The 72089-nt window shown below is 42.7% G+C and overlaps 2 protein-coding genes and 2 long non-coding RNA genes across 4 annotated transcripts; all 4 read left to right on the plus strand.

The window, feature by feature from the left end:
• The first annotated feature begins 15430 nt into the window (after window positions 1-15430).
• LOC123484925 lies at window positions 15431-20230 on the plus strand. Its single transcript, XR_006658785.1, has 4 exons — window positions 15431-15719; window positions 18763-18809; window positions 19401-19438; window positions 20165-20230. It is a non-coding gene; the product is annotated as an uncharacterized LOC123484925 (long non-coding RNA).
• Window positions 20231-21276: 1046 nt separating this feature from the next.
• Window positions 21277-24168, plus strand: LOC123484923. The gene is made up of 4 exons (XR_006658783.1): window positions 21277-21313; window positions 21475-21608; window positions 21694-21723; window positions 23892-24168. It is a non-coding gene; the product is annotated as an uncharacterized LOC123484923 (long non-coding RNA).
• Window positions 24169-39346: 15178 nt separating this feature from the next.
• On the plus strand, window positions 39347-52735 carry LOC121562605 (NACHT, LRR and PYD domains-containing protein 1 homolog). Its single transcript, XM_045215697.1, has 10 exons — window positions 39347-39509; window positions 41659-41696; window positions 43087-43151; window positions 43284-43498; window positions 43686-43945; window positions 44105-44230; window positions 44403-44535; window positions 44621-44650; window positions 51964-52246; window positions 52645-52735. Exons 1-10 carry the CDS (start codon window positions 39422-39424, stop codon window positions 52649-52651), a joined length of 1245 nt encoding a protein of 414 aa, XP_045071632.1. The 5' UTR covers window positions 39347-39421; the 3' UTR covers window positions 52652-52735.
• A 13932-nt stretch (window positions 52736-66667) lies between these two features.
• LOC123484915 (NACHT, LRR and PYD domains-containing protein 1 homolog) lies at window positions 66668-71351 on the plus strand. Its single transcript, XM_045215699.1, has 8 exons — window positions 66668-66750; window positions 66883-67097; window positions 67285-67544; window positions 67704-67829; window positions 67995-68127; window positions 68213-68242; window positions 70414-70696; window positions 71261-71351. Exons 1-8 carry the CDS (start codon window positions 66668-66670, stop codon window positions 71265-71267), a joined length of 1137 nt encoding a protein of 378 aa, XP_045071634.1. The 3' UTR covers window positions 71268-71351.
• Window positions 71352-72089: the final 738 nt, after the last annotated feature.

Consider the following 72089-nt stretch of genomic DNA (forward strand, 5'->3'; position numbering starts at 1 on the left):
TTGGTCTGTACTCGTATTCGGTTATGAGTTTCGGACTGCGTAATGCGCCTGCAACTTTTCAGCGACTTATGAACAGGGTTGTCTCTGGTCTGGCCGGGTGCGCTGTTTATCTGGACGATGTAGTGATATATGCAGATACTTGGGAGGAACATCTGTCCCGTATTCAAGCCTTGTTCGGACGTCTGGCTGCGGGTCGTCTCACGATAAATTTGGCTAAATGTGAGTTTGCTCAGGCGACTGTTACATACCTTAGAAAGGTGGTTGGGCAGGGTGAAGTGCGTCCTGTTCGGGCTAAAGTGGTAGCTATTGATGCTTTTCCACTACCAACTACTAAAAAGGAACTGATGCGTTTCTTGGGAATGATTGGGTATTATCGTGGTTTTTGTAGGAACTTCTCTACTGTGGTCGCTCCCTTGACAGATTTGCTGAAAGCTAAGGCTGTGTAGGTATGGTCTTCTCATTGTCAACAGGCTTTCGAAGATGCAAAGAGGTTGCTTACTTCAACTCCGGTACTGGCTGCTCCTCGTGTGGATTTGTCATTTACCTTGCAGGTGGATGCTAGTCATGTGGGGGGCGGGTGCAGTTTTGCTGCAAGCAGATGTGGCTGGGGTTGAGAGGCCTGTTAGTTTCTTTTCCAAAAAGTTTAACCATTATCAGTTGAACTATTCGGTCATTGAAAAAGAAGCATTAGCACTTATATGGGCGCTACAACACTTTGAAGTGTATGTTGGGTCGGGTGTAGTACCTATTGTGGTCTACACCGACCATAACCCTCTCACCTTTTTGAGGTCCATGAGGTGTCCTAATCAGAGGATAATGAGATGGTGTTTATTTTTACAATCCTTCCATCTAGATGTGCGGCACATCCGGGGGACTGATAACGTGATTGCTGATGCGCTCTCTCGTGCGCCCTGTACATGAATATTGATGTGACCGACCATTGTTTGATTTTGTCATGTTCTATCTTTCCTGTTTGTCCCCTCCTAGTCTTGTGTTTTTCTTTCCTCTTAAAGGTTGCTTCCTGTGTAAAGGTTGCTGAGGTCTGGAGAGGAGGATGATGGGTGGGGCAAGTGGAGGGGTGAACATGTACAAATTGTCGGTTTGGGACGCAGGGGCTGGTACGTTGGTCCGGGGTCCTTGTTGGTCCTCGGTCTTATGGGGGGGGGGGGGGTGTGACGACCCTCCCACTCTGTCTGCCGTATTCTCTCTTTGCTCTTGTTTCCTTATTAGGATGCCGGTGGGCGGAGTTGGGAGGGTCGTCAGCTACATGGGAAACACCTGGGCCGGGTGGGTCCCAGCATAAATGGACCTCTTCCACATTCATTGAGGAGACTCTCTCCAGGCAGATACTTTGACTTTGGTTGTGATATTTTTGTGGCTTTTTTTTGGTTGTTTTGCTTTGGCACCTTTCAACACTTTGCATTATTACATTTATGCCTGCAAACACTCACTTACACTACTGATTACTGATTACACACACCATTGTTATTTGAGTTAGTTTACTTTAGTTAATAAATATATACTTTAAGTATTCCTTGTCTCCACGTGTCTCCCTTTTGTTACGAACTTGAGCCGGTTCGTAACAGTACCAACAGTGCCAAGTGGTGGAATAACGGAACCACTTGTCAAGCGTAGAATGGGGAAAGGGAGATACATAGTAGGTTGTACAACTGAATGAATGAATTCAAATGAAATGTGTCTTCCATATTTAACCCCTCTGAATCAGAGAGTTGCGTCGACCGGGGAACAGTGGGTTAACTGTTCAGGGGCAGAACGACAGATTTTTACCTGGTCAGTTTGGGGATTTGATCCAACAACCTTTCGGTTACTGGCCCAACGCTCCTACCCGCCAGGCGACCTGCCGCCCCAAAATATACTGTATGTTGAAAATGTGTGAAATTGTGAGAGTAATAATGACATTTCTTTATGTAATTATATTGACATTGTGAATTCATGCAACATGTCTTGACAGGCTATATACACTGCTCAAAAAAATAAAGGGAACACTAAAATAACACATCCTAGATCTGAATGAATGAAATAATCTTATTAAATACTGTTTTCTTTACATAGTTGAATGTGCTGACAACAAAATCACACAAAAATTATCAATGGAAATCAAATTTATCAACCCATGGAGGTCTGGATTTGGAGTCACCCTCAAAATTAAAGTGGAAAACCACACTGCAGGCTGATCCAACTTTGATGTAATGTCCTTAAAACAAGTCAAAATGAGGCTCAGTAGTGTGTGTGGCCTCCACGTGCCTGTATGACCTCCCTACAATGCCTGGGCATGCTCCTGATGAGGTGGCGGATGGTCTCCTGAGGGATCTCCTCCCAGACCTGGACTAAAGCATCCGCCAACTCCTGGACAGTCTGTGGTGCAACGTGGCGTTGGTGGATGGAGCGAGTCATGATGTCCCAGATGTGCTCAATTGGATTCAGGTCTGGGGAACGGGCGGGCCAGTCCATAGCATCAATGCCTTCCTCTTGCAGGAACTGCTGACACATTCCAGCCACATGAGGTCTAGCATTGTCTTGCATTAGGAGGAACCCAGGGCTAACCTCACCAGCATATGGTCTCACAAGGGGTCTGAGGATCTCATCTCGGTACCTAATGGCAGTCAGGCTACCTCTGGCGAGCACATGGAGGGCTGTGCGGCCCCCCAAAGAAATGCCACCCCACACCATGACTGACCCACCGCCAAACTGGTCATGCTGGAGGATGTTGCAGGCAGCAGAACGTTCTCCACGGCGTCTCCAGACTCTGTCACGTCTGTCACGTGCTCTGTGTGAACCTGCTTTCATCTGTGAAGACACAGGGTGCCAGTGGCGAATTTGCCAATCTTGGTGTTCTCTGGCAAATGCCAAACGTCCTGCACGGTGTTGGGCTGTAAGCACAACCCCCACCTGTGGACGTCGGGCCCTCATACCACCCTCATGGAGTCTGTTTCTGACCGTTTGAGCAGACACATGCACATTTGTGGCCTGCTGGAGGTCATTTTGCAGGGCTCTGGCAGTGCTCCTCCTGCTCCTCCTTGCACAAAGGCGCAGGTAGCATTGGAAATCCAATGAGAGATGGCTGATCTGCTCTGTTGGAAGATCTGGCACCGCTGCATTTCACAGAGAGCACGTTTTTAGAGACAGGTGGGACTTTTTAGTAGAAAGTACAGATTGGCTCATCAGATATCGTTTCCCAAAACCAATCTTATAGGATCTTTGCGAGGATTTAAGACCTACTTTAGAAAGGCAAACCCATGCCATTCGGCGGCACGTCAAAGTGTTATCCATCCTCGGGTTTTTGGCAACGGACACTTTTCAGCCGGAGCTTGCTGATCGCCCAGCGGCGGCATCTCACATCCCTCGATGAGCCAATGTTTTGGATGCAATCATCAGCAAAACGTACTGTAACATACAATTCCCACCATCGCGCAACAGGTTAAGAGGGGTTTCTTTGCCATCAATGGGTTCCCAAATACGAACGGAGAAATAGACGGCCCCCACATCGCCATAAAAGCACCATCCCAAAACGAGTTCAACTAGGCTATGTGAACAGAGAAGGCTTCTACTCTTAATGAGCAGGTGATAGGTGATGTTATGTGCAAAACACGCTACTGAATTTAGTGGCCAGGTGGAAAGCACGACTTGTTCATTCTGCAGAACAGCAATGTTGCCGATCCGCCTACAGGGGGAGCTGTTGAGGATGGATGGCGTATTGGTGAGTATTGCCTACTGCTAGTGTCAGATATTGAATAAAACCAAAAGGTTTTATTTGTCTCACTCAGTTGTGGTTTGATTAGTAACAATGAGCGTTATAACTCCAAGTGAAATACGCCCATCATTCACCCTTCATGGTGACAATAACGCCCTTATTTGCTGTATAGTTGGGAAGTATTGGAATTAGGCCCAGACAGTATATCTAAAGGAAATATCCATGGCGAACTTCAAATGTCTTTGGAGGTGTTGGCAGAATGTTTTATTTTACAGTGACATTTGCTGTCGGTCTATCTGACCGTTTCTGAAAGACAAAAACAACTGCAAATTGTTGTGGACCTGTAAACAGATCGTTTGAATGCAATAATGTTTTGCATTCACTTTTTCCCGAAACTAAATATGCTGCCCTGCCCACAAATTCTGAAACATTGTCTACTCAAGATTTTTTTTAAAAATAAACTAGAGTTTATTGGTAGCCTACACACTTCAATACAAAAGATCAGCTGTCTGTTCACCTGTTCCATTCTGCTGTATGTTATAAAACGCGCCGCGCACCCTGTCATCTGCATAGAGCAAACACTTTAAATAATAGCCTCTCTGATAGGCCCAATTAAATGAGAAATGCGCATGGTAATTTGCTGTATGGCTACATCGGGAATATGAACTCATCATGGCCAGAAAAGGTGAGGAATTTATTATGCAATGATTATGATAATGTATTATGTTTATAAATGAAATATTGTCTACGCAAGAAATGTCACATTACATCATTCAGACGTAGCCTACAAACGTCAATGGAAAAGGTGAATCTGGACCCACTGTGAAGTGGGTCCTATTAAATGAGAGATGGGACGAATGGTAGCCAATCCGAACTTGTTGTTGGCCTATAGGCTATTTCGCGAGTATATGCTTTGTTCTGCAATATTATATGCCTATTTCTAATTATTTTAGAATGTAAAGATGAATTGATTTTCACTAGCGGCAAATGATTGCATCTTGTTATTAACCTTTTTATTGTTATGAATAAACGTGTCCATCATATCCCACATTTACACTAAATACTAATCTACTTGCCTTCCTGCAATGCAATACTTCAACCGCTAGAAACTGTGAATACGCATGGTCTAAAGTTAGCGGGAAGGTGAGGGGTGTCTGTCTGTCTGTCTGTGTGTCTTCTGTCTGTGTGTCTTCACATATTTCTATATTTCTTAATTCCATTCTTCTACTTTTAGATTTGTGTGTATTGTTGTGTATTGTCATATACTACTGCACTGTTGGAGCTAGGAACACAAGCATTTCACTACACCCACAATAACATCTGCTAAATATGTGTATGCGACCAATAACATTTGATTTGATTTAAATGGCCCCTGGGTGTGAGAATTCATTATTGAAAAATAAATAGAGAAACGTTGGTAAACCAATACATAGTCAGGGTTGGGGTCAATTTCATTTAAGTTCCAGTCAATTCAGGAAGTAGACTGACATTCTAATTCCAATTCTCCTCAATGCTTTTCAATGAAGACAATTTGGATTTGGAATTTGGTTTCCTTTCTGACTGGAGTGGAATTCAAATGGAAGTGACTCCAACCATGTACATAGTCACTATGAACATATAGACCTTAATGATATTTTTAGGAAAAGTGAAATATTGTGTTTATTATCCTGTAGTGTGTTAATCTCTCTGTGTGTGTCTGTGTTTGTGTATATGCTTTAGTGTGTGTGTGTGTGTGTTTGTGTATATGCTTTTGTGTGTGTGTGTGAGAGAGAATTGGTGACATAATTAATAAATAATGAGTTAATTTGTATCACATTATTCTAGGTCAGTGTATTCCAGCCTCTCCCATGGGATCCCTAAGGATCACATTACTCTAGGTCAGTGTATTCCAACCTCTCCTCTGGGATCCCTAAGGATCACATTATTCTAGGTCAGTCTATTCCAACCTCTCCTCTGGGATCCCTAAGGATCACATTACTCTAGGTCAGTGTATTCCAACCTCTCCTCTGGGATCCCTAAGGATCACATTACTCTAGGTCAGTGTATTCCAACCTCTCCTCTGGGATCCCTAAGGATCACATTAGTTGTTTTTGCCCTAGAAGTAACACACTTGATTCAACTAATGAACTAATTATCATCAAACCTTTGATGAGTAGAATCAGATGTGTTGGTGCTAGGGCAAAAACATGTATTTAGTATTTATTAAAATGTTTATCTACCTGCCCAGGGACTACAGTTGAAAACTAGCTAGCTGGCTAAATCTGGCAGATTCACAGAAATGTTGATTGATGTGCAGTATCACTGTCAATTACATTTTCAATAAATTAAATTAAAAGGAATGGAATGTATTTATGTGTGTGTGTGTTTCTGTGAATGTGTTTCGGTCGATCTGTGTGTGTGAATGTGTCTTTGATAAGAGTGATTAATTCAATGTAACTTCACATTATAAATAGTCCATTTTTAAATTAATATGCTATACATTATAATACATTTTTTGGGGTGTTTGCAGAATCATTGTATATCATTGGTTACCCATTCTATCATGTTACCACACAGATATGACCGTCTAGCGTCCTTCTGCCAAACCTGGGTGTTGTCACAGGGCCCTCTCTTGGTAACACCTGCAAAACATCACTAAATCAAATCCTGAAATAAAAATCCACTTTTACTAGATAAAATATGAATTTATGGGCTGAATACTTGCATTAAGTTTATGAAGACTTAGGCCTACATTACATAAATATATACTATAAACCTATACGTGGTGAACCCGCCCACTGTGTTGAAATAGGAAGTAGAGGGGAAAATGGACACTATCGGTCGAAGAAAAATGTTTCTGAGGTTTGTAGCATTCTTTTACAATTTGATGTAGAAAAGTGTTTTGTAAAAGTTAGTCCATCGCAGAGAGAGGTGATTTAGGGGGTAAGACATCCGCAGAATTGTTAAGTTATTAAAATACTGATTTCAACATCGATCATTTTAGGCTTACTTACATTGTCGCTGATTCTGTAGCTCAGTTGGTAGAGCATGGCGCTTGCAACGCCAGGGTTGTGGGTTCGATTCCCACGAAAAGCCAGTATGAAAAATGTATGCACTCACTAACTGTAAGTCGCTCTGGATAAGAGCGTCTGCTAAATGACTAAAATGTAAATGTAAATGTCGTATATGATGAATGGTGGCAATTACTGCTGTCAACAAAGAGTCCGTTATGCTGCATCATGTTAGAAGTTTTATTCATACCACGAGGTTACAGCATAAATTACAGACACGCGTTGTCCGGAGAACGACTCGCCAGATTGTTATGCTCGTTCTAACGTCTCATCGTTTAACCCCTATTTATAAACCCTGATGCCCTCTCTTCTGGCCAATCACCAGTCTCCCCTGTCTACAACCCACCTCCTGTCGGTGATATGTGGTATTACACCTAAAACATTCCCTCTTGATACTACCATAAACAACATTCCTTCAGTTCCATTTAAAACATTTAACACCATCGTATTGTCAATACACTACATTCCCCCCTTTCGAGACGAACTAAACGTCTCGAAACCAAACAGAACAAGATTATGACTAGTAACAACTTATCTTATTGAGTATCTTTAACCTCAAACCAAACCATTCTCCTCTAGAGTGTAAATACCTTTCTTATAAAATATGAATAACTGTTGATGAAATGTTAACACATTACTATGAATCATGAATAAATCTCTATGGAGTGTAAGAGCGAAAAACTGTCCGGCAGCCATAATCCATCCATCAATCAAGACAGTAAAATTCTCTCACGGTCCCTCTGCCCCAGGCAACCACCGCGGTACTCCAGATAAACTCATAAATCATGTAAAGACATTTGAAACTATGATGTAATTAAATACACATGTAAACAAAATCCTATCCATAAATATCCATTGTACGGCTGGTCAACCCATCGAATCGTACAATGAATCTCTCCCTTCCTAGACCTTCTGTCCCTAAACCCCATCGAAATAAACAAAAGCATCTAAGATCCTCATCTGCATTCAATAACATCAAACATCATTCTACTAAAATCAATACCTAAGAATATGACACAATTATGTATTACACATCAAATATGTCTATATTTCATTGCTGACACTGGAATGTAGTCCACTACACTTCATGTCCTCCGTAGTCTCCTCCTCCAATGGACTTGTTGATGATGGAATCAGCCACACCCTCCTTGTTTCCTCTCCTCCAGTCATATTGTCCCTTCATATTGTCTTTGTTTGAGTATTCCAATCTCCACATGTTCTCCCAAATGCTTCTGGAATGACAAGAAAATAAACGACCAAACAGTATCTTTTGCAAAACCACATTTACAAATTAAACCTCAACCTCAATTTAAGACCTATAAATGATGTATGAATCACATTAACCTATCCCCCCCTTTGATTCATAAATCATACCAAAAATCATACTAATATTGAAAAAAACAACTTGAAAAATCATCAAATAATCCAAAATGATATTTATCCATCAGTAGGCCACTTGTCCCTCTTCGTCCAGATCCGGAACAGTCAACAATGGCATCTGAGTGTTGCCTCCAGGCACCACTCCTCCAACCTATCTCAATATCATAACTTTCTCAACGGTCAGTAACATATTACACAGTGCCTTAAAATGTACCCCATCACTGCCCCCTACTGGCCTAACTGATTTTGCATCCAAATGCAACGCTGATATTTTCCAAATGTTACACCATACCATGGAAGAAGTCCCCCCTTCTCCCTTAGACTCATTCTCCAATGGTAGGCTTGAAGACTATAACATGTAGCCATGTCACCCTTTTAACCCTAGATTTAGCTGTGTCCGATGCTAGCTCTCTTTTAATAGTAAAAGCCTCATATGGAAGCTTCAACGTTGACACATACCCAAATCCTATCCCTTCATAGGGTAAAAATATATATACTTTATCATCACAAACCCACCAAATATCTCTAAGATTCCCCATAGTCACCCTGTCAGTCAAAAGCTAATCTTTTAACCATCAAAGTCCTGCTCTTCTTACTACCTGGTATATAAAAAATTACATTATATTTGTCATCTCTAACCTTATGTTCATGCTTATCCAAAGTTATCATATAACATCCCAATATGATATTCCCATAAACATACCCCTTACCTCATATGTTTTATTAGACCAAAAACAACTTTTATCCTCACTGATTCACCTGAATACTTCAGATTTCCACTGTTACCTGACTTTACTTTCTATCTAACAATTCCCATATGGTAATCCATTTACCCAAGAACACTTAAACCCTACTGTTCTGACAACTACATTATTTTATCGGTCAATGACTGTTGCCGATACCACAGTCATGACAAAGCATAACCCTGACCCAGACCCGCTAGAGGCTGCGCAACCATCCAACACGTCTTGGGCTGGCATCCCCAACAGACATCAACCCTCAAGATTCCTCACTGATTCTTACAGAATGAGTTAATCTATCTCTAATTTTCACAACAGAGGAACGAGCAGCACTGATCAGATGCCCCCCCCCTCTGTCATCAAAATCAAAAGACCTCATCCTGCAGCTTCCATGATGAATCTCTCTTCTCCATTTCAGATTAATCTATATTGCTCTCTCTCTGCCCTCCTATTTTCCATAACCTCCTGAGTCCCTCTTGCTACCTCTAATTTCAGAAAAGTTGTCGTCCTCCTTATTACATTTGCTATTACCATCGTATCATTAATCCCTTCCCAAAGTTACCATTAACATTGTTGATTTAGTTGATGAATTAAAACCCTTAATTCCCTCTAGTGGGAAACTACCAACATCCTATTCGATTATTCCCTGTTGGAGTGACTACTGTAATAAACTTATCCTTAACTCCCTCTGTGACTGTGGAAAGTTTTACAGACTTCAAATCTTCCATTATAAGCATCACCTTACAAATTACATAGCCCTTTAACCAATAATTCTTAACCAAAACAAATTTTAATGCTTTCACTAGATAAGTACACATATTCTCCCTGATCTTTATCTGTAACCTTACGCAAAATAATCCCTTATTTGAGTAGGTGCAACAGCTCCTACTTCTGATCCTGCTAACAATACTTATCCTCCCTAATTATCTCTCTCTCTCTCTCTGTGAAAGAAACGTCATCATCCTAAATGGCATATTATAATTATTATTCTCCTAACCCTCATAACAGTATTTTCCCCCTATAATTGATGCTGGACCCTTATAATCAAATGCGCTATATTTATGGCTTTAATAACTATCAATGTTGAAAGAGTTAAATTACTTCTCACTGTTGTTTTAATAGACTCACGTGGTGATGTCATTATTGTTACTACTTCATCCCAAAGCTCTGAACTCTTTACTTGTACTTCCATCCATCCCCACTAGTGTCACGTTTTCCCCAAATCTCAGTCCTATCTCTAAATCCCTGACTTTCAAACTTTTGATTACACAAAATACACCTATAATGACCTTGATCTCCCTGCTGGAAACTGTAAATATAGATACTCAATCACCCTCAAATCATTCAGCAACACATACTTTCTCAATGCATCTGCTCCTAACCGATTTAAACTCCTACCATATCTTCCCACTAAACTTTAAAATGTCCTTCCTCACTGTTCTCTCTCTGTCTTACTACTAACTTTGAAACTTAGCTTACTGTCTCAGAGTTCCTTCACCCCTAGTTCTCCTAACTTATTTTAATCTAATCTTTTCTCTCATAACATTTAAAACCTTTTCCCACTGATTTATTGACAAAATCTCTTACCACCAAATTTTTGGAATATGTGATTGGGAAAGTTCCCCACCTGCTTCTGACTCATTACACACAGACTTGGCAAATGACTAAACACCTTTTAGCCTAACCTCAAATCTCTTAGTGTAAGAATGTAACCCAAAATAACAGTCACCCCTATTAAGTTTATTTTCCCAGACAGATTGTCTAACAGGCAATCTAATACATTATCATCCTTCCTATGATATTATCTTTTAAGCAAATGATTCCCAAAAACCCCACTTCTTAAAATATTCCACCAGACAGTCAGTCGTCCAGTGTGTCTCTGATTGAACCCTTCAATTTAAACCATGCATCTCTTCCCACAATATCCTTGATATATTGTCCTAATATTAGTATGTCTATTGTAATTCCTATTTGACTTCTATAGCAGAGCTCAATTGATTCCCGAAGAGTAAACTGTTTTACTACTTCCAATCCCTATCCTAACCTAATTAGTTTATTTTACAGAGTGGATATGGATAACCTCTTTAGGCTGAACCCAGATAAGTTTTTCCCTTCTTCTCTAATCGATGCTCTCAGCTGATACCCCCCTTCTGGATATTCTAAACCCTCTAGAATATTTAGTGTTCACCTGGAGACCAGGTGATCTTGAATTGCCCCTATATCTTCCTTAAAAATGTTCTCTTGTTTCCTCCTGACTTGTTGCTGTGGATAGGGAACATCTGGTACCCCCCTTTGCTGGTACAATTGCATTTGATATTGTTCAGTTGAAGCTGTGACAGTGATTGTTGATTTGATTCACTCTGATTCTTCATACTTTTCTTCTTCTCCACCACCAGTTATAAGTTGTATTTGATTGAGTTTTCTTCGTCCAGTTCTTCTCGTTGTGGACCTATCAGTATTCTTCAAAAGGTTATCTTCTAAGTTCTGTTCTTGAAATATCATCTTCCATCATCTTATTACTTTTCTTCAGCATCTTTGCCTCAATGTATTCTTCTTCTCCTCCAATTCTTGGGATTAAAAATGTTCTCCGCAGGTTCTCCTTGTCTCTTCTGTATCTTCAGCGTCTCGAGCTGTTCCTCTAGCTCCCTTACCTCTCCCAAGGTTGTCTCTTCCTCCAGGCCTGATACGCCTTGGTCTATATCTCCTATTTCTTCTTTGCCAGTCATTGTAGGATAAAATCCTCTTGAACATACAACACCTTTAATCTCCAAATCTTCATCACTTTCTTCATCAGAACTCGAATCTCTTGTCTCCTTCTTCGTTCAACTTTCATCAGAGATCAAGTCTCCAGTATCCTTCTTTCCTCTCTTGCCACTTCCTTCTGATCACAGAGTCACCTCCACCCATGGCCTCTCATCAATCACTCTCATCGTCATCATCCTCATCTCCTTAAGTTCCCAGACATCTCGGTTTTCTTCCGTCTTCTGGATTCATCTTCATCGTTGTTTTTGCTCGTATTCGTCTTCATCTCTGATGCCATAATCACCCTGCTGGATGATGTCTTTCTGCTGAATCCATATGTGAGAAAGGTGTACTAACATCTGCCATTAGTCTCTCCTAACACTACTCTAACCCTACTTTGATCAAAAATGACTATTTTAATCAATTTTCCCCTATATCAAGCCCTTTATATTCCTTTATTGTGAACTATCCTATTTTAGACTATATAAGTTATATAAGCTTCCCCCCTGTAATTCTTAATATAACCTAAACAAATCCATTAACCATCCTGAATAATTAACCCCAATTCCTATTCCTATGTCACCAATATCAATTAGTGTTGGCTATCTTACCACAACCCATCAAATGCAAGTAAATGCAAGTTAGTCATCTTCAGACTAAAATACCCATAAACAAAGCCTTCTAACCTTACAACCCTTCAATACTCCAATTCCCATAACCCCTTGTTTCTTCCTATGATATAAACCCCAAGTATCATAATTGCAAAATAATGTCAGTACCTGATTTCCAATCGAACTGTAATCCAGCCCAGTGATGCACATAGCCTCCAAAATGTAACTTTTATTGAAATAGAATTTGCCAAGCCCATGTAAACTCGTCATAACATCACATATTCTGTTAGGGAAAGATTTTGTAACCATAATCAGTACCAAAACCTTTTTGACTTGATCCTCTGCCACGTGTCGTGATCACTTCCTGTATCTCTCTCCTCTGCTCTCGTCTGTCGTCTAGTCCTATTGCTCCTCTCATATGACAGAAGAACATACACAGAAAAAGACTTTAGTAGTTAATGCAATCACTGAGTATTTCCAACCATTCAATATTCATTCGTTCTACATTATTCACTCTAAGACTAAACTCAGAATTAAATAAATCGCTCAAAAACCTTTTTTTAATTTTAATCCGTTATTTAATTTAATTAATTATACTCCGTCAACATATATTTGATTTATAACTTTACTACATCTTGCCAAATAGTTTAACGTTCCAATAACAGTTACTGTAACGATTTTAAAAGATTCATGTCCAACGTTCCTTCCCGATAGCTATTAAACCCCTGCAAGAAACCCCTATTAAACCCCTGCCAAGAAACCCCAAAGATAGGACCTTACGCCCCCATTTTGTTTCTTCGCCTCAGCACGACCGCATGTCGTAGATTTAGTGCCGTAAACCAAAACGTGTCCTAATCTCGTGTCATAAACTCCAACTCCCACGTTGGGTACTGTAGTGTCGTAAATTTAAACGCATGCGCCCAACCATTCAAAAATACTTTTCCCCATGAAAGAATGATTCTCTACTCTCTCCCCAAACAGAAAGAATAACAGCCAGCTGTAACTTCCCATTTCCCCCTTCTAGTCAAACAACATTTAACAGCGCTCACAAAACATACAACCTGACTTACAAACACATAAACAAGTTTAAGAGACTTTCACCCGTCGCAACGGAATCTCTAAGGATACGTTAACATGTAGCACACAACACAATTAGCCTGTAGCATTAGCATTTAGCTTAGCCTAAAGTACATGGTGACACAACACACATTTAGCCGTTAGCATTAGCCGTTAGCATTAGCCACGATGTACCACGTGACCTGAAAGAATGAGCTGTAGCCTCTAGCCAACTGCGATATACTACACAAATCAATATCCTGCACCGTGGCCCAATCATTTTCCATGATTATCAATAATATCTCCTTCTAACTTTGTGTTGCCTTGAAAGATAAATCTCATATCAAGAGGTTATCCCCAAACCAATTTCCCGTCGACCAGAGGCGGAGTATAACGTAAATACACCAATTCACTTCATAATTCCCGCTTAAGAAATCAACCTGACTCAGTCTAACTAAGACCTGGATTTCTGGCCCACTCCTGTGAGTCGCCTCCTCGAGGGCTTTTCCAGATCCCCCGGTGCCCTAATTATGCAGACATCTCCCAACATATTCTCTACCAATCCATTTGTACAATCCATTGTTGTAAACAGCGTTTACACATCAACCAAATTTAGACTATTTTCGTTCAGACTCCCAGTTAACAGCCATAACGCCACCCGAAACACGGTCGTAAGGGTACACTCCTCCAGTGTACATAAGCAGTAACAAACCAACAACTTAGCTGTGTCTAGTCGGGTCATGACTCCAGACCAAAGTCAGCCTGAGTTAGCTTGATGACTCCAAATGCAGCAAAGAAGGATTGCATCATCCCTCCTGGCAAGCTCGCCATTCTGTAGTATATGATGAATTGTGGCAATTACTGCTGTCAACAAAGAGTCCGTTATGCTGCATCATGTTAGAAGTTTTATTCATACCACGAGGTTACAGCATAAATTACAGACACGCGTTGTCCGGAGAAACGACTTCGCCAGATTGTTATGCTCGTTCTAACGTCTCACCGTTTAACCCCTATTTATAAACACTGCTGCCCCCTCTTCTGGCCAATCACCAGTCTCCCCTGTCTACAACCCACCCCCTGTCTGTGGTATGTGGTATTACACCTAAAACATTCCCTCTTGATACTACCATAAACAACATTCTATTTCTTCATGAAAAACATTTAACAAAGGCATAATCTTCAGATACTATAACATGATGATAGAATTAAGGGGAAGTTTACCCAGCAGGCTTAGCACTCCAACACAGCATACATCATCACCACATGAATACTCTCTTCTGCATCTCTGATATCCTGTTGGAATTGTACTCTGTTCTGTATGCAGTAGGTAGGATAGAATACCTGCATGTATCTAGTAATGAATTGTACTCTGTTCTGTATGCAGTAGGTAGGATAGAATACCTGTATGTATCTAGTAATGAATTGTACTCCGTTCTGTATGCAGTAGGTAGGATAGAATACCTGCATGTATCTAGTAATGAATTGTACTCTGTTCTGTATGCAGTATGTAGGATAGAATACCTGTATGTCTCTAGTAATGAATTGTACTCTGTTCTGTATGCAGTAGGTAGGATAGAATACCTGTATGTCTCTAGTAATGAACTTGGATAGTGCACCAGAACACAACAATATGGTTTAAATGTTGACTGCTTTATTAGGTCTCTGTCAGTCAATAACCTGTTTCTCCTACAGTGTGGATCATGGTGGAGAGTTCAGGCTGAAATCTGGGCTGAGGAAATGTAAGTCTCTTCAATCATAATCAACTGCATATTCAGAATTATAGTAACATAGTAACTAATCAATACTAGTTCTGTTCCTACAAAAACAACATTTTATATGAAGATGTGGTTTGATTAAACTCTCCTTTTGTCTACAGATGCCTGTCATCTCACCCTGGACCCAAATACAGCAAACCCACACCTGATACTGTGTGAGGGGAACAGGAAGGTGACACGGGTGGAGGACAAGCAGCATTATGAAGACCATCCAGACAGATTTGACCATCTTTACTTAGTTCTCTGCAGAGAAGGCTTATCTGGATGTCGTTATTTCTGGGAGGTGGAGAGGGATGGTGACATGGCTGACATTGGTGTGGTGTACAGAGGACTGAAGAGAAGGGACGGGTGGATGAAAGTTGGATTGGAGCCAACAGGAAGTCCTGGTGTTTATTCTGCTCTGATAGCCTCTATTTATTTTACCATTCTGGAGTCAGCAGATGCATCCCTGGTCCTGTTTCTAAGAGAGTTGGAGTGTATCTGGACTGGCCAGCTGGTACTTTGTCCTTCTATAGTGTGTCCTCCTCTGGTACACTGACACACCTTTACACAGAACACACCACATTCACTGAACCCCTCTATCCTGGGTTTGGGTTGAGCGTTTTCTCTTCCTCAGTGACCCTGTGTCAGATAGATGATCAACACAATCAAAGGTGAGTCATAGCAATGTTTTATCATGTGTTTTCCTCTGGAATCATTCCTACAATTACATTATTGTTGATGTGTTTAAATAACCCCTCTAAAATCGATTGACGCAGCGGTGTGTCAATCTAAGTAACATAATAACAAAATCCCCATCAATCATCCGTCATTTTAGGATAGATATATCTGTTTTTCAATCCAACGATCGGCGGTGAAAGGTGGCAGAGCTAGGGTGTTTTGTCAGGGGACTCATCTGAAGTCAGTACCGTCGATATGCCAACTTCTGTTTGTAGAATCCGAACCGCTTTTGGCTAGAAACTAATCTGACCCCACTGTGGACTAGGGAGATGCTCTACGACCCCCATGAGTGTCAAGGGATACGTCTTACGGTAACCGTACCGTTTGGAAAAAAATTATGTAATGAAGGTAGTTTTGTGCCTAACCCAAAATAGGGGTTAAATGTATGTGTCAAATATATTTCCTAAGCTTTCTTTTATCTCCTAGATATAGGACAGACAGTGGTCATTTAGCAGATACTCTTATCCTCAGAGACTTACAGTAGTGGTCATTTAGCAGACACTCTTATCCTCAGAGACTTACAGTAGTGGTCATTTAGCAGATACTCTTATCCTCAGAGACTTACAGTAGTGGTCATTTAGCAGATACTCTTATCCTCAGAGACTTACAGTAGTGGTCATTTAGCAGATACTCTTATCCTCAGAGACTTACAGTAGTGGTCATTTAGCAGACGGTCTTATCCTCAGAGACTTACAGTAGTGGTCATTTAGCAGATAATCTTATCCTCAGAGACTTACAGTAGTGGTCATTTAGCAGATACTCTTATCCTCAGAGACTTACAGTAGTGGTCATTTAGCAGATACTCTTATCCACAGAGTCTTACAGTAGTGGTCATTTAGCAGATACTCTTATCCTCAGAGACTTACAGTAGTGGTCATTTAGCAGATACTCTTATCTTTAGAGACTTCCAGTAGTGGTCATTTAGCAGACGCTCTTATCCTCAGAGACTTACAGTAGTGGTCATTTAGCAGATACTCTTATCCTCAGAGACTTACAGTAGTGGTCATTTAGCAGATATTCTTATCCTCAGAGACTGACAGTAGTGGTCATTTAGCAGATACTCTTATCCTCAGAGACTTACAGTAGTGGTCATTTAGCAGATACTCTTATCCACAGAGACTTACAGTAGTGGTCATTTAGCAGATACTCTTATCTTTAGAGACTTCCAGTAGTGGTCATTTAGCAGACGCTCTTATCCTCAGAGACTTACAGTAGTGGTCATTTAGCAGATACTCTTATCCTCAGAGATTTACAGTAGTGGTCATTTAGCAGATACTCTTATCTTTAGAGACTTCCAGTAATGGTCATTTAGCAGACGCTCTTATCCTCAGAGACTTCCAGTAGTGGTCATTTAGCAGATACTCTTATCCTCAGAGACTTACAGTAGTGGTCATTTAGCAGATACTCTTATCCTCAGAGACTTACAGTAGTGGTCATTTAGCAGATACTCTTATCCTCAGAGACTTCCAGTAGTGGTCATTTAGCAGACACTCTTATCCTCAGAGACTTACAGTAGTGGTCATTTAGCAGATACTCTTACCTTTAGAGACTTCCAGTAGTGGTCATTTAGCGGATACTCTTATCCTCAGAGACTTACAGTAGTGGTCATTTAGCAGATACTCTTATCCTCAGAGACTTACAGTAGTGGTCATTTAGCAGACGCTCTTATCCACAGAGACTTACAGTAGTGGTCATTTAGCAGATACTCTTATCCTCAGAGACTTACAGTAGTGGTCATTTAGCAGATACTCTTATCTTTAGAGACTTCCAGTAGTGGTCATTTAGCAGACGCTCTTATCCTCAGAGACTTACAGTAGTGGTCATTTAGCAGATACTCTTATCCTCAGAGATTTACAGTAGTGGTCATTTAGCAGATACTCTTATCTTTAGAGACTTCCAGTAATGGTCATTTAGCAGACGCTCTTATCCTCAGAGACTTCCAGTAGTGGTCATTTAGCAGATACTCTTATCCTCAGAGACTTACAGTAGTGGTCATTTAGCAGATACTCTTATCCTCAGAGACTTACAGTAGTGGTCATTTAGCAGATACTCTTATCCTCAGAGACTTCCAGTAGTGGTCATTTAGCAGACACTCTTATCCTCAGAGACTTACAGTAGTGGTCATTTAGCAGATACTCTTATCTTTAGAGACTTCCAGTAGTGGTCATTTAGCAGATACTCTTATCCTCAGAGACTTACAGTAGTGGTCATTTAGCAGATACTCTTATCCTCAGAGACTTACAGTAGTGGTCATTTAGCAGACGCTCTTATCCACAGAGACTTACAGTAGTGGTCATTTAGCAGATACTCTTATCCTCAGAGACTTCCAGTAGTGGTCATTTAGCAGATACTCTTATCCTCAGAGACTTACAGTAGTGGTCATTTAGCAGATACTCTTATCCTCAGAGACTTACAGTAGTGGTCATTTAGCAGATACTCTTATCCTCAGAGACTTCCAGTAGTGGTCATTTAGCAGACACTCTTATCCTCAGAGACTTCAGTAGTGGTCATTTAGCAGACGCTCTTATCCTCAGAGACTTACAGTAGTGGTCATTTAGCAGACACTCTTATCCTCAGAGACTTACAGTAGTGGTCATTTAGCAGATACTCTTATCCTCAGAGACTTACAGTAGTGGTCATTTAGCAGACACTCTTATCCTCAGAGACTTACAGTAGTGAGTGCTTCATACATTTTTCGTACCTTTTTTTTTCTTCTCCTACTGGTCCCCCGTGGGAATTGAACCCACAACCCTAACATTGCAAGCACCATGCTCTACCAACTGAGCTACACAGGACCACATTCAGAAGTTGACATAGTGTTATGTCACATTTGGCAATGCACCCTACATAGGGAGCTGTTCTGTCACCCTTTATACACCTTTTGTATTGCTTATGAAGACTATATGTATGCTATATAAAGCCTTTTATCAGTTGTATTTAGTTTAATCACAGTCTATCCTTCTGCTTTACCAACAGCAGAGACCATGGTGGAGAGTGTTGTATCAAGCCTGGACCTGAGAAATGTGAGTGTTAAATTATAATTGTTTTAAAATCAAAATACGATTAAAGCGTTCATTATACTTAGGTCCCAGGCAAGGAACACAATCATGATCTATTTGGTCAAAACAAAACTTAAAGGTAGAGTCAGCAATATGATGTAGATGCACAAAGTAAACATCATAGTGGGTACATTTCTACAACAACTAAGAGTGTTGGAGCGCGATGCTAAACTCCTCTGTTTTGGTCCCGTGGCTACCACGCTGTAAGAGAGTGAAGAGAACCCGTGCACATGGGCAGATACTGTGTGAGAGAGAAGTCAGGCATCTTGCTCATCACAATATCTGCGGTGCTGCTCGTACAACATCATTTAGCTGACTCTACCTTTAAGCTCTCATCCTGGGATCTACCAGAAATCAGGCCCCCAACATCTCCAAAACATGGACCAGAACCATGTTGTTTCCTGCTTCCACAAACATTCATTAATATAACACTAATGTGTGCTAATGAGACTGTTGCTCACTTATATACATTTTTATTACAAGTCTATTTAATAATTATTAATTCATTATTACATGAGATTGTCCATTTTAAATAACAACTACTTTTGACTTCAGGGATTCCTCAGAGCTGTAAGACTTGTGACCATGTTGAGGTAAGTCATAATGTCAATTCTTACTTTTACATACCTTCAGGAGTCAGGCACAGTCTGAAAGCCAGGTGTGTACTGACCAACCATTCATACTGGGATATAGACAGTCCTGTGTTCTGCTTTAGTAATATAAACACAGTCTCAAAGCCAGGTGTGTACTGACCAACCATTCATACTGGGATATAGACAGTCCTGTGTTCTGCTTTAGTAATATAAACACAGTCTCAAAGCCAGGTGTGTACTGACCAACCATTCATACTGGGATATAGACAGTCCTGTGTTCTGCTTTAGTAATATAAACACAGTCTGAAAGCCAGGTGTGTACTGACCAACCATTCATACTGGGATATAGACAGTCCTGTGTTCTGCTTTAGTAATATATACACAGTCTCAAAGCCAGGTGTGTACTGACCAACCATTCATACTGGGATATAGACAGTCCTGTGTTCTGCTTGTAGGCATGCAGGATTTTAGCTGTTGTCATATTTTGTCATTAGACAGTTGAATTGGATCAATCCCCAGCATTCCATGTAACATTTAATAAATACATTAGATTAGTTACTTTGGTTAATGGGCCAGTTTCCCGGACACAGATTAAGTCTAGTCTTGGACCTTAAAGGACTTTCTATTGAAACTTCCATTGATCATGCTTTAAGTCAAGCACTAGACTCTATCTGTGTCCAGGAAACTGGCCCCATATGTATAACTGAGATGCTTGCCCTTGTTCAGGACTCCACACACTGGCTTCAGATTGAACCCTTGACTTCCACTGTCCAGGGAGTGACAATCTTCAGGTAAAATAACTACTTTTAACATTTCATTCCGCTTGCTAGTGTATTTCCCTGTTACCTTTGGGAATAGGCTTCTAATCCAACCTCTCCATTTGACGATTGACCCGCTCTACCATATCTTGTTGTTGCCCTCAGGAACAGGACACCCAAAGGACGTTATGAGTGCACAGTGTCTGGGCTCCGCTGGGTGTGTGACAGAGATGTCATTCTGAAGTATCACTTCAGGAACTGGTATCCCTACAGTCACCTTCTGAAAGACATGCAGTACGGACAAGGTGGTCCATTGCTGGACATCACTATGGAGTTAGGTGAACTGGAGGAAGTTCATCTGCCACACTTTGTCTGTTTAGGTAAAACCATATAGACATAGTATTCAGAAAGACATTTCCATGTAACTGAGTTTCACTTCCTGAATGAATGAATGAATATTCTGGGAGTTTGAGTTTACTGTGATCTGATACTGCATATTCTTTGTGTTTTAGTTGGATGAATAATAAAATATTTGTCTTTCTGTCTCCCTTTTTATTGTGTTGTTCAGGGACCAACCCTTCCCTGAGGAATGAGATGAAGATTCTTCATGTAGAGAGGAACATGGAGTGTCTGTTGAGGAAGTGCATGAGGTCACCAGATTCCATGCTAAGATTCTCCATCCCAAGTTCTCAGCTATCTCTGTTATACTGAGCTATATCTTTCGTGGAACATAGATGTCCACTGTGAGCTGATGCTCTATATGACAGTGAAAAAGGAAACACTAATTCCACGCCTATACCTGTTCCCCAGTAACCCCAGCCAAATACAGGTGAGGTACCATTATTTTATAGGTGACCTTAACTAAGCAGTGAGTACGGTTTATGTTGACACTCATAACATGAAGATAATAGTGTGTTGCTAGTTTTCTGAATAATGTTTGAATAAGACTATACATTGACTGGCTGTGTATTCCATGCCTCGTTTCGCAGGGCTGTGGAACAACAGGAAAAGTCTCAAGGGTCTTCAAGGGTTCTCATCTCAAGACCAGAGCAGGCCTTCAAACTGAATAGTTACTTCCAGACTGAACATTCCCTGTTCTACCTACATCAATCCACAGGTACAGTTTTAGTAGACTAAGAACATGAATCTGACATTTAAGTCACATTTCTATCCATTGCTCTCTGTCGCTCGATGGCTCTCAATTCAAATGGCTTTATTGGCATGGGAAACATATGTTTACATTGCAAGCAATCTCTCTCTCGCTCTCTCCATCTCCAGAAGATTCATCTCATACATAGAGACTCCACACCAAGCTTTTTTCAAGGCGGTTGTGAAAATGACAGAGGTTGACATTGAGATGGAGTTATTCGGTGATGATGAGAGGATTGCATGGAAAGAAGTGGTATCACAAGGTAGGAGCATATGTCAATCATAACTTTGTACTTTTGTAACAGATGCTATTTAGAGTGATATAACCTCATTTTATTTATCTTTCAGATGAATACATCACTGCCACCCATTCAACAAGTAAGTAAACATGAGTTACAGTGCATTCGGAAAGTATTCAGACCCCTTGACTTTTTCCACATTTTGTTACGTTACAGCCTTATTATAAAATTGATAAAATCGTTTTTTCCCTCATCAATCTGCACACAATACCCCATAATGACAAAGCAAAAACAGGTTTTAGAAATTTTTGCAAATGTGTATATATAAAATAAAATCACATTTACATAAGTATTTAGACCCTTTACTCAGTACTTTGTTGAAGCACCTTTGGCAGCGATTACAGCCTCGATTCTTCTTGGGTATGACACTACAAGCTTGGCACACCTGTATTTGGGGAGTTTCTCCCATTCTTCTCTGCAGATCCTCTCAAGCTCTGTCAGGTTGGATGGGGAGCGTCGCTGCACAGCTATTTACAGGTCTCTCTAGAGATATTAGATCGGGTTCAAGTCTGGGCTCTGGCTGGGCACTCAAGGACAGTCAGAGACTTGTCCCGAGCCACTTCTGCGTTGTCTTGTCTGTGTGCTTAGGGTCGTTGTCCCGTTGGAAGGTGAACCTTCGCCCCAGTCTGAGGTCCTGAGCGCTCTGGAGCAGGTTTTCATTAAGGCTCTCTCTGTACTTTGCTCCATTCATCTTTCCCTCGATCCTGACTAGTCTCCCAGTCCCTGCCGCTGAAAAACATCCCCACAGCATGATGCTGCCACCACCATGCTTCACCGTAGGGATGGTGCCAGCTTTCCTCCAGACGTGATGCTTGGCATTCAGGCCAAAGAGTTCAATCTTGGTTTCATCAGACCAGAGAATCTTGTTTCTCATGGTCTGAGAGTCTTTTGGTGCCTTTTGGCAAACTCCAAGTGGGCTGTCATGTGCCTTTTACTGAGGAGTGGCTTCCGTCTGGCCACTCTACCATAAACGCCTGATTGGTGGAGTTCTGCAGAGATGGTTGTCCGTCTGGAAGGTTCTCCCATCTCCACAGAGGAGCTCTGGAGCTCTTTCAGAGTGACCATCTGGTTCTTGGTCACCTCCCTGACCAAGGCCCTTCTCCCCCGATTGCTCCAGTTTGGCCGGGCGGCCAGCTCTAGGAAGAGTCTTGGTGGTTCCAAACTTCTTCCATTTAAGAATGATGGAGGCCACTGTGTTCTTGGATACCTTCAATGCTGCAGAACTGTTTCTGGTACCCTTCCCCAGATCTGTGCCTCGACACAATCCTGTCTCGGAGCTCTACGGACAATTCCTTCGACCTCATGGCTTGGTTTTTGCTCTGACATGCACTGTCAACTGTGGGACCTTATATAGACAGGTGTGTTCCTTCCCAAACATGTCCAATCAATTGAATCTACCACAGGTGGACTCCAATCAAGTTGTAGAAACATCTCAAGGATGATCAATGGAAACAGGATGCACCTGAGCTCAATTTCAAGTCTCATAGCAAAGGGTCTGAATACTTATGTCGATAAGGTATTTCTGTTTTGGAATATTTTTATTCTGTATATTTGTATTCTTCTGTTCACTCTGTCATTTAAGTCATTATTGTGGAGTCACTACAATGTTGTTGATCCATCCTCAGTTTTTCTCCCATCACAGACATTGAACTCTGTAGCTGTTTTAATATCATAAATGAACTCATGGTGACATCACTAACAGTTTCCTTCCTGCCCTGCAGCTCAGTTCAGAAGGACGACTGTATCTTTGATGTGTCTGGGTGGTTTAATACATCACCCACAGCATAATTATTAACTTGACCATGCTTAAAGAGATATTCAATGTCTGATTTGTTATTGTTACCCATCTACCAATCACTGCCCTTCTTTATGAGGCTTTCTAAAAGATCCCTGGTCTTTGTAGTTGAATCTGTGCTTGAAATTCAATACTTGACTGAGGGACCTTACAGATGTTGAAGGTATGGGGACATGTCCACTTTGACATTAGATTATTCTGATTAGATTGTTGATAAAACATTAATAAGGGCATCAATTTTCAATGACTTCTCAATAAACCTAATAGGAAAAATTATTATTTCAATTTTTTATTTTAAATTGACTGACTTTAATTGGAATTGACCACAACCCTGGAGTCGGCTCTATACAATAAATGACTATCAGAGGAATGATAACTGGAGAGACTGGAAGATGTAGAAACAGCTGCTGTTAACCCTAAAGCCATATTAATTTAATTGACCCTCCCTTCAGCATTAACAGTCCCTGACATTCCTGCTGAGGAGTTTCTGAAGAAACACTGGGCTAAACTAATTCAGCGAACCAAAAACTCAATGCCAATAGCAGATGATCTGTGGTCAAAGAACATGATTGGTGAAGAAGAGCACTCCAGAATAACAGCTGAAACAACTGAACAGGACCGAATGAGAAAACTACTGAAAGCAGTCATCTCCAAAGGACCAGAAGTGACGGGAGCTTGTCTCAAAGCTCTCGTTGAACATGAAAACCATCTTGTTAAGGACTTGAGTGAATCTAGGTAAGACAGTTTTTTCTTTGCTCCCTCCCTTGAATATGTGTAATGATTAAAATATAGGTCAAATAAAAACACAGCTACCCAGATCAAAGAGGAACTGTTTTTCAGAATGGAAGCATGTTTTTGTGTTTCTGTCTGTAATAAATGACTGTTATCTTATTGTAGTTACATCATAGGACCATCATCACATCATTATCTCAGGTGGAACTCCTCCTTCTCCTCCATACTTTCTGATCTCTCTCTTCCCTTCTCCTCCATACTTTCTGATCTCTCTCTTCCCTTCTCCTCCATACTTTCCTGATCTCTCTCTTCCCTTCTCCTCCATACTTTCTGATCTCTCTCTTCCCTTCTCCTCCATACTTTCTGATCTCTCTCTTCCCTTCTCCTCCATACTTTCTGATCTCTCTCTTCCCTTCTCCTCCATCCTCTTTCTTGTAGAACCCTAATCTGAAGACGCTGAGGCCTGTCTCCTAGTCTGTGGACTAAGACACTTCTTCACCTAATCTGAAGACGCTGAGGCCTGTCTCCTAGTCTGTGGACTAAGACACTTCTTCACCTAATCTGAAGACGCTGAGGCCTGTCTCCTAGTCTGTGGACTAAGACACTTCTTCACCTAATCTGAAGACGCTGAGGCTTGTCTCCTAGTCTGTGGACTAAGACACTTTTTCACCTAATCTGAAGACGCTGAGGCCTGTCTCCTAGTCTGTGGACTAAGACACTTCTTCACCTAATCCGAAGACGCTGAGGCCTGTCTCCTAGTCTGTGGACTAAGACACTTCTTCACCTAATCCGAAGACGCTGAGGCCTGTCTCCTAGTCTGTGGACTAAGACACTTCTTCACCTAGGAATGTATTTTTGTGTGTGTGTGTCTTTGTATATACTGTGTGTGTGTCTATCTGTGTGTGTCTATCTGTGTGTGTGAGTTGGTCTCTGATTACTGTGATTAGTTCAATGTAACGTCATATACTATACATTATAATCAGTCTGTTTTGGGTTTGCAGAATCATTGTATATCATTGGTTTTCCATCCTATCATGTTACCACACAGATGTGACTGTCTAGCTCAGCGGTTCCCAAACTTTCCCATTCTGGAGACCATCAAATCACCGTCCAAAGTTCTTGAGGACCACCATTCGCTGGAGTCGCTGTTTTCTTTTCACATCAAATATATTGCCGGTCAAATTCTATCAATAGATGTGAATGTAACAAAGCCTGTAAAGGTCTATTATTATTATAAACTAGTTGCATTGTGAAAAGGAATGTAAAATTGCTTATAATACCATTAATACTCCCAACTGTTATTATTTTTTGAATAATAAAATACTACAATCTAAAAAGTAATTGAGGACCACCTGCACCACCCCCAAGGACCACAGGTTGGGAACCACTGGTCTGGAGTCCTTCTGCCAAACCTGGTTGTTGTGTCACACTGCCCTCTCCTGGTAATACTGCAAAACATCACCTTTTTAAATTAAAGAATGTAATTTCAGTTTTACTAGATAGAATCTTAATTTATAGGCTGAATACTTGTATTAAGTGTATATAGACTTTACATGAACCTATGGGTGTTGAATCCGCCCACTGTGTTGAAACAGGAAGTCCATTTATAATGAAGTAGAGGAACGGGTCTACCTCTTATTGTAGATCAATGATGATAGTGATTTTTTTATACTGAAATTCGTAACATTTAATTAGGAAATGTTAGCAGACTTAGAATGTTGCTTAACAATATGAAAAAAGCAATAAAGTCCATCGCCTTTATAGCACAAATAATATTATAGCATCGACATTTGTTAACAGCATTAAAAGTAATGATTACTAGATAGTTGTGAGATGTATCAATATAAATGTTAGCTTGAGAGTGTTCAGCCCCATGACCCCGATCAGTGCCAAGTGGTGGAATAAGGGAACTGCTTGTCAAGCGTAGAACGGGGAAAATATACTGTATGTTGAAAATGGGTTTTATTGTGAGAGTAATAATGACATTATTTTATTTATTTTATTGTATTGACATTGTGAATTCATGCAACATGTCTTGACAGGCTAAATATAATTGACCACATCGGTGCATTGGTAACGATAATAATCCATATAAAGTACAGTCATTTGTTAAATTAGAGGTACGTGTGAAAGTGAAACTATTGTGTAAATCCTATAAAAGACTGAGATAATGGAAATCCAATGAGAGATGGCTGATCTGCTCTGTTGGAAGATCTGGCACCGCTGCATTTCACAGAGAGCACGTTTTTAGAGACAGGTGGGACTTTTTAGTAGAAAGTACAGATTGGCTCATCAGATATCGTTTCCCAAAACCAATCTTATAGGATCTTTGAGAGGATTTAAGACCTACTTTAGAAAGGCAAACCCATGCCATTCGGGTGCACGTCAAAGTGTTATCCATCCTCGGGTTTTTGGCAACGGGCACTTTTCAACCGGAGCTTGCCGATCGGCCAGCGGCATCTCACATCCCTCGAAGAGCCAATGTTTTGGATGCAATCATCAGCAAAACGTACAGTAACATACAATTTCCACCATCGCGCAACAGGTTAAAAGGGGTTTCTTTGCATCAATGGGTATTTTGGGGGGTTTGCAGAGTCATTGTATATCATTGGTTACCCATCCTATCATGTTACCACACAGATATGACCGTCTAGCGTCCTTCTGCCAAACCTGGGTGTTGTCACAGGGCCCTCTCTTGGTAACACTGCAAAACATCACTAAATCAAATCCTGAAATAAAATAATAAAAACCCACTTTTACGAGATAAAATATGAATTTATGGGCTGAATACTTGCATTAAGTGTATGAAGACTTTACATTACATACATATATACTATAAACCTATAGGTGGTGAACCCGCCCACTGTGTTGAAATAGGAAGTACATTTATAAGGAAGTAGAGGAAAAAATGGACGCTATCGGTCGAAGAAAAATGTTTCTGAGGTTTGTAGCGTTCTTTTACAATTTGATGTAGAAAAGTGTTTTGTAAAAGTTAGGCCATCGCAGAGAGAGGTGATTTAGGGGTAAGACATCCGCAGAATTGTTAAGTCATTAAAATACTGATTTCAACGTTCAATGTCGATCATTTTAGGCTTACTTACATTGTCGCTGATTCATATTGATTAGCCTAGTCAATATGAATCAATGTTATATTATAGGCTACAGGGCTATGAGGTAGGGTATGGGCGATTGACTGCACATGATCGTGATTATTATATTTGCGCTCTTTCACTTCCCGGAGAAAGACGTGTTTCAGGTAAACTAGTTTCTATGAAAAAAAGTCAGTCTCGTCAATTCGGCGAAGTAAAAGTGACGTGCAGCAATGGGCATTGAAACGTTTTTTTTTCCGAGTACCAAGTTGCACTGAAGTCGAAAGTCGGAGAGTTCCCAGTTGTTTTCAACGCAGTATTAGGTTGAGAAAGATTTGTGGTGACACAGCTCAGAAAGGTGGTCAACTGTTTTGCTCACTTCAGGTGGATGGTCACTAGTTACCACAGACACAAAGTCAGAAGGCCCGCTTACGGGACCAATCATTAGGTTGCGGGCAACGCTGCATTCTCCAACTGGCTTATCTCCAGTTCAAGTTTTGAGTACCAAATAACGAAATACATTCGGGAACAAGAATTGGCAACGTCACTAAAATTCAGAACATTAGGAAAATACTAAAGTCTTGGGCAAAAGGGTAAGTTGACGTTTTAATTTTTTAGATAACTAGTATTTAACTTTTGCTATTCTCATCTAACATGAGCTAGCTAGCAAGCATAAGGGTTTGCCAAACAGTGTGGCATGAGATACACTACATTACCAAAAGTATGTGGACACTTCCTTGTCGAACATCTCATTCCAAAATCATGGGCATTAATATGGAGTTGGTCCCCCCTTTGCTTCTATAACAGCATCCACTCTTCTGGGAAGGCTTTCCACTAGATGTTGGAACAATGCTGTGGGGACTTGCTTCCATTCAGTCACAAGAGCTTTAGTGAGGTCGGGCACTGATGTTGGGCGATCAGGCCTGGCTCGCAGTCGCCGTTTCAATTCATCCCAAAGGTGTTCGATGGGGTTGAGGGCAGGGCTATGTGCAGGGCAGTCAAGTTCTTCCACACCGATCTCGACAAACCATTTCGGTATGGACCTCGCTTTGTGCATGGGGCAATGTCATGCTGAAACAGGAAAGGGCCTTCCCCAAACTGTTGCCACAAAGCTGGAAGCACAGAATCATCTAGAATGTCATTGTATGCTTTAGCGTTAAGATTTCCCTTCACTGGAACTAAGGGGCCTATCCCGAACCATGAAAAACAGTACGCCAAACCCAAATTTGTCCATCGGACTGCCAGATGGTGAAGCGTGATTCATCACTCCAGAGAACATGTTTCCACTGCTCCAGAGTCCAATGACGGCGAGCTTTACACCACTCCAGCCGATGCTTGGCATTGCGCATGGTGATCTTAGGCTTGTGTGCAGCTGCTCGGCCATGGAAACCCATTTTTTCATGAAGCTTGTGCTGACCTTGCTTCCAGAGGCAGTTTGGAACTCGGTAGTGAGTGTTGCAACCGAGGACAGACGATTTTTACGCGCTACTCGCTTCAGCACTCGGCGGTCCCGTTCTGTGAGCTTGTGTGGCCTACCACTTCACAATAACAGCACTCACAGTTGACTGCCGCAGCTTTAGCAGGGCAGAAATTTGACGAACTGACTTGTTGGAAAGGTGGCATCCCATGACAGTGCCACGTTGACATGACAGTGCCAAGTCACTGATATCTTCAGTAAGGCCATTCTACTAAAAAATTTTGTCTATGGAGATTGCATGGCTGTGTGCTCGATTTTATACACCTGTCAGCAACGGGTGGGGCTGAAATAGCCAAATCCACTAATTTGAAGGCGTGTCCACATACTTTTGTGTGTGTGCATGTGTGTGTGTGTGTATGTATGTATGTATGTATGTACAGTTGAAGTCGGAAGTTTACATACACTTAGGTTGGAGTTATTAAAACTTGTTTTTCAACCACTCCACAAATGTCTTGTTAACAAACTGTAGTTTTGGCAAGTCGGTTAGGACATCTACTTTGTGTATGACACAAGTAATTTTTCCAACAATTGTTTACAGACAGATTATTTCACTTATAATTCACTGTATCACAATTCCAGTGGGTCAGAAGTTTACATACACTAAGTTGACTGTGCCTTTAAACAGCTTGGAACATTCCAGAAAATGATGTAATGGCTTTAGAAGCTTCTGATAGGCTAATTGACATCATTTTAGTCAATTGGAGGTGTACCTGTGGATGTATTCCAAGGCCTACCTTCAAACTCAGTGCCTCTGCTTGACATCATGGGAAAATCAAAAGAAATCAGCAAAGACCTCAGAAAATTGTAGTCCTCCACAAGTCTGGTTCATTCTTGGGAGCAATTTCCAAACACCTGAAGGTACCACGTTCATCTGTACAAACAATAGTACGCAAGTATAAACACCATGGGACCACGCAGCCGTCATACCGCTCAGGAAGGAGACGCGTTCTGTCTCTTAGAGATGAACGTACTTTGATGCGAAAAGTGCAAATCAATCCCAGAATAACAGCAAAGGACCTTGTGAAGATGCTGGAGGAAACAGGTACAAAAGTATCGATGTCCACAGTAAAACAAGTCCTATATCGACATAACCTGAAAGGCCGCTCAGCAAGGAAGAAGCCACTGCCCCAAAACCGCCATAAAAAGCCACACTACGGTTTGCAACTGCACATGGGGACAAAGATCGATTTTCTAGAGAAATGTCCTCTGGTCTGATGAAACAAAAATAGAACTGTTTGGCCATAATGAACATCGTCATGTTTGGAGGAAAAAGGGGGTACTTGCTAAGCCGAAGAACACCATCCCAACCGTGAAGCACGGGGTGGCAGCATCATGCTGTGGGGGTGCTTTGCTGCAGGAGGGACTGGTGCACTTCACAAAATAGATGGCATCATGATGAAGGAAAATTATGTGGATATATTGAAGCAACATCTCAAGACATAAGTCAGGAAGTTAAAGCTTGGTCGCAAATGGGTCTTCCAAATGGACAATGACCCCAAGCATACTTCCAAAGTTGTGGCAAAATGGCTTAAGGACAACAAAGTCAAGGTATTGGAGTGGCCATCACAAAGCCCTGTCCTCAATCCTATAGAGAATGTGTGGGCAGAACTGAAAAAGCGTGTGCGAGCAAGGAGGCCTACAAACCTGACTCAGTTACACCAGCTCTGTCAGGAGGAATGGCCCAAAATTCACCCAACTTATTGTGGGAAGCTTGTGGAAGGCTACCGGAAACATTTGACCCAAGTTAAACAATTTAAAGGCAATGCTACCAAATACTAATTGATTGTATGTAAACTTCTGACCCACTGGGAATGTGATGAAAGAAATAAAAGCTGAAATAAATCATTCTCTCTACTATTATTCTGACATTTCACATTCTTAAAATAAAGTGGTGATCCTAACTGACCTAAAGACAAGGAATTTTTACTAGGATTAAATGTCAGGAATTGTGAAAAACTGAGTTTAAATGTATTTGGCTAAGGTGTATGTAAACTTCCGACTTCAACTGTATTCCTGTTTAAGTTATTTTGATTATATTTATATTATTATTATATCATTTATATTATACATCTTCAGTAAGGCCATTCTACTGCCAATGTTTGTCTATGGAGATTGCATGGCTGTGTGCTCGATTTTATACACCTGTCAGCAACGGGTGTGGCTGAAATAGCCGAATCCACTAATTTGAAGGGGTGTCCACATACTTTTGTGTGTGTGCATGTATGTATGTATGTATGTATGTATGTACAAAAAAGTATGTGTGTACCTTGTTGTCAGGGACGCTAGGGAAGAAGGGAGGAGGATAGCGTGTGATGGTTGTTCCACCAATGGAGGACCTTTTTGAGTAGTGTAACCTTTACTCCACCTAATTTTAACATTTTGTCAAAGAGTTCAACTTAATAAAAACATGTTTTTCTCAACTCAAGATGTTAAATATGTAAAATGAATAAATTGCTATAGGTAGTGCCAAATAAAGTAACAGTGTTGAAGTTATAATCTTAAATCAGCCAAAAATCAGCCAATTTCAAAACTTGAAATTTCTGTTAAACTGTGTACGTTTTTACTTGTGAATTTTGAGAAGAAAAAAATCTGAAATCAAGGTGTGTCAATTTGTTTGTCTACGTGCCGTTTTAAAAACAATGCAGATATTGGAGTAAACCTAATTTGGGTGAAGACAAGTAACTATGAGTGAGGGCAAACATCATGGTAAGCTTGCAAGCTGAGTTTGAATAAGACATCCGATTACCACTTTACATTTAGAACGGTTGGTTCTATTACAGCTAATAAAATAAAATCAATGATGGATCACTGGATAAAAGAAATGCACGTCTCTCGTCTGCCCCTGCAAGTCGGTCAGCATACGCGTCATCACACTCATCTGATTGGAGGCTTTGTGGCTGTGGTAACTAGTGACGACACTTCAGGTGCGCTTGATTTAACTTAGCCGGTGCGCTGTTGCGCATCGTGAGCCACGGCCTCAATGATTGCTCTGCACACACAAACTTGCTAACTAACTAGCTAGCTAGCGCTGGTCGAACATTAGGTAAGCCAACTCTCTGAAGTTCAAAGACCTTCAAAGTTCCTTCACAGGTGGTGAAGTAATTTAAATGTTGAGCTAAATAAAATAAAAATAGAGAGATTTCAGAGGTTTAAAAAAAGGAACAGAAAGGAACAATAGAAACTGTTACTTTTTTTGGGGGTTTGAACCGGTTCAGAACTTAATTTTGCTGTTCTAAACAGTGGAACAGAACAAAATAAATTATGGTTCTGTTCAGAACGAAACAATTGGAAAATAATTTCAGTTCCAACCCCCTGGTTGTTACATTTTAACTGACAAATGCTGTTATCAAGGTCATTTCACTTAGCAGGTGACGTCGTTGTGTGAACTCTGTGACAGTAAAAGTCTTGTCATTGTTTATGGTACTTCCAACAATGTTTAGAAATATTGACTGTTCTGTTATTTCTTATTGTAGCTGGAGTGAGCTGTGACTTACATCTAAAATGAGTCTCTCTGGGGGAGAGAGAGGAGGGGACCACTGCCTCTAAAATGAGTCTCTCTGGGGAGAGAGAGAGGAGGGGACCACTGCCTCTAAAATGAGTCTCTCTGGGGGAGAGAGAGGAGGGGACCACTGCCTCTAAAATGAGTCTCTCTGGGGAGAGAGAGGAGGAGACCACTGCCTCTAAAATGAGTCTCTCTGGGGAGAGAGAGGAGGGGACCACTGCCTCTAAAATGAGTCTCTCTGGGGAGAGCGAGAAGAGAATCACTGCCTCTAAGAGGAAGTATTCTGAAACAGAGGAGGGGGGCCACTGCCTCTAAAAGAGTCTGCCTCAAGACACCAGTTCTAAGAGGTAAGAGATCAATTGTAAATATATACAGTTATTTTAAAGATGTACAACTAATTTAAGAGAAGTGTTTCCAAGTTACATAACAGGTAGGTAGGGCTGTGGCGGTCATGAAATGTTGTCAGCCGGTGATTGTCAAGCAAATAACTGCCGGTCTCACGATTGGCCGTTAATGAACATAAACACATTTAGCATCTCCTGGCTTCCACCCATAGCCTACAAGCCACTGGTGCAGACCTTTGGAACATCTACATTTTAAAAAGTCTAATAAATCCATGTAATATAGCCTACACCATCACAATAAATCCATTATTTATTTTAGACAGGTCTAAAGAAACATGATATGAAGAAAATGTAGTCTATATCAGAAGAACAGAATTGCATACTCTGAGTTGTCCTTATGTTAGGCCCTGATCTGGCTATGCCATATGGCTGTGGGCTACACTAGTTCATTTAGCAGACAAGATTTGCTTAGAATTCCATGGCATTATTTTATAGTATGAAGAATACAATTGAACATAGCTGAATAAAATAGAACATATATTTTCTCCAAACGATTTGAGGGAGTGCGCACATGCGGCTATTCTGTGTTGAGCGGTTAACAAAGAAACAGGTACTCCTATATGCTTAATGTAGAGTTATTTATCTACTTTAGTTGTGATACAAACGTTGGGCCATATGTTTTGATTTTTAATAAATTCTAAGGCTGCATGATGTGACTCTCTAATGATGATTTGAAAAAAAGTATCATGAAATGCATGAGCTCTGCTCTGTTTTTTTGCGCAGGCTGTACACACTTCATCAGTCTCTCATTCACAATTTGACAAACACTTGATATTCCTAGAATTTCCTGGCTGCATCCCCATTGTGTGGCCGTAATGCACCCTAAACAAATCCATGCCTTTTGTGGCCAGTGGCCGTTGTGCCCTTGGCTGATTATAATAATTATAATTCCATTCTCCCGGCTGCGGCAGAAGCACCTCTCACTCACATGGCCCTCCGTCATGTGATCCGGTCTTTCTCACAGGCTCAAGTGAAGACCGACACATCGGGGACAGAACTGCGCATGTCCAATTCCGAGGCGCATATTGAAGATATTGGAAGAACTGTCCACAATTTATTTTCGTCAGCCAACAAGATGAGTAGGCCTAACGAACAGCAAAAGCACTAGCCTATGTCAATCTACTATCCCCATAGTACAAAAAGTTGACCTGTTCTGTGCGAGAAATAAATATTCAAAAAAACGGTCTGGGATCGTTGTGGGATGCGATAGATCCCAAATTAATACAACCACTAGCATCAAAAAACCTGTTTTAAGCAATGAGCCTGACGCAACAGATGAGAACGTTTAGCTTAAAATGTTGAAAAGCTATTAGACTATTTATTCATTTCAGGGTACTAGGAGGTAACTAGCCCCCTGGGGTAACTCCCCCCCCCGTAATTCACATTAAGACCATAAGATGTCGCCAAAATATTTTTCCAACACTTTCCCTGGCTGCCACTGCTTTTGCTCAACAAAAAATGTCCTCTGTCATCACAACTTTTGGAGATATTTCAACAAAACGATTTTCTGGTAATTTCATCAAATTTTTTTAAATGGTAGAAGTTGGAGATGTATTCCAATGAAGTTAGATCTATATTTGTTTTTTAAATATACAAGTAGGTAAGCCTTAAGATTAAATAATCCACTTGTTTAGAGAGAAAAATGTAGATAATCTTTGAGTAAAGTAGTAATATGTTGGATAAGTGTGTTGGGGGCAACTCGCCCAGGGGGCCTAGTTACCCCTTTATGGTTATGAATGTGTTTCTACCTGTCATCTAGACATTGACTAGCCCAGTTAGTGCTAGTTTATGCTAACTTGCTAGCTAGCAACTTCACTAGCAGTAAATGCTAGGAGTGCTAGCTAGCAACCTTACTACCAGATCGTCTGAGGTAAAATACATTAAAAAGAAAACGTAACTTGATTGCAATTGTAAATGTTTCCACTAGGGACTGATAGCTTTACAATTAATGTTACTTTATAACCTTTTTTTGCTATTTTACATAGCATTTTATGTCATATAGCTAGATAGCTAGCTACGTTTTTAAGAGAGAGCTTTTCAATTGGCATCTATCCCCCTGTTTTCAGTCACAGGTGGGGGCTGGATTAGATGTGAGCAGTGAAGGAGGTGGGCTCATGAGTTGTGTTACAATTTTACTGCGGATAGTTTTATTTGTGACCTATGTACAAATTTAAAATCGTGCAATAGCAGAGCATAAGCGAGTTGACACATCAATGTTACACTGAGTTAAGTTATTGTTATTAAATGTTATATTCCAATGTTATTAGTTATATTCCATTCCAATATTATATTCCAATGAATTTTTTTTTTTTTTTTTATGAGTTAAAAATAACTATTGAAAACCTTTTGCTCCTAAATGTAATTTTAAAGACTGCTGGGATTTAAAATCTTGCATTATTCAAATCATATTTAGTTATAATTGTACATAATGGATTGTTTGGAAAAAGGAACAACAAAGAAAGAACAAAGAAAATTAAAGGTGAGTTAAAAAGAGGGACTTTACATCAATCTCCCCAGGGCGGATATGAATGCTGACATGTTCAACACCATTTCCCCCCCATATTTTATTTAAATAATTAAAATAAGACAACTAGACTTAGCTTTGAAGTGTAACTTACTAAAGAATTTCTAAATAAAATGGATTAAATGGATTTTAACACACTTGTGTGATAATCGTCTACCCTCAGACCCCTTGACTTTTTCCACATTTTGTTACGTTACAGCCTTATTCTAAAATTGATTAAATTAGTTTTTCCCCCCTCATCAATCTACACACAATACCCCAAAATGACAAAGCAAAAAAACAGGTTTTTAGAAATTGTAGCAAATTTATTTGAAAAAATACAAATATTCAGACCCTTTACTCAGTACTTTGTTGAAGCACCTTTGGCATATATTACAGCCATGAGTCTTCTTGGGTATGACACTACAAGCTTGGCACACCTGTATTTGGAGAGTTTCTCCCATTCTTCTCTGCAGATCCTCTCAATCTCTGTCAGGTTGAATGGGGAGCGTCGCTGCACAGGTATTTTCAGGTCTCTCCAGAGATGTTCTATCGGGTTCAAGTCCTGGCTCTGGCTGGGCCACTCAAGGATATTCAGAGACTTGTCCCGAAGCTCACTCCTGCATTGTCTTGGCTGTGTGCTTAGGGTAGTTGTCCTGTTGGAAAGTGAACCAGTCTGAGGTCCTGAGCACTCTGGAGCAGGTTTTCATCAAAGATCTCTCTGTACTTTGCTCCGTTCATCTTTCCCTCGATCCTAACTAGTCTCCCAGTCCCTGCTGCTGAAAAACTTCCCGACAGCATGATGCTGCCACCACCATGCTTCACTGTAGGGATGGTGCCAGGTTTCCAACAGGTGCCAGACCTGTTGGAACAGGACCTCGGCGACCTGGAGAGCAGAAGGAAGACCAGTTAGTGGCAAAAAAACGCATGATTTGGAGAAACGATCTACGACCACCATGACTGTGGTGAAGCCGTCAGAACGTGGAAGGTCGGTGACAGTCTATGGACAGGTGTGACCAAGGTTGCTGAGGCACTGGAAGAGGAACTAGTTTGCCTGCCGGGGCGCTCCGAGGTGTCTTCGTTTGGGCACATACGTAACAGGAGTTGACATAGCGGGAGACATCAGAAGCCAAGGTGGGCCACCATTATCTTTGGGCTAGAGAATGCAGGGTGCGCGTAATACCAGAGTGCCCTGCCGTAAGGGGTGGTGTGCGCCCAGATCAGCAGGCGGTCACGGACACTGGTGGGTACATACACGCGACCCGGAGGGGCGTTGGCAGGCGCTGGGTCCTCCTGAGCCGCCAGGCGGATGTCTTCGTCCACATCCCAAACGACAGGAGCAACGATGAGAGACGAGGGCAGGATCCCCCAGATCCTTCCTTTCTCCGGTATGGTGCATCCTGGAGAGTGCGTCGGCCTTCACATTCTGGGATCCTGGGCGGTAGGACAGAATGAATTGGAAGCGAGTGAGAAATTGGGCCCACCTGGGTTGACGAGAGTTCATCCGTTTTCTGCCCGTATGTGCTCCAAATTCCAGTGGTCAGTAAGAATCCGGAATGGATGGACTGCGCCCTCCAGCCAGTGTCTCCATTCCTCCAGAGCGAGGACCACCGCCAACAGCTCCCTGTCTCCAACTACATAGTTCCTCTCTGCGGGGCTAAGCTTTTTAGGAGAAAAAGGCACAGGGATACATTTTCTCTGGCTTACTGTGCCGCTGGGAGAGGACCGTACCCACGCCTTCCTCCGATGCGTCCACCTCCAGGATGAAAGGACGAGATGGATCTGGGTGTTTTAGGATGGGTGCTGTGGTGAACCTCTCCTTCAGCCTCTTGAAGGCAGCGTCAGCCTCAGGGTTCCAGGCCAGCTTCTGAGGCCCACCCTTCAGGAGAGAGGTGAGCGGGGTGGCTATGGAGCTGAAGGACCTGATGAAACGCCGGTAGAAATTAGCGAAGCCCAGGAAGCTCTGTAGGCCCTTGATGGTGGTGGGAACTGGCCATGACCTGACGGCGTCCGTCTTCACTCCTTCCATGAACACCCCTTGAGGACTGATCCGGTATCCCAGGAAGGAGATGGCCTGTTGGTGGAATTCGCATTTCTCCCCCTTCACCAACAGGCTGTGTTCTCAGAGGCGGAGTAGGACAGCTCGGACGTCCCTGACGTGCTCCTCGAACGTAGCCGAGTAGATCAGGATATCGTCGATGTACACCACCACCTGTCTACTCAGCATGTCCCGGAACACGTCATTGACGAAGGACAGGAACACAGAAGATGTGTTGCGAGGCCATAGGGCATGACGCAGTATTCATAGTGGCCTGAGGTAGTGCTGAATGCAGTCTTCCACTCGTCTCCTTCCCGGATTCAGATCAGGTTGTAGGCTCTCCTCAAGTCCAACTTGGTAAAGTGCCGGGCCCTCGTAGCTGCTCGATGGCCGACGGAACCAGAGGGAGGGTACGGTACTTGATGGTGACTACGTTCAGCCCCCTGTAGTCAATGCATGGTCTCAGTCCTCCGTCTTTCTTGGCCACGAAGAAGAAGCTGGCGGAGGCAGGAGAGGTAGAGCGTCTGATGAACCCCCTGTTTCAGGGTTTCCGCCACATACTTCTCCATGGCCTCAGTCTCTGCCATGGAAAGGGGTAAATGCGACCTCTTCAGGGGGTGTTGTCCCTCCAGCAGGTCAATGGCGCAGTCCCAGGGCCTGTGAGGAGGGAGACACGTAGCCTTTAATGAAGAGAAGACATCGGAGAGAGATCTGCGTACTGAGTATACGAAGAGGCAGGACGCAGACGCAGGAATTAACAAGGTCAAGGTTTACTTAACAATAAGCAAGAAAAATAAGAAAGATAGAGTACAGTACGGGAGCTGCAGCGAGGGGACAAGACTTTAAACTACCAATTGGATATCATGAAATTGGGGAGAAAAAAGGGGTCAAAAGTAAAATCAATCATCCATAAGTTTAAGATAGATATATCTGTGTTTCAATCCACCGCATCCACGGTGGCAGAGCTAGGTGTTTTGTCTCAGGGGACTCATCTGAAGTCAGTACCGTTGATCTGCCAACTTCTGTTTTGTAGCGTCCAAACCGTTTTGGCTACAAACTCATCTGACCCCACGTTGGAAAGGGGGAGATTCCCACACACACTATAGTGTCCTCCATTTTGCGACCTACGACCCCCAAGATAACCGGTACCGGTTGGATAAAAAGAAGGTAATGAAAGTAGTGTTGTGCCCCAAAAAAGGGGTTAAAGACCGTATGTGTAAAACATATTCCCTAAGCTGTCTTATATCTACTAGATATAGAACAGACATTTCCAAACCTTATCCCTTTATGATACATTTTTTGACTGTCTTTTGGCCATTTATGAATGAGTTATTCAATGCTTTTCTATGGGCTTAGATTAGTAGTAGTGGTGTGTTTTAATGTGTTCTGTTGGACCTACAGACAGTTAGATTAGTAGTGTTGGTGTGTTTTTTAATGTGTTCTGTTGGACCTACAGACAGTTAGATTAGTAGTAGTGGTGTGTTTTAATGTGTTCTGTTGGACCTACAGACAGTTAGATTAGTAGTAGTGGTGTGTTTTAATGTGTTCTGTTGGACCTACAGACAGTTAGATTAGTAGTAGTGGTGTGTTTTAATGTGTTCTGTTGGACCTACAGACAGTTAGATTAGTAGTAGTGGTGTGTTTTTAATGTGTTCTGTTGGACCTACAGACAGTTAGATTAGTAGTAGTGGTGTGTTTTAATGTGTTCTGTTGGACCTACAGACAGTTAGATTAGTAGTAGTGGTGTGTTTTAATGTGTTCTGTTGGACCTACATACAGTTAGATTAGTAGTAGTGGTGTGTTTTAATGTGTTCTGTTGGACCTACAGACAGTTAGATTAGTAGTAGTGGTGTGTTTTAATGTGTTCTGTTGGACCTACAGACAGTTAGATTAGTAGTGGTGGTGTGTTTTAATGTGTTCTGTTGGACCTACAGACAGATTAGTAGTGGTGGTGCATTTTAATGTGTTCTGTTGAACCTACAGACAGTAACTCATGATACCGGGTGACTTCACATCTCTAAAGGCTTTCCCAAAGATAAGCAATGTCACCTGTAATGTCACCATCAGTGTTGACAGTGTGTTATGTCACATTTAGGCCACCATAGGGAGTGGTTCTATCACCCGTTATACACCCTTTGTATTGCTTATGAAGACTGTATGTATGCTATATAAAGCCTTTATAAGTTGTATTTAGTTTAATCACAGTCTATCCATCTGCTTTCCCAACAGCAGAGACCATGGTGGAGAGTGTTGTATCAAGCCTGGACCTGAGAACACCAGGAGACCATGGTGGAGAGTGTTGTATCAAGCCTGGACCTGTGAAATGTGAGTGTTAACTGATTTAATTGTTTTTCAATCAAAATAATTTTAAAGCGTTCATTATACTTGAGTCCCAGTCAAGGAACACAATCATGATCTATTTGGTCAAAACAAACTTAAATGTAGAGTCAGCAATATGATGTAGATGCACAAAGTAAATAGCAAAGTGGGTCAATTTCTGCAACAACTACAGTGAGGGAAAAAAATATTTGATCCCCTGCTGATTTTGTAGCGTTTGCCCACTGACAAAGACATGATCAGTCTATAATTTTAATGGTAGGTTTATTTGAACAGTGAGAGACAGAATAACAACAACAAAAATCCAGAAAAATGCATTTCAAAAAATGTTATAAATTGATTTGCATTTTAATGAGGGAAATAAGTATTTGACCCCCTCTCAATCAGAAAGATTTCTGGCTCCCAGGTGCCTTTTATACAGGTAACGAGCTGAGATTAGGAGCACACTCTTAAAGGGAGTGCTCCTAATCTCAGTTTGTTACCTGTATAAAAGACACCCTGTCCACAGAAGCAAGCAATCAATCAATCAGATTCCAAACTCTCCACCATGGCCAAGACCAAAGAGCTCTCCAAGGATGTCAGGGACAAGATTGTAGACCTACACAAAGCTGGAATGGGCTACAAGACCATCGCCAAGCAGCTTGGTGAGAAGGTGACAACAGTTGGTACGATTATTTGCAAATGGAAGAAACACAAAAGAACTGTCAACCTCCCTCGGCCTGGGGCTCCATGCAAGATCTCACCTCGTGGAGTTGCAATGATCATGAGAATGGTGAGGAATCAGCCCAGAACTACACGGGAGGATCTTTGTCAATGATCTCAAGGCAGCTGGGACCATAGTCACCAAGAAAACAATTGGTAACACACTACGCCGTGAAGGACTGAAATCCTGCAGCGCCCGCAAGGTCCCCCTACTCAAGAAAGCACATATACAGGGCCGTCTGAAGTTTGCCAATGAACATCTGAATGGGTGGGTGAAAGTGTTGTGGTCAGATGAGACCAAAATCGAGCTCTTTGGCAATAACTCAACTCGCCGTGTTTGGAGGAGGAGGAATGCTGCCTATGACCCCAAGAACACCATCCCCACCATCAAGCATGGAGGTGGAAACATTATGCTTTGGGGATGTTTTTCTGCTAAGGGGACAGGACAACTTCACCGCATCAAAGGGACTTAGGACGGGGCCATGTACCTTTCAATCTTGGGTGAGAACCTCCTTCCCTCAGCCAGGGCATTGAAAATGGGTCGTGGATGGGTATTCCAGCATGACAATGACCCAAAACACATGGCCAAGGCAACAAAGGAGTGACTCAAGAAGAAGCACATTAAGGTCCTAGAGTGGCCTAGCCAGTCTCCAGACCTTAATCCCATAGAAAATCTGTGGAGGGAGCTGAAGGTTCGAGTTGCCAAACGTCAGCCTCGAAACCTTAATGACTTGGAGAAGATCCCTCCTGAGACGTGTGCAAACCTGGTGGCCAACTACAAGAAACGTCTGACCTCTGTGATTGCCAACAAGTCATGTTTTGCAGAGGGGTCAAAATCTTATTTCCCTCATTAAAATGCAAATCAATTTATAACATTTTGACATGCTTTTTTCTGGATTTTGTTGTTGTTATTCTGTCTCTCACTGTTCAAATAAACCTACCATTAAAATTAGACTGATCATGTTTTGTCAGTGGGCAACGTACAAAATCAGCAGGGGGATCAAATACTTTTTTCCCTCACTGTAAGGGCATTAGAGCGCGATGCTAAACTTCCTCAGCTGTTTTGGTCCAGTGACTACCACGCTGTAAGAGAGTGAAGAGAACCCGTGCACATGGGCAGATACTGTGTGAGAGAGAAGTCAGGCATCTTGCTCATCACAATATCTGCGGTGCTGCTCGATAAACATCATTTAGCTGACTCTACCCTTTAAGCTCTCATCCTGGGATCTACCAGAAATCAGGCCCCCAACATCTCCAAAACATGGACCAGAACCATGTTGTTTCCTGCTTCCACAAACATTCATTAATATAACACTGTGTGCTAATGAGACTGTTGCTAACATATATAGATTTTTATTACAAGTCTATTTAATAATTATTAATTAGTTATTACATGAGATTGTCCATTTTAAATAACTACTACTTTTGACTTTAGGGATTCCTCAGAGCTGTAAGACTTGTGACCATGTTGAGGTAAGTCATAATGTCAATTCTCACTTTTACATACCTTCAGGAGTCAGGCACAGTCTGAAAGCCAGGTGTGTACTGACCAACCATTCATACTGGGATATAGACAGTCCTGTGTTCTGCTTTAGTAATATAAACACAGTCTGAAAGCCAGGTGTGTACTGACCAACCATTCATACTGGGATATAGACAGTCCTGTGTTCTGCTTTAGTAATATAAACACAGTCTGAAAGCCAGGTGTGTACTGACCAACCATTCATACTGGGATATAGACAGTCCTGTGTTCTGCTTTAGTAATATAAACACAGTCTGAAAGCCAGGTGTGCACTGACCAACCATTCATACTGGGATATAGACAGTCCTGTGTTCTGCTTTAGTAATATAAACACAGTCTGAAAGCCAGGTGTGTACTGACCAACCATTCATACTGGGATATAGACAGTCCTGTGTTCTGCTTTAGTAATATAAACACAGTCTGAAAGCCAGGTGTGTACTGACCAACCATTCATACTGGGATATAGACAGTCCTGTGTTCTGCTTTAGTAATATAAACACAGTCTGAAAGCCAGGTGTGTACTGACCAACCATTCATACTGGGATATAGACAGTCCTGTGTTCTGCTTTAGTAATATAAACACAGTCTGAAAGCCAGGTGTGTACTGACCAACCATTCATACTGGGAAATAGACAGTCCTATGTTCTGCTTTAGTAATATAAACACAGTCTGAAAGCCAGGTGTGTACTGACCAACCATTCATACTGGGAAATAGACAGTCCTGTGTTCTGCTTTAGTAATATAAACACAGTCTGAAAGCCAGGTGTGTACTGACCAACCATTCATACTGGGATATAGACAGTCCTGTGTTCTGCTTTAGTAATATAAACACAGTCTGAAAGCCAGGTGTGTACTGACCAACCATTCATACTGGGATATAGACAGTCCTGTGTTCTGCTTTAGTAATATATACACAGTCTGAAAGCCAGGTGTGTACTGACCAACCATTCATACTGGGATATAGACAGTCCTGTGTTCTGCTTTAGTAATATAAACACAGTCTGAAAGCCAGGTGTGTACTGACCAACCATTCATACTAGGATATAGACAGTCCTGTGTTCTGCTTGTAGGCATGCAGGATTTTAGCTGTTGTCATATTTTGTCATTAGACAGTTTAATTGGATCAATCCCCAGCATTCCATGTAACATTTAATAAATACATTAGATTAGTTACTTTGGTTAATGGGCCAGTTTCCTGGACACAGATTAAGTCTAGTCTTGGACCTTAAAGGACTTTCTATTGAAGCTTCCATTGATCATGCTTTAAGTCCAGCACTAGACTCTATCTGTGTCCAGGAAACTGGCCCCATATGTATAACTGAGATGCTTGCCCTTGTTCAGGACTCCACACACTGGCTTCAGATTGAACCCTTGACTTCCACTGTCCAGGGAGTGACAATGTTCAGGTAAAATAACTACTTTTAACATTTCATTCCACTTGCTAGTGTATTTCCCCATTACCTTTGGGAATAGGCTTCTAATCCAACCTCTCCATTTGACGATTGACCCGCTCTACCATATCTTGTTGTTGCCCTCAGGCACAGGACACCCAAAGGGCGTTATGAGTGCACAGTGTCTGGGCTCCGCTGGGTGTGTGACAGAGATGTCATTCTGAAGTATCACTTCAGGAACTGGTATCCCTACAGTCAACTTCTGAAAGACATGCAGTACGGACAAGGTGGTCCATTGCTGGACATCACTATGGAGTTAGGTGAACTGGAGGAAGTTCATCTGCCACACTTTGTCTGTTTAGGTAAAACCATATTGACATAGTATTCAGAAAGACATTTCCATGTAACTGAGTTTCACTTCCTGAATGAATGAATGAATATTCTGGGAGTTTGAGTTTACTGTGATCTGATACCGCATATTCTTTGTGTTTTAGTTGGATGAATAATCCAATATTTGTCTTTCTGTCTCCTTTTTATTGTGTTGTTCAGGGACCAACCCTTCCCTGGGGAATGAGATGAAGATTCTTCATGTAGAGGAACATGGAGTGTCTGTTGAGGAAGTGCATGAGGTCACCAGATTCCATGCTAAGATTCTCCATCCCAAGTTCTCAGTTATCTCTGTTATACTGAGCTATATCTTTTCGTGGAACATAGATGTCCACTGTGAGCTGATGCTCTATATGACAGTGAAAAAGGAAACACTAATTCCACGCCTATACCTGTTCCCCAGTAACCCCAGCCAAATACAGGTGAGGTACCATTATTTTATAGGTGACCTTAACTAAGCAGTGGTACGGTTTATGTTGACACTCATAACATGAAGATAATAGTGTGTTGCTAGTTTTCTGAATAATTTTTGAATAAGACTATACATTGACTGGCTGTGTATTCCATGCTTGGTTTCGCAGGCTGTGGAACAACAGGAAAAGTCTCAAGGGTCTTCAAGGGTTCTCATCTCAAGACCAGAGCAGGCCTTCAAACTGAATAGTTACTTCAGACTGAACATTCCCTGTTCTACCTACATCAATCCACCGGTACAGTTTTAGTAGACTAAGAACATGAATCTGACATTTAAGTCATTTAAGTCATATCTATCCATTGCTCTCTGTCGCTCGATGGCTCTCAATTCAAATGGCTTTATTGGCATGGGAAACATATGTTTACATTGCAAGCAATCTCTCTCTCGCTCTTTCCATCTCTCTCCAGAAGATTCATCTCATACATAGAGACTCCACACCAAGCTTTTTCAAGGCGGTTGTGAAAATGACAGGGGTTGACATTGAGATGGAGTTATTCGGTGATGATGAGAGGATTGCATGGAAAGAAGTGGTATCACAAGGTAGGAGCATATGTCAATCATAACTTTGTACTTTTGTAACATATGCTATTTAGAGTGATATAACCTCATTTTGTTTATCTTTCAGATGAATACATCACTGTCACCCATTCAACAAGTAAGTAAACATGAGTTACAGTGCATTCGGAAAGTATTCAGACCCCTTGAATTGTTCCACATTTTGTTACGTTACAGCCTTATTATAAAATTGATTAAATCGTTTTTCCCCTCATCAATCTGCACACAACACCCCATAATGACAAAGCAAAAACAGGTTTTAGAAATTTTTGCAAATGTGTATATATAAAATAAAATCACATTTACATAAGTATTTCGACCCTTTACTCAGTACTTTGTTGAAGCACCTTTGGCAGCGATAACAGCCTCGATTCTTCTTGGGTATGATGCTAGAAGCTTGGCACACCTGTATTTGGGGAGTTTCTCCCATTCTTCTCTGCAGATCCTCTCAAGCTCTGTCAGGTTGGATGGGGAGCGTCGCTGCACAGCTATTTACAGGTCTCTCTAGAGATATTAGATCGGGTTCAAGTCCGGGCTCTGGCTGGGCCACTCAAGGACATTCAGAGACTTGTCCCGGAGCCACTCCTGCGTTGTCTTGTCTGTGTGCTTAGGGTCGTTGTCCTGTTGGAAGGTGAACCTTCGCCCCAGTCTGAGGTCCTGAGCGCTCTGGAGCAGGTTTTCATTAAGGATCTCTCTGTACTGCTCCATTCATCTTTCCCTCGATCCTGACTAGTCTCCCAGTCCCTGCCGCTGAAAAACATCCCCACAGCATGATGCTGACACCACCATGCTTCACCGTAGGAATGGTGCCAGGGTTCTTCCAGATGTGACGCTTGGCATTCAGGCCAAAGAGTTCAATCTTGGTTTCATCAGACCAGATAATCTTGTTTCTCATGGTCTGAGAGTCCTTTAGGTGCCCTTTTGGCAAACTCCAAGCGGGCTGTCATGTGTCTTTTACTGAGGAGTAGCTTCCGTCTGGCCACTCTACCATAAAGGCCTGATTGGTGGAGTTCTGCAGAGATGGTTGTCCTTCTGGAAGGTTCTCCCATCTCCACAGAGGAGCTCTGGAGCTCTTTCAGAGTGACCATCAGGTTCTTGGTCACCTCCCCTGACCAAGGCCCTTCTCCCCCGATTGCTCAGTTTAGCCGGCGGCCAGCTCTAGGAAGAGTCTTGGTGGTTCCAAACTTCTTCCATTTAAGAATGATAGAGGCCACTGTGTTCTTGGAGACCTTCAATGCTGCAGAACTGTTTCGGTACCCTTCCCCAGATCTGGGCCTCAACACAATCCTGTCTCGGAGCTCTACGGACAATTCCTTCGACCTCATGGCTTGGTTTTTGCTCTGACATGCACTGTCAACTGTGGGACCTTATATAGACAGGTGTGTGCCTTTCCAAATCATGTCCAATCAATTACATTTACCACAGGTGGACTCCAATCAAGTTGTTCAAACATCTCAAGGATGATCAATGGAAACAGGATGCACCTGAGCTCAATTTCAAGTCTAATAGCAAAGGGTCTGAATACTTATGTAAATAAGGTATTTCTGTTTTGGAATATATTTATTCTGTATATTTTGTATTCTTCTTTTCACTCTGTCATTTAAGTCATTATTGTGGAGTCACTACAATGTTGTTGATCCATCCTCAGTTTTCTCCCATCACAGCCATTGAACTCGTTAACTGTTTTAAAATCACCAATGCCTCATGGTGACATCATTAAGCAGTTTCCTTCCTGTCCTGCAGCTCAGTTCAGAAGGACAACTGTATCTTTGATGTGTCTGGGTGGTTTAATACATCACCCACAGCATAATTATTAACTTGACCATTCTTAATGTCACGGTTTCGGCCGAGGCTGCTCCTCCTCCTGGTTCGGGCAGGCTTCGGCGGTCGTCGTCCCCGAGTACTAGCTGCCACCGATCTATGTTTCATGTTCGTTTGGTTTTGTCTGGATGTTGTACACCTGTGTCTTGTTAGTCCTCGTTAGTGTCCTATTTAGTTCTCGTTGTGTGTGCTTGTCGTTGTGTGTGATTGCGCTTCTGTTTCGTGTTTGGAGCTACATTTTCCCTCCAGTGTTTTGGAGAGGTTATTTTGCACATGTTTGTGCGCCGTTTGTTTTGTCGCCTGTGTGTGCGCGTGTATTCGCCTTCGGGCTTATTGTGCTTCTGTCTTTTATATATATTGCACTAAAGCATTTGGACTGAGCCTCTGCGTCCTGCGCATGATTCATACACCACACCCACCTTCAGCACGCCTTGACAGAATCACACACCATAATGGAATCAGCAGGATCGGCAGTCGCTCGAGGAGCATCTCCGTGGGCAAGAGGGCCAGATAGGACAACTGGAGACCGCTCTACAGGAGGTAATCAACACCTTGCACCGATGGGGAGGCCAGCAGGGTACCCACACCTCCACCTACCCTGCCCACCCCATCGGTCGGTCCACCAGTCCCAGGTTCGGAACCCAGGGGGATTCGGCTCTCGCTCCCGAGGGCGTATGACGGAACAGCTGCCGGGTGTCAGGGGTTCCTCCTGCAGGTGGAGCTCTACCTGGCCACTGTACACCCGGTGCCCTCGGGATACGAGAGCGTTTCCGCCCTCATCTCATGTCTCACGGGCAAGGCGTTGGAGTGGGCTAACGCCGAGTGGAGGAAGATGGACGCCAACACCATCACCTACGCCGAGTTCTCCCGCCGCTTCAAGGCCGTGTTCGACCATCCACCTGAGGGCAAAGCGGCGGGGGAGCGTCTAGTCCATTTGAGACAGGGGAAGAGGAGCACTCAGGTGTTCGCTCTAGAGTACCGGACTCTAGCGGCGGATGCAGGGTGGAATGAACGGGCTCTCATCGACCATTTTCGATGTAGCCTACGAGAGGACGTTCAACGTGAGTTGGCCTGCAGGGATACCCATCTTACCTTCGACCAGTTGGTCGATATGTCCATCCGTCTGGACACCCTGCTGGCCACCCGTGGACTTCCCGAGGGGAGTCCGTCCCATTTACGCCCTCCGGCACCTCCGAGCCGAGCCCTATGGAGCTCGGGGGTGCCGGCGCTAGAGAACGGAGGAGGAGGAGCCCGAGGGGGCCTGTCTCCTGCACCAAGTGCGGTCGTGGAGGGCACACTGCGGCCAGGTGCTGGGGAGGGTTCTCCGGGGGAGAAGACAACAGGCCACGCACTGGGGGGCCTCCCAGGTGAGTAGACGTCCCACTTACCCAGAGCTTTCTGTTGCGCACTTTTGTATACCTGTTTGTTTTCCACAGGTCGCACCTCATTCCCAGCATAAGGCGCTAGTAGATTCAGGCGCAGCTGGGAATTTTGTTGATCGAAAGTTTTGTTTTGAGTTAGGGATCCCTCTCCTACCTGTTGACAAACCTTTTCCCGTTCATGCCTTAGATAGCCGCCCCGTTGGGGTCGGGGTTGATCAGGAGATCACAGCGCCACTTCGGATGTGTGCGCCAGGGGGTCATGAGGAGACTATACAGCTGTATCTGATCGACTCTCCTGCGTACCCAGTGGTGCTGGGGATTCCCTGGTTAAGCACCCATAACCCTGCTATTTCGTGGCAACAGAGGGCTCTCGATGGGTGGTCTGCTCAGTGCGAGGGGCGGTGTCTGGGTGTTTCCGTGGGGGCGACTTCGGTGGAAAGTCCAAACCAAGTGCCCGCACTGCACATTCCGCCTGAATATGGGGATTTAGCTCTCGTGTTTAGCAAAACTAGGGCGACGCAGTTGCCTCCTCATAGACAGGGGGATTGTGCGATTGATCTCCAGGCAGGAGCAGCGCTCCCACGGAGCCACGTGTATCCGTTGTCTCAAGAGGAGAGAAAAGCTATGGAAACTTACATGGCCGAATCTTTGAGACAGGGGATACATTCGGCCCTCCACTTCTCCCCGCCTCCTCAAGCTTCTTTTTGTGAAAAAGAAAGATGGAGGGTTGCGCCCGATGCATTGATTACCGTGGTCTCAATCAGATTACTGTGAAATACAGTTATCCACTCCCTCTGATTGCGACCATGACGGAGTCATTGCATGGAGCGCGGTTTTCACAAAACTGGATCTCAGGAGCGCGTATAACTTGGTGCGCATTAGGGAGGGTGACGAATGGAAGACAGCGTTTAGTACCACGTCAGGTCATTTCGAATATCTCGTCATGCCATATGGGTTGATGAATGCTCCATCAGTCTTCCAATCCTTCGTAGATGACATTTTCCGGGATATGCAGGGATAAGGGGTGGTCGTGTACATTGATGACATTCTGGTGTACTCGTCTACCGAGCCGAGCATATAACCCTGGTGCGTCGTGTATTGAGGAGGCTGTTGGAGCACGACCTATATGTCAAGGCAGAGAAATGTCTGTTTTTCCAGGAGTCGGTCTCCTTTTTGGGTTATCGGTTGTCCGCGTCAGGGGTGAGAATGGAGGTGGATCGTGTGTCCGCTGTGCGTAATTGGCAAACCCCAACTACTGTAAATGAGGTGCAGCAGTTTTTGGGCTTTGCGAATTACTACCGGAGGTTTATCCGGGGTTTTGGACAGGTGGCAGCTCCCATCACGTCCCTTCTGAAGGGGGGTCGGTGCGCCTGCAGTGGTCAGCCGATGCGGACAGGGCCTTTAGGAGACTGAAGGACCTGTTTACGTCGGCTCTGTGCTGGCGCATCCGGATCCCGCACTACCCTTTTCAGGTCGAGGTAGACGCGTCTGAGGCTGGTATAGGGGCCGTTCTCTCTCAACGGTCCGGCACGCCACCTAAACTCCGCCCCTGTGCTTTTTACTCAAAGAAGCTCAGCTCGGCGGAGCGTAACTATGACGTTGGGGACAGGGAGCTGTTAGCTGTAGTTCAAGCCCTTAAGGTGTGGAGGCATTGGCTTGAGGGGGCTCAACACCCTTTCCTCATTTTGACTGACCATCGGAACCTGGAGTACATCCGGGCAGCGAGGAGACTGAACCCTCGCCAGGCTCGATGGAGTATGTTTCTCACCAGGTTCGTATTTAAAATCACGTACATCCCTGGGTCCCAGTATGGTAAGGCGGATGCGCTGTCCCGGCGGTATGACACGGAGGAGAGGTCCGTTGAGCCCACTCCCATACTACCGGAGTCTTGCCTTGTGGCACCGGTGGTGTGGGAGGTCGATGCCGAAATCGAGCGAGCGTTGCGTGCACGACCCCAGCCCTCCACAGTGTCCTGAGGGTCGGAGGTACGTTCGCGCGCGAGATTCAGGATCGACTCATTTACTGGGCTCACACGTCACCCTCCTCTGGACATCCGGGAATCGGCCGGACGGTGCATTGCCTTAGCACTAAATACTGGTGGCCCACTTTGGCTAGGGATGTGAGGGTTTATGTCTCCTCCTGCTCGGTGTGTGCCCAGTGTAAGGCGCCCGACATCTGCCCAGGGGTAAGTTACAACCCCTGCCCGTTCCACAATGACCATGGTCCCACCTCTCGGTGGATTTTGTGACAGACCTTCCCCTCTCTCAGGGGAATACCACCATCCTGGTCGTTGTGGACCGGTTCTCTAAGGCCTGTCGTCTTCTCCCTATGTCGGGTCTTCCTACTGCCCTACAGACCGCTGAGGCCCTATTTACCCACGTCTTCCGGCATTACGGGGTACCCGAGGATATAGTGTCTGATCGAGGCCCCCAGTTTACCTCTTCGTGTTTGGAGAGCGTTCATGGAGCGTTTGGGGGTCTCGGTTAGCCTTACCTCAGGGTACCACCCGGAGAGTAACGGGCAGGTAGAACGTGTCAACCAGGATGTGGGTAGGTTTCTGAGGTCGATTGCCAGGACCGGCCGGAGAAGTGGGCACGGTACATTCCCTGGGCCGAGATGGCCCAGAACTCTCTCCGCCACTCCTCTACTAACCTAACCCCCTTCCAATGTGTGTTAGGTTACCAGCCGGTTCTGGCACCTTGGCAGCAGAGCCAGATCGAGGCCCCTGCGGTGGATGATTGGATGAGGCGCTCGGAAGAGACGTGGAACGCTGCCCACGTCCACCTGCAGCGGGCCGTCCTTCGTCACCAAGGCGAGCGCCGATCTCCACCGCAGTGAGGGGGCGGTGTACGCACCCGGAGATCGAGTCTGGCTCTCTACCAGAAACCTACCCCTCCGCCTGCCCTGCCGGAAGCTGGGTCGGCGGTTTGTGGGGCCCTTTAAAGTCCTGAGAAGATTGAACGAGGTGTGTTATAGGTTACATCTACCTGTTGAGTATAAGAATATTAACCCCTCGTTCCATGTGTCTCTTCTCAGGCCGGTGGTAGCTGGTCCACTCCAGGACAATGAGATAGGGGGAGACTCCTTCGCCCCCACTGGACATCGAGGGGCTCCGCGTACACCGTTCGGTCCATCTTGGACTCTAGACGCCGGATGGGGGTCTCCAGTATCTCGTGGAGTGGGAGGGGTACGGCCCGGAGGAGCGGTGCTGGGTGCCGCGGAGGGACATCCTAGACCCATCTCTCCTGTCGGAGTTCCACCGGGACCATCCCGCGCGCCCTGCTCCGCGTCCTCCTGGTCGTCCCCGAGGCCGGGGGTCGGCGCGCACGGCTGGAGCCGCGCGTCAGAGGGGGGTACTGTCACGGTTTCGGCCGAGGCTGCTCCTCCTCCTGGTTCGGGCAGGCTTCGGCGGTCGTCGTCCCGGAGTACTAGCTGCCACCGATCTATGTTTCATGTTCGTTTGGTTTTGTCTGGATGTTGTACACCTGTGTCTTGTTAGTCCTCGTTAGTGTCCTATTTAGTTCTCGTTGTGTGTGCTTGTCGTTGTGTGTGATTGCGCTTCTGTTTCGTGTTTGGAGCTACATTTTCCCTCCAGTGTTTTGGAGAGGTTATTTTGCACATGTTTGTGCGCCGTTTGTTTTGTCGCCTGTGTGCGCCGTGTATTCGCCTTCGGGCTTATTGTGCTTCTGTCTTTTATATATATTGCACTAAAGCCTTTGGACTGAGCCTCTGCGTCCTGCGCATGATTCATACACCACACCCACCTTCAGCACGCCTTGACACTTAAAGAGATAATAAATGTCTGATTTGTTACTGTTACCCATCTACCAATCACTGCCCTTCTTTATGAGGCTTTCTAAAAATATATACTTGAATCTGTGCTTGAAATGCGATACTTGACTGAGGGACCTTCCAGATGTTGAATGTATGGGGGACAGGCCCACTTTGACATTAGAGGATTCTGAGTAGATTGTTGATAAAACATTAATCATCTATTTTCAATGACTTCTCAATAAACCTAATACGAAAATGTGTTATTTCAATTTGTTATTTTAAATTGACTGACTTTAATTGGAATTGACCACAACCCTGGAGTCAGCTCTATACAATAAATGACTATCAGAGGAATGATAACTGGAGAGACTGGAAGATGTAGAAACAGCTGCTGTTAACCCTAAAGCCATATTAATTTAATTGACCCCCCCTTCAGCATTAACAGTCCCTGACATTCCTGCTGAGGAGTTTCTGAAGAAACACTGGGCTAAACTAATTCAGCGAACCAAAAACTCAATGCCAATAGCAGATGATCTGTGGTCAAAGAACATGATTGGTGAAGAAGAGCACTCCAGAATAACAGCTGAAACAACTGAACAGGACCGAATGAGAAAACTACTGAAAGCAGTCATCCCCAAAGGACCAGAAGTGACGGGAGCTTGTCTCAAAGCTCTCGTTGAACATGAAAACCATCTTGTTAAGGACTTGAGTGAATCTAGGTAAGACAGTTTTCATTGCTCCCTCCCTTGAATATGTGTAATGATTAAAATATAGGTCAAATAAAAACACAGCTACCATAGATCAAAGAGGAACTGTTTTTCCAGAATGGAAGCATGTTTTTGTGTTTCTGTCTGTAATAAATGACTGTTATCTTATTGTAGTTACATCATAGGACCATCATCACATCATTATCTCAGGTGGAACTCCTCCTTCTCCTCCATACTTTCTGATCTCTCTCTTCCCTTCTCCTCCATACTTTCTGATCTCTCTCTTCCCTTCTCCATACATTCTGATCTCTCTCTTCCCTTCTCCTCCATACTTTCTGATCTCTCTCTCCCCTTCTCCTCCATACTTTCTGAGCTCTCTCTTCCCTTCTCCTCCATCCTCTTTCTTGTAGAACCTAATCTGAAGATGCTGAGGCCTGTCTCCTAGTCTGTGGACTAAAACACTTCTTCACCTAATCTGAAGACGCTGAGGCCTGTCTCCTAGTCTGTGGACTAAGACACTTCTTCACCTAATCTGAAGACGCTGAGGCCTGTCTCCTAGTCTGTGGACTAAGACACTTCTTCACCTGATCTGAAGACGCTGAGGCCTGTCTGCACTGCTAGTCTGTGGACCGTAGCAGTGCGGTCGCTTTTATTTCATCGTCCTGTGTAAATATCCCGTTTCTTGTTTTTTTGTGTCTATTTTGTATATATCTCTCAATTTTTACTTTTCATTCTTTAACTAAATATACTTTCCTGCAACCCGCCTCACCCAACGTGGAAAGGATTCTATTATTTCTTTATAACGTTCATCAAGAACCGTAAGCTAATACTAGTGTAGCCGCAACTAAATGGCTACCTGTTATTAGTCACCGTTAGCGTCTGTCCGTGGCCTACACTATCCACCAGCCAGCTCTAGCTCTAGCCTGGACAATTCGTCGGCCAGTCTGCACAGCGTGCTATCGACCCAGCGTGCTATCGACCCAGAGCTTATTGGACTTTCTGCCGGAATCACTGGACCCTAGCGCCGGATCATCACAACCAGCTAGCTAGCTGCAACCTGTTGTGGCTGATTTACCATTGCCCTATAGCAAGCACCAGTTAGCCCTGAGCTAGCCTCAGGCCCATCTCCCGGCTATCTACCTCTCTGTCAACCGGACGGAACCTCCTAGTGTTGACACTGAGCCCCGCCGATCCAACACGACTGGTTTGCCGACGAAATAGTCTGATGTGGTTTCATCAGGCTTCCAGTTGCGACGACCACGAAGATCCATCTGCCAGCCCCGGCCCGCTAGCACACGCAAACTACAACTGTGCTCCCTGCTAGCTGTGCTGAAGCACCAATTTGAACTGCTCTCGGACTCACATATTGCTGTTCACTGGACCTTATGATCACTCAGCTGCACAGCTGATGCCTGCTGGACTGTTCCTTTACACGGTACCCTGTCCTGTTTATTCTGTTTAGTCTTAGCCCAAACGTTATCGCTATTTCCAGTTGTTGTCTTAGCTCTCTCTAATAACACCTGTGACTGCTTTATGCCTCTCTCCCATGTAAATTATGCCTAGCCTATTGCTGTTTGGGTTAGTTCTTATTATACAATTTCACTGTAGAACCCCTAGTCCCTCTAAAACTGCCTCATATAGTTCCTTTGTTCCACCCCCATACACGCCGAGACCGGCTCAATCGGTGCCTCCAATGACGCTTATCTCTTTCATTGTTACCCAACGCTTAGGGTTACCTGAACTGTACTCATATCCTTCCATATCCTTTTCTGTACATAATGCCCTGAATCTTTTCTACAACGCCCGGAGAACTGCCCCTTTATTCTATGTACCCAACGCACTAGAAGACCAGTTCTTAAAGCCTTTAGTCGTATCCTTATTCTAGTCCTCCTCTGTTCCTCTGGTGATGTAGAGGCTAACCCAGGCCCTGCAGCCCCCAGTATCACTCCTACTCCCCAGGAGCTATCATTTGTTGACTTCTGTAACCGTAAAAGTCTTGGTTTTCTGCACATAAATATCAGAAGCCTCCTTCCTAAGTTTGAGTTATTCACTGCGTTAGCACACTCCGCCAACCCTGATGTTCTAGCAGTGTCTGAATCCTGGCTTAGGAAGGCCACCAAAAAATTCTGACATTTCCATCCCCAACTATAACATTTTCCGTCTAGATAGAACTGCCAAAGGGGGTGGAGTTGCAATCTACTGTAGAGATAGCCTGCAGAGCTCTATCATACTATCCAGGTCTGTGCCCAAACAGTTTGAGCTTCTACTTCTAAAAATCCACCTTTCCAGAAATAAATCTCTCACTGTTGCCGCTTGCTACAGACCCCCTCAGCCCCCAGCTGTGCCCTGGACACCATATGTGAATTGATTGCCCCCCATCTATCCTCAGAGTTCGTACTGCTTGGTGACCTAAACTGGGATATGCTTAACACCCCGGCCATCCTACAATCTAAACTAGATGCCCTCAATCTCACACAAATTATCAACGAACCTACCAGGTACAACCCTAAATCCGTAAACATGGGTACCCTCATAGATATCATCCTGACTAACTTACCCTCTAAATACACCTCCGCTGTCTTCAACCAGGATCTCAGCGATCACTGCCTTATTGCCTGCGTCCGTAATCGGGTCCGCGGTCAAACGACCACCCCTCATCACTGTCAAACGCACCCAAAAACACTTCAGCGAGCAGGCCTTCCTAATTGACCTGGCCCAGGTATCCTGGATGGATATAGATCTCATTCCGTCAGTAGAGGATGCCTGGTTGTTCTTTAAAAGTAATTTCCTCTCAATCTTAAATAGACATGCCCCATTCAAAAAATACAGAACTAAGAACAGATATAGCCCCTGGTTCTCCTCAGACTTGACTGCCCTTGACCAGCACAAAAACATCCTGTGGCGTACTGCATTAGCATGAAATAGCCCCGCGATATGCAACTTTTCAGGGAAGTTAGGAACCAATATACACAAGCAGTTAGGAAAGCAAAGGCTAACTTTTTCAAACAGAAATTTGCATCCTGTAGCACTAACTCCAAAAAGTTTTGGGACACTGTAAAGTCCATGGAAAATAAGAGCACTTCCTCCCAGCTGCCCACTGCACTGAGGCTAGGAAACACTATCACCACCGATTAAATCTACAATAATCGAGAATTTCAACAAGCATTTTGCTACGGCTGGGCCATGCTTTCCACCTGGCTACCACTACCCCGGCCACCAGCTCTGCACCCTCCGCTGCAACTTGCCCATGCCCCCCCCGCTTCTCCTTCACACAAATCCAGACAGCTGATGTTCTAAAAGAGCTGCAAAATCTGGACCCCTACAAATCATCTGGGCTAGACAATCTGGACCCTTTCTTTCTAAAACTAGCCGCCGAAATTGTCGCAACCCCTATTACTAGCCTGTTCAACCTCTCTTTCGTAACATCTGAGATCCCCAGAGATTGGAAAGCTGCCGCGGTCATCCCCCTCTTCAAAGGGGGGTGACACTCTAGATCCAAACTGTTACAGACCCATATCCATCCTGCCCTGCCTTTCAAAAAGTTTTTGAAAGCCAAGTCAACAAACAGATCACCCGACCATTTCGAATCCCACCGTACCTTCTCCGCTATGCAATCCGGTTTCCGAGCTGGTCATGGGTGCACTTCAGCCACGCTCAAGGTCCTAAACGATATTATAACCGCGATCGATAATAGACAGTACTGTGCAGCCGTTTTCATTGACCTGGCCAAGGCTTTCGACTCTGTCAACCACAGGATTCTTATTGGCAGACTAAATAGCCTTGGTTTCTCAAATGACTGCCTCGCCTGGTTCACCAACTACTTCTCAGATAGAGTTCAATGTGTCAAATCGGAGGGCCTGTTGTCTGGACCTATGGCAGTCTATGGGGTGCCACAGGGTTCAATTCTTGGGCCGACTCTTTTCTCTGTGTATATCAATGACGTCGCTCTTGCTGCTGGTGACTCTCAGATCCACCTCTACGCAGACGACACCATTTTGTATACATCTGGCCCTTCATTGGACACTGTGTTAACAAACCTCCAAACGAGCTTCAATTCCATACAACACTCCTTCAGTAGCCTCCAACTGCTCTTAAACACTAGTAAAACTAAATGCATGCTCTTCAACCGAACGCTGCTTGCACCCGCCCACCCGACTAGAATCACTACACTCGACGGGTCTGACCTAGAGTATGTGGACAACTACAAATATCTAGGTGTCTGGTTAGACTGTAAACTCTCCTTCCAGACTCACATTAAGAATCTCCAATCCAAAGTTAAATCTAGAATCGGTTTCCTATTTCGCAACAAAGCCTCCTTCACTCATGCTGCCAAACATGCCCTCGTAAAACTGACTATCCTACCGATCCTTGACTTCGGCGATGTCATTTACAAAATAGCCTCCAACACTCTACTCAGCAAATTGGATGTAGTCTATCACAGTGCCATCCGTTTTGTCTCCAAAGCCCCATATAATACCCACCACTGTGACCTGTACGCTCTTGTTGGCTGGTCCTCACTACATATTCGTCGCCAAACCCACTGGCTCCAGGCCATCTATAAATCACTGCTAGGCAAATCCCCGCCTTATCTTAGCTCATTGGTCACCATAGCAACACCCACCCGTAGTCTGCGCTCCAGCGGGTATATCTCACTGGTCATCCCCAAAGCCAACACCTCCTTTGGCCGCAATTCCTTCCAGTTCTCTGCTGCCAATGACTGGAACAAATTGCAAAAATCTCTGAAGCTGGAGACACTTATCTCCCTCACTAACTTTAAGCATCAGTTGTCAGAGCACCTTACCGATCACTGCACCTGTACACAGCCCATCTGAAATTAGCCCGCCCAACTACCTCATCCCTATATTGTTATTTATTTTGCTCATTTGTACCCCAGTATCTCTATTTGCACATCATCTCTTGCACATCTATCATTCCAGTGTTAATACTAATTGTAATTATTTTGCACTATAGCCTATTTTATTGCCTTACCTCCATAACTTGCTAAATTTGCACACACTGTATATATATGTATTTCTGTTGTATTTTTTGACTTTGTTTTGTTTTACCCCATATGTAACTCTGTGTTGTTGTTTTTATCGCACTGCTTTGCTTTATCTTGGCCAGGTCGCAGTTGTAAATGAGAACTTGTTCTCAACTGGTTTACCTGGTTAAATAAAGGTGAAATAAATAAAAAAATAAAATAAAAATCTGAAGACGCTGAGGCCTGTCTCCTAGTCTGTGGACTAAGACACTTCTTCACCTAATCTGAAGACGCTGAGGCCTGTCTCCTAGTCTGTGGACTAAGACACTTCTTCACCTAATCTGAAGACGCTGTGGCCTGTCTCCTAGTCTGTGGACTAAGACACTTCTTCACCTAGGAATGTATTTTGTGTGTTTGTGTGTGTCTTTGTATATAATGTGTGTGAGTTGGTCTCTGATTACTGTGATTAGTTCAATGTAACGTCATATACTATACATTATAATCAGTCTGTTTTGGGTTAGCAGAATCATTGTATATCATTGGTTTTCCATCCTATCATGTTACCACACAGATGTGACTGTCTAGCTCAGCGGTTCCCAAACTTTCCCATTCTGGAGACCATCAAATCACCGTCCAAAGCTCTTGAGGACCACCATTCGCGGAGTCGCTGTTATTTTTTCACATCAAATATATTGCCGGTCAAATTCTATCAATAGATGTGAATGTAACAAAGCCTGTAAAGGTCTATTATTATTATAAACTAGTTGCATTGTGAAAAGGAATGTAAAATTGATTATAATACCATTAATACTCCCAACTGTTATTATTTTTGAATAATAAAATACTACAATCTAAAAGTAATTGAGGACCACCTGCACCACCCCCCAAGGACCACAGGTTGGGAACCACTGGTCTGGAGTCCTTCTGCCAAACCTGGTTGTTGTGTCACACTGCCCTCTCATGGTACTGTAGTGTATTGAGATTATGACGTTAATGTTTTAAGTGGAACCAGAGAGGACGTTAATTTTAGTATCAAGAGCAGTGGCGGCTCCTGAAAAAATTCTCAGGGGGGGCAATTTTTCTGATGATTTAGGTGACCTACACACATTTTTAAAAAAGATATGTCCAGCAACAACATGAAGACAGGGGCAGCATATAAGTCAATACCAGAAGCATTTATTGACTGATCTCAAAAGTGTTGGCTTACAAAATCAAAATAAGTTATCACAGCAAAAATAATCAAGGGTGTTCTTTCACATTCCTCAACACTGCATAAACAATATGCATTTCCATAAACAAATGAAATATCAGCTGAAAATACAGCATCTTGGTATTTGTTCAGATTGCAGGATCAACAAGAGCTTTTACCACATTTTTTTGCCTCATGGTTGAATTGGAAATATGTGCACTTGAGCATAATTCACAACAAGCAAGCAGGAGCTTTTGATAGAGGCTACTGAAAACATTGATGCAAGTTATTGGTAATAAGACATCTTTATAGACTTCCATATTCTGCCCTCTTGTATAGATTTGTGAAAATGAACAGTGATAGACATTTTGCCTGAAAACAGAATTTGAAAGTAATTTCTAGAAAAGGTAAACACAGCTATCTGTATGGCTTTGTAAAAATGAACAACCATATTCTGGCCAATTGTATAGATTTGTAAATATGAACAACCATATTCTGGCCAATTGTATAGATTTGTAAAAATGAACATGAACAGATTATTTTATTTTTTTTACTTTTTTTTAAATGAAAAATAACTATTTTAAACAACATCAACTGTGAACTGATTTGGGCGTGTGTGTGTGTTAAAGAGACAGACAGGGAGGGACAAAGAGAGAGAGAGGCTACATTACTTGTACTGAAACTGTTCTCTTCTCTGTTTCAATACAGCAAAGCGTTCAATGACTTTCTCATTGAAATCAGGCATGCTGAGGACTAGTTCCCTCTCCATGGAAAGCATGGCCAGTGCATTCAGACGTTCCTGGCCCATTGAATTTCGCAGGAATGTCTTAACTCGTGTCAAAGTTGAGAAACATCTCTCAGCTTCAGCTGTTGTCATGGGAGTAGTTATGAGGATGTTCAACAGAGTCACAGTCTCAGAGAACGTCTCCTGGAGGTTGTAGCTCATGAGAACCTGGTACAGTGCCAGTGCACCACAGCATCCCTTGAATTCAGGATTCTCATAGATCAGAGATAGTTCTGTCTTGAGCTTTGCCTTGCTCAGCATGGGGTATGCATTCACAGTGGCATTCAGAGCCTCATCAGGAAATGAATGGCAGTACCTTTCAAACATGTCTGCTTGCAGTAAGGTAGCACTCACAAGGTGGCCAGAGAAAGAGAACCTTTCTTTGGTGTGATCCAGGATGGTGTTGCAGACCTCTTCAGACAGCCTCTGCTTCTCCTCTTCTCTCAAAGCTGTTCTGGGTCTTTTGGCTCCTGTTGCTTCTTGCAGCTGCTGTTGAGAGGAGTCCCTGAAGGCAAACAGACCAATGTGTTTGTTGGCTTTGTACAGTATTGTTGTCTATGTGATGCACAGGTATATGCAATGTATCCATGTATAGTACAAATACTTCAGTTCCACTTAAAATGGGCAGGGATGCATAAAGTCTTTACTGTTTAAGTTAGCCTTTGTGTCTCACATAGCCTGGATGTTCAGCACAGTATACAGTGGTGCTCATAAGCTTATGATCCCATGCTAAAGTTGACTAAAAAAGAGGAATAAAAAAGAAAAGAAAATTGGTGTCCTTAAAGGTTGGATTTTCCAACTTTTTTAATTAAGTCATTAAGATCAATTTCCAAAAGATGATTTTTTTTTTTTTTTATTCCTCTTTTTAGTCAACTTTAGAATGTGTTCATACACTTATGAGCACCACTGTACAGTACACATAGTATATCAAATAAGCTAGATTACACCACTGGCCATATATAATGAGAATAATGTAATTTCAAACACAAATGCAGTCTCCTTTCATGCATACATTTTCAAATAAAGCTCTGCTTTGAGAAAGATCGAATGATATTGTTTAATCTTACCTTATGGCCTGCACACTGCTTGTGAAGCTGTCGAGGGCACGTTTGATAAAGACAGCATCGATGTCCTTCTTCTGTAGCTTCTGGTACAGAATGTCGACGTGGGGCATGATTTTGTGAAAAAGCCGCGAGGAAAAAAATAAAATCTTCATCATGTAGCATCCTCACGTAGCCAGATGCCTCTCACGGTGGGCTGGTCAAATGAACCCAATGAACCCGTCCGAATGGCTTCAAACATTCTATGAGGTCGTCTCGATTCTCGTAGACAGTGTTCACGACTCTGCTTAGTAGAAACCTGTTGAATTATTAAATTTGGTCTGGGGAGGTCCTAATTGTTTCGTTTCCAATTTATCTTGATTTGTTCGCCGACAAAAAGGAACTTCTTTCAAAGAGACAATCGAAGTTGCACTGAAGGCTAGCCATTTTGACAGTAGTAGTGAATTGATTGATGAGGCTACCCGCTCTTTTCTTAGTTACGTTCATGGTTATGTTACGTATGACGAAAGCGTAAGTGCAAGCCCTCAGAAACCCATAGAGATTGTATTGAAAGCTCTGATATTTGAAAAAAATTGATTTTACATTAGAGGCTATGAGAGACTTCTGGGCGATTTTCAACCTGATTGAAACGCCCCAAAACGGGCGGGGACATTTGAAGCACGACTTTAGCCTGATTGGACATTTAGTGGCAGATCAGACGTCTAGATTAGAACACTGATAACTACTGTTGCCGTGATATAATTGATTAGAAAAAAATCCCTTCCTTTTCCCGTTTGGCAGTGCGTCGCCCATATCGCCCTAATGAACACACCGCCCCCTGATCAAGAGGGAATGTTTTAGTGTAACGCCACATACAACAGACAGGAAGTGTGTTGTAGACAGGGGAGACTGGTGATTGGCCAGAAGAGGGAGCACCCCTCTTTTTGCATTGTTTATAAGTAGGGGGCTAAACGAAGAAGAAGTCAGAGCGGCCATTCTGAGGCGTCGCTCTCCGGTGGGCATGTCACCTGTCACTTATGCTGAAGCTTGCGATATGAATAAACCTTATGATCCAAGTTCAGTATGAGCGGACTCCTTTGTTCATCAGCAATAATTGCCACCATTCACCCGATACGACAGTACACTGCAAAACATCACTTTTTTAAATTAAAGAATGTAATTGCAGTTTTACTAGATAGAATCTTAATTTATAGGCTGAATACTTGTATTAAGTGTATATAGACTTTACATGAACCTATGGGTGTTGAATCCGCCCACTGTGTTGAAACAGGAAGTCCATTTATAATGAAGTAGAGGAACGGGTCCACCTCTGATTGTAGATCAATGATGATAGTGATTTTTTTAATACTGAAATTGCGTAACATTTAATTAGGGAAATGTTAGCAGACTTAGAATGTTGTTTAACAATATGAAAAAAGCAATAAAGTCCATCGCCTTTATAGCACAAATAATATTATAGCATCGACATTTGTTAACAGCATTAAAAGTAATGATTACTAGATAGTTGTGAGATTGATCAATATAAATGTTAGCTTGAGAGTGTTCAGCCCCATGACCATGACCACGATCAGTGCCAAGTGGTGGAATAAGGGAACTGCTTGTCAAGCGTAGAACGGGGAAAATATACTGTATGTTGAAAATGTGTTTAATTGTGAGCGTAATAATAACATTATTTATTTTATTGTATTTACATTGTGAAGTCATGCAACGTCTTGACAGGCTATCTATCATTTGACCACATCGGTGCATTTGTAACGATAATAATCCATATAAAGTACAGTCATTTGTTAAATTAGAGGTACGTGTGAAAGTGAAACTATTGTGTACATACTATAAAAGACTGAGATAATGGAAATCCAATGAGAGATGGCTGATCTGCTCTGTTGGAAGATATGGCATTTCAGGGAGCACGTTTTTAGAGACAGGTGGGACTTTTTAGCAGAAAGTAGAGATTGGCTCATCAGATATCATTTCCCAAAACCAATCTTATAGGATCTTTGAGAGGATTTAAGACCTACTTTAGAAAGGCAAACCCATGCCATTCGGGTGCACGTCAAAGTGTTATCCATCCTCGGGTTTTTGGCAACGGGCACTTTTCAGCCGGAGCTTGCCGATCGGCCAGCGGCGGCATCTCACATCCCTCGATGAGCCAATGTTTTGGATGCAATCATCAGCAAAACGTACTGTAACATACAATTTCCACCATCGCGCAACAGGTTAAGAGGGGGTTTCTTTGCCATCAAATACGAACGGAGAAATAGACGGCCCCCCACATCGCCATAAAAGCACCATCCCAAAACGAGTTCAACTAGGCTATGTGAACAGAGAAGGCTTCTACTCTTAATGAGCAGGTGATAGGTTATGTTATGTGCAAAAGACGCTATTGAATATAGTGCCCAGGTGGAAAGCACGACTTGTTCATTCTGCAGAAAAGCAATGTTGCCGATCCGCCTACAGGGGGAGCTGTTGAGGATGGATGGCGTATTGGTGAGTATTGCCTACTGCTAGTGTCAGATATTGAATTCAACCAAAAGGTTTTATTTGTCTCACTCAGTTGTGGTTTGATTAGTAAAAATAAAAGCATAGCTACAAAGAGAGGACCATTAGAACACTTCAAAGTATATTTGCCATCGCTAAAGCAACTTGAATTGTTCTAATGGTCTCTTTGTAGCTAGGTTTTTAGTTTTACTCATCAAACCACTAAGGTTTTATTTGTCTCACTCAGTTGTGGTTTGATGAGTAACAATGAGCGTTATAACTCCACGTGAAATACGCCCATCATTCACCCTTCATGGTGACAATAACGTCCTTATTTGCTGTATAGTTGGGAAGTATTGGAATTAGGCCCAGACAGTATATCTAAAGGAAATATCCATGGCGAACTTCAAATGTCTTTGGAGGTGTTGGCAGAATGTTTTATTTTACAGTGACATTTGCTGTAGTTTTATCTGACCGTTTCTGAAAGACAAAAACAATTGCAAATTGATGTGGACCTGTAAACAGATCGTTTGAATGCAGTAATGTTTTGCATTCACTTTTTCCCCGAAACTAAATATGCTGCCCTGCACACAAATTCTGAAACAATGTCTACTCGAAAAAATTAAAATAAACTAGAGTTTATTGGTAGCCTACACACTTCAATACAAAAGATCATCTGTCTGTTCACCTGTTACATTCTGCTGTATGTTATACACCGCGCCGCGCACCCTGTCATCTGCATAGAGCAAACACTTTAAATAATAGCCTCTCTGATAGCCCCAATTAAATGAGAAATGCGCATGGTAATTTGTTGTATGGCTACATCGGGAATATGAACTCATCATGGCCAGAAAAGGTGAGGAATTTATTATGCAATGATTATGATAATGTATTATGTTTATAAATGAAATATTGTCTATGCAAGAAATGTCACGTTTCAGTATTCTGGCTTAGCCTATAAACGTCAATGGTAAAGGTGAATCGTCTGTTCTAACGTTAAACTGCGCTTCGGATCGGATCGCATAGAGCAAAATAGGCTGCTGGAAATACTGTAGCTGATCTATTTACTACTGTGAAGTGGGTCCTATTAAATGAGAGATGGGACGAATGGTAGCCAATCCTAACTTGTTGTAGGCCTATAGGCTTTTTGGCGAGTATAGGCTTTATTCTGTAATGATCATGGAAATGAAATAAAAACAGGAAATATATGTATATTTCTAATTATTTTAGAATGTAAAGATACATCGATTTTCGCTCTTCTCACTAACAGCAAATGATTGCATCTTGTTATTATATTTAGCTAGGGCTACCGGTTGTTTTGTTCTGAATAAGAGTCTCGTCATATATTCCCCATCTGCACAAAGCTACTAGGCTACTTTTGCCTTCTTGCAATGCAAGACTTCAACCACTAGAAACTGTGAGCACGCATGGTCTAAAGGTTGCAGGAGGATTAGCACATTGTCATGTCAAGTTCAGTTTTAATAAATGACAACATTTGCGGACACACCTACACCTCTCTGGAAATCGCCAGTAAGAACTGAATTGAATCATATTGAATGGATTGGAATTGATTTGATTGGACTCTGTTGAATTGAATTGAATGGATTGGACTCAGTTTAATTGAACTGGATTGAACTGAATAAAATAAAGAAATGAGTCATGTTATTGTTCTCTGCTGCCAATGACTGGAACGAATTGCAAAAATCTCTGAAGCTGGAGACTCTTATCTCCCTCAATAACTTTAAGCATCAGTTGTCAGAGCACCTTACCGATCACTGCACCTGTACACAGCCCATCTGAAATTAGCCCACCCAACTACCTCATCCCTATATTGTTATTTATTTTGCTCTTTTGCACCCCAGTATCTCTATTTGCACATAATCTCTTGCACATCTAGCATTCCAGTGTTAATACTATTGTAATTATTTTGCACTATAGCCTATTTATTGCCTTACCTCCATAACTTGCTACATTTGCACACACTGTATATATATTTTCTGTTGTATTTTTGACTTTATGTTTTTTACCCCATATGTAACTCTGTGTTGTTGTTTTTATCGCACTGCTTTGCTTTATCTTGGCCAGGTCGCAGTTGTAAATGAGAACCTGTTCTCAACTGGCTTACCTGGTTAAATAAAGGTGAAATAAAAAATAAAAAAATAAAATTCACTAAATGAAGAAAAAATATGTATATTGACACCACTGCGATTAAATGTTTAAAAACAAATATACACTGCTCAAAAAAATAAAGGGAACACTAAAATAACACATCCTAGATCTGAATGAATGAAATAATCTTATTAAATACTTTTTTCTTTACATACAGTGGGGGAAAAAAGTATTTAGTCAGCCACCAATTGTGCAAGTTCTCCCACTTAAAAAGATGAGAGAGGCCTGTAATTTTCATCATAGGTACACGTCAACTATGACAGACAAAATGAGAAATTTCTTTCCAGAAAATCACATTGTAGGATTTTTTATGAATTTATTTGCAAATTATGGTGGAAAATAAGTATTTGGTCAATAACAAAAGTTTCTCAATACTTTGTTATATACCCTTTGTTGGCAATGACACAGGTCAAACGTTTTCTGTAAGTCTTCACAAGGTTTTCACACACTGTTGCTGGTATTTTGGCCCATTCCTCCATGCAGATCTCCTCTAGAGCAGTGATGTTTTGGGGCTGTCGCTGGGCAACACAGACTTTCAACTCCCTCCAAAGATTTTCTATGGGGTTGAGATCTGGAGACTGGCTAGGCCACTCCAGGACCTTGAAATGCTTCTTACGAAGCCACTCCTTCGTTGCCCGGGCGGTGTGTTTGGGATCATTGTCATGCTGAAAGACCCAGCCACGTTTCATCTTCAATGCCCTTGCTGATGGAAGGAGGTTTTCACTCAAAATCTCACAATACATGGCCCCATTCATTCTTTCCTTTACACGGATCAGTCGTCCTGGTCCCTTTGCAGAAAAACAGCCCCAAAGCATGATGTTTCCACCCCCATGCTTCACAGTAGGTATGGTGTTCTTTGGATGCAACTCAGCATTCTTTGTCCTCCAAACACGACAAGTTGAGTTTTTACCAAAAAGTTATATTTTGGTTTCATCTGACCATATGACATTCTCCCAATCCTCTTCTGGATCATCCAAATGCACTCTAGCAAACTTCAGACGGGCCTGGACATGTACTGGCTCAAGCAGGGGGACACGTCTTGCACTGCAGGATTTGAGTCCCTGGCGACATAGTGTGTTACTGATGGTAGGCTTTGTTACTTTGGTCCCAGCTCTCTGCAGGTCATTCACTAGGTCCCCCCGTGTTGTTCTGGGATTTTTGCTCACCGTTCTTGTGATCATTTTGACCCCACGGGGTGAGATCTTGCGTGGAGCCCCAGATCGAGGGAGATTATCAGTGGTCTTGTATGTCTTCCATTTCCTAATAATTGCTCCCACAGTTGATTTCTTCAAACCAAGCTGCTTACCTATTGCAGATTCAGTCTTCCCAGCCTGGTGCAGGTCTACAATTTTGTTTCTGGTGTCCTTTGACAGCTCTTTGGTCTTGGCCATAGTGGAGTTTGGAGTGTGACTGTTTGAGGTTGTGGACAGGTGTCTTTTATACTGATAACAAGTTCAAACAGGTGCCATTAATACAGGTAACGAGTGGAGGACAGAGGAGCCTCTTAAACAAGAAGTTACAGGTCTGTGAGAGCCAGAAATCTTGCTTGTTTGTAGGTGACCAAATACTTATTTTCCACCATAATTTGCAAATAAATTCATAAAAAATCCTACAATGTGATTTTCTGGAAAAAAAATTCTCAATTTGTCTGTCATAGTTGACGTGTACCTATGATGAAAATTAAAGGCCTCTCTCATCTTTTTAAGTGGGAGAACTTGCACAATTGGTGGCTGACTAAATACTTTTTTTCCCCACTGTATGTATAACTGAGATGCTTGCCCTTGTTCAGGACTCCACACACTGGCTTCAGATTGAACCCTTGACTTCCACTGTCCAGGAAGTGACAATCTTCAGGTAAAATAACTACTTTTAACATTTCATTCCGCTTGCTAGTGTATTTCCCCATTACCTTTGGGAATAGGCTTCTAATCCAACCTCTCCATTTGACGATTGACCCGCTCTACCATATCTTGTTGTTGCCCTCAGGCACAGGACACCCAAAGGGCGTTATGAGTGCACAGTGTCTGGGCTCCGCTGGGTGTGTGACAGAGATGTCATTCTGAAGTATCACTTCAGGAACTGGTATCCCTACAGTCACCTTCTGAAAGACATGCAGTACGGACAAGGTGGTCCATTGCTGGACATCACTATGGAGTTAGGTGAACTGGAGGAAGTTCATCTGCCACACTTTGTCTGTTTAGGTAAAACCATATTGACATAGTATTCAGAAAGACATTTCCATGTAACTGAGTTTCACTTCCTGAATGAATGAATGAATATTCTGGGAGTTTGAGTTTACTGTGATCTGATACTGCATATTCTTTGTGTTTTAGTTGGATGAATAATACAATATTTGTCTTTCTGTCTCCTTTTTATTGTGTTGTTCAGGGACCAACCCTTCCCTGAGGAATGAGATGAAGATTCTTCATGTAGAGGAACATGGAGTGTCTGTTGAGGAAGTGCATGAGGTCACCAGATTCCATGCTAAGATTCTCCATCCCAAGTTCTCAGTTATCTCTGTTATACTGAGCTATATCTTTTGGTGGAACATAGATGTCCACTGTGAGCTGATGCTCTATATGACAGTGAAAAAGGAAACACTAATTCCACGCCTATACCTGTTCCCCAGTAACCCCAGCCAAATACAGGTGAGGTACCATTCTTTTATAGGTGACCTTAACTAAGCAGTGGTACGGTTTATGTTGACACTCATAACATGAAGATAATAGTGTGTTGCTAGTTTTCTGAATAATGTTTGAATAAGACTATACATTGACTGGCTGTGTATTCCATGCCTCGTTTCGCAGGCTGTGGAACAACAGGAAAAGTCTCAAGGGTCTTCAAGGGTTCTCATCTCAAGACCAGAGCAGGCCTTCAAACTGAATAGTTACTTCAGATTGAACATTCCCTGTTCTACCTACATCAATCCACAGGTACAGTTTTAGTAGACTAAGAACATGAATCTGACATTTAAGTCACATTTCTATCCATTGCTCTCTGTCGCTCGATGGCTCTCAATTCAAATGGCTTTATTGGCAAGGGAAACATATGTTTACATTGCAAGCAATCTCTCTCTCGTTCTCTCCATCTCTCTCCAGAAGATTCATCTCATACATAGAGACTCCACACCAAGCTTTTTCAAGGCGGTTGTGAAAATGACAGGGGTTGACATTGAGATGGAGTTATTCGGTGATGATGAGAGGATTGCATGGAAAGAAGTGGTATCACAAGGTAGGAGCATATGTCAATCATAACTTTGTACTTTTGTAACAGATGCTATTTAGAGTGATATAACCTCATTTTGTTTATCTTTCAGATGAATACATCACTGCCACCCATTCAACAAGTAAGTAAACATGAGTTACAGTGCATTCGGAAAGTATTCAGACCCCTTGAATTGTTCCACATTTTGTTACGTTACAGCCTTATTATAAAATTGATTAAATCGTTTTTTCCCCCTCATCAATCTGCACACAATACCCCATAATGACAAAGCAAAAACAGGTTTTAGAAATTTTTGCAAATGTGTATATATAAAATAAAATCACATTTACATAAGTATTTAGACCCTTTACTCAGTACTTTGTTGAAGCACCTTTGGCAGCGATAACAGCCTCGATTCTTCTTGGGCATGATGCTAGAAGCTTGGCACACCTGTATTTGGGGAGTTTCTCCCATTTCTTCTCTGCAGATCCTCTCAAGCTCTGTCAGGTTGGATGGGGAGCGTCGCTGCACAGCTATTTTCTGGTCTCTCTAGAGATATTAGATCGGGTTCAAGTCCGGGCTCTGGCTGGGCCACTCAAGGACATTCAGAGACTTGTCCCGCAGCCACTCCTGCGTTGTCTTGTCTGTGTGCTTAGGGTCGTTGTCCTGTTGGAAGGTGAACCTTCGCCCCAGTCTGAGGTCCTGAGCGCTCTGGAGCAGGTTTTCATTAAGGATCTCTCTGTACTGCTCCATTCATCTTTCCCTCGATCTTGACTAGTCTCCCAGTCCCTGCCGGTGAAAAACATCCCCACAGCATGATGCTGCCACCACCATGCTTCACCGTAGGGATGGTGCCAGGGTTCTTCCAGATGTGACGCTTGGCATTCAGGCCAAAGAGTTCAATCTTGGTTTCATCAGACCAGATAATCTTGTTTCTCATGGTCTGAGAGTCCTTTAGGTGCCTTTTGGCAAACTCCAAGCGGGCTGTCTTGTGTCTTTTACTGAGGAGTAGCTTCCGTCTGGCCACTCTACCATAAAGGCCTGATTGGTGGAGTTCTGCAGAGATGGTTGTCCTCTGGAAGGTTCTCCCATCTCCACAGAGGAGCTCTGGAGCTCTTTCAGAGTGACCATCAGGTTCTTGGTCACCTCCCTGACCAAGGCCCTTCTCCCCCGATTGCTCATTTTAGCCCGGGCGGCCAGCTCTAGGAAGAGTCTTGGTGGTTCCAAACTTCTTCCATTTAAGAATGATAGATGCCACTGTGTTCTTGGAGACCTTCAATGCTGCAGAACTGTTTCGGTACCCTTCACCAGATCTGGGCCTCGACACAATCCTGTCTCTGAGCTCTACGGACAATTCCTTCGACCTCATGGCTTGGTTTTTGCTCTGACATGCACTGTCAACTGTGGGACGTTATATAGACAGGTGTGTTCCTTCCCAAACATGTCCAATCAATTAAATTTACCACAGGTGACTCCAATCAAGTTGTTCAAACATCTCAAGGATGATCAATGGAAACAGGATGCACCTGAGCTCAATTTCAAGTCTAATAGCAAAGGGTCTGAATACTTATGTAAATAAGGTATTTCTGTTTTGGAATATATTTATTCTGTATATTTTGTATTCTTCTTTTCACTCTGTCATTTAAGTCATTATTGTGGAGTCACTACAATGTTGTTGATCCATCCTCAGTTTTCTCCCATCACAGCCATTGAACTCGTTAACTGTTTTAAAATCACCAATGGCCTCATGGTGACATCACTAACAGTTTCCTTCCTGTCCTGCAGCTCAGTTCAGAAGGACGACTGCATCTTTGATGTGTCTGGGTGGTTTAATACATCACCCACAGGATAATTATTAACTTGACCATGCTTAAAGAGATATTCAATGTCTGATGTGTTATTGTTACCCATCTACCAATCACTGTCCTTCTTTATGAGGCTTTCAAAAAGATCCCTGGTCTTTGTATATAGTTGAATCTGTGCTTGAAATGCGATACTTGACTGAGGGACCTTTCAGATGTTGAATGTATGGGGGACATGTCCACTTTGACATTAGATTATTCTGAGTAGATTGTTGATAAAACATTAATAATATATTTTCAATGACTTCTCAATAAACCTAACAGGAAAAATTATTATTTCAATTTTTTATTTTAAATTGACTGACTTTAATTGGAATAGACCACAACCCTGGAGTCGGCTCTATACAATAAATGGCTATCAGAGGAATGATAACTGGAGAGACTGGAAGATGTAGAAACAGCTGCTGTTAACCCTAAAGCCATATTAATTTAATTGACACCCCCCCTTCAGCATTAACAGTCCCTGACATTCCTGCTGAGGAGTTTCTGAAGAAACACTGGGCTAAACTAATTCAGCGAACCAAAAACTCAATGCCAATAGCAGATGATCTGTGGTCAAAGAACATGATTGGTGAAGAAGAGCACTCCAGAATAACAGCTGAAACAACTGAACAGGACCGAATGAGAAAACTACTGAAAGCAGTCATCCCCAAAGGACCAGAAGTGACGGGAGCTTGTCTCAAAGCTCTTGTTGAACATGAAAACCATCTTGTTAAGGACTTGAGTGAATCTAGGTAAGACAGTTTTCTTTGCTCCCTCCCTTGAATATGTGTAATGATTAAAATATAGGTCAAATAAAAACACAGCTACCCAGATCGAAGAGGAACTGTTTTCCAGAATGGAAGCATGTTTTTGTGTTTCTGTCTGTAATAAATGACTGTTATCTTATTGTAGTTACATCATAGGACCATCATCACATCATTATCTCAGGTGGAACTCCTCCTTCTCCTCCATACTTTCTGATCTCTCTCTTCCCTTCTCCTCCATACTTTCTGATCTCTCTCTTCCCTTCTCCTCCATACTTTCTGATCTCTCTCTTCCCTTCTCCTCCATACTTTCTGATCTCTCTCTTCCCTTCTCCTCCATACTTTCTGATCTCTCTCTTCCCTTCTCCTCCATACTTTCTGATCTCTCTCTCCCCTTCTCCTCCATACTTTCTGATCTCTCTCTTCCCTTCTCCTCCATACTTTCTGATCTCTCTCTTCCCTTCTCCTCCATACTTTCTGATCTCTCTCTTCCCTTCTCCTCCATACTTTCTGATCTCTCTCTTCCCTTCTCCTCCATCCTCTTTCTTGTAGAACCTAATCTGAAGATGCTGAGGCCTGTCTCCTAGTCTGTGGACTAAGACACTTCTTCACCTAATCTGAAGACGCTGAGGCCTGTCTCCTAGTCTGTGGACTAAGACACTTCTTCACCTAATCTGAAGACGCTGAGGCCTGTCTCCTAGTCTGTGGACTAAGACACTTCTTCACCTAATCTGAAGACGCTGAGGCCTGTCTCCTAGTCTGTGGACTAAGACACTTCTTCACCTAGGAATGTATTTTGTTTGTGTGTGTCTTTGTATATACTGTGTGTGAGTTGGTCTCTGATTACTGTGATTAGTTCAATGTAACGTCATATACTATACATTATAATCAGTCTGTTTTGGGTTTGCAGAATCATTGTATATCATTGGTTTTCCATCCTATCATGTTACCACACAGATGTGACTGTCTAGCTCAGCGGTTCCCAAACTTTCCCATTCTGGAGACCATCAAATCACCGTCCAAAGCTCTTGAGGACCACCATTCACGGAGTCGCTGTTCTTTTTTCACATCAAATATATTGCTGGTCAAATTCTATCAATAGATGTGAATGTAACAAAGCCTGTAAAGGTCTATTATTATAAACTAGTTGCATTGTGAAAAGGAATGTAAAATTGCTTATAATACCATTAATACTCCCAACTGTTATTATTTTTGAATAATAAAATACTACAATCTAAAAGTAATTGAGGACCACCTGCACCACCCCCCAAGGACCACAGGTTGGGGACCACTGGTCTGGAGTCCTTCTGCCAAACCTGGTTGTTGTGTCACACTACCCCCTCCTGGTAGCACTGCAAAACATCACCTCATTAAATTAAAG

Source organism: Coregonus clupeaformis, unplaced genomic scaffold (assembly GCF_020615455.1).
Source record: "Coregonus clupeaformis isolate EN_2021a unplaced genomic scaffold, ASM2061545v1 scaf0497, whole genome shotgun sequence".
In the NCBI taxonomy this organism is placed as follows: Eukaryota; Metazoa; Chordata; class Actinopteri; order Salmoniformes; family Salmonidae; genus Coregonus; species Coregonus clupeaformis.

Excerpts from the sequence above, each read along its gene's own strand:
- LOC121562605 (XM_045215697.1), top strand. The coding sequence starts at position 39,422 with ATGGTGGAGAGTGTTGTATCAAGCCTGGACCTGAGAACACCAGGAGAC. Across the intron at positions 43,499-43,685 it reads GCCACACTTTGTCTGTTTAG|GGACCAACCCTTCCCTGGGG; the intron begins GTAAAACCATAT and ends TGTGTTGTTCAG. Across the intron at positions 43,946-44,104 it reads GTAACCCCAGCCAAATACAG|GCTGTGGAACAACAGGAAAA; the intron begins GTGAGGTACCAT and ends TTGGTTTCGCAG.
- LOC123484915 (XM_045215699.1), top strand. The coding sequence starts at position 66,668 with ATGCTTGCCCTTGTTCAGGACTCCACACACTGGCTTCAGATTGAACCC. Across the intron at positions 67,545-67,703 it reads GTAACCCCAGCCAAATACAG|GCTGTGGAACAACAGGAAAA; the intron begins GTGAGGTACCAT and ends CTCGTTTCGCAG. Across the intron at positions 68,243-70,413 it reads CACTGCCACCCATTCAACAA|CATTAACAGTCCCTGACATT; the intron begins GTAAGTAAACAT and ends CCCCCCCTTCAG.